Raw genomic sequence first — 60,948 nt, 5'->3', positions numbered from 1 at the left:
TTGCTAGGTCTCCATTTTTGCTACATTTCTCCTGTATTTGCAGAACATATATATACAGACATATATCTATATCTATGTATCTGTATCTATGTATCTATATCTATGTTTACATTTACATTTACACACATAAATACATATTTATATTCATACTTATTATGCATATATACTATACGTATTTTTCATTTTAAATATGTTTTCATAGAATGTGTTTTCCAAAGTGTATCTCAAAGAAGCATTTGCCAATGACCTACTTTCAAATGCCAACACTTCTGCACAGTAAGCAAGTAATACGCAGTGTGGGGAGGGAATGACTATACCGTAAGATGGTTTGCAAGCAAGTTAACTTCATTTGAGCAAATCTGGTGATCAAGGGGAGGTTTTGTTACTTCTGACTGCAGTAGCTCTCTCCTATTATTATTTCCTGGGCTGCATCAAAAGGAGCGTGACCAGCAGGTTGAAGGAGGTGATCCTGCCCCTTTACTCTGCTCTTGTGAGAACTCACCTGGAGTATTGTGTGCAGTTCTGGTGTCCTCAACATAAAAAGGACATGGAACTGCTGGAACAAGTCCAGAGGAGGCCACGAGGATGATCAGGGGACTGGAGCACCTCCTGTATGAAGACAGGCTGAGGAAGTTGGGGCTGTTCAGCCTGGAGAAGAGAAGGCTGCGTGGAGACCTCATAGGAGCCTTCCAGTATCTGAAGGGGGCCTATAGGGATGCTGGGGAGGGACTCTTCATCAGGGATTGTAGTGATAGGACAAGGGGTAATGGGTTTAAACTTAAAACAGGGGAAATTTAGATTGGATATAAGGAGGAAGTTCTTTCCTGTTAGGGTGGTGAGGCACTGGAATAGGTTGCCCACGGAGGTTGTGAATGCTCCATCCATGGAAGTGTTCAAGACCAGGCTGGACAGAGCCTTCGGTGATACGATTTAGTGTGAGGTGTCCCTGCCCATGGCAGAGGGGTTGGAACTGGATGATCTTAAGGTCCTTTCCAACCCTAACTATTCTATGATTCTATGATTCTATGATTCTGTTAGTGAAGTGAAAAGGCTCTGCTGAGACCTATGAACAGTGGTGTGACCAATTAAAAGGTTCAAGTGCTGACAGGGTAAGGGGAATGGCTTTCATCTGCCAGAGGGGAGACTGAGATGAGCTCTTAGGCAGAAGCTCTTCCCTGGGAGGGTGCTGAGGCGCTGGCACAGGGTGCCCAGAGAAGCTGTGGCTGCCCCATCCCTGGCAGTGTTCAAGGCCAGGTTGGACACAGGGGCTTGGAGCAAGCTGCTCTAGTGGAAGGTGTCCCTGCCCATGGCAGGGGTTGGAACTGGATGAGCTTTAAGGTCCCTTCCAACCCAAACCAGTCTGGGATTCTGTGAAGCCGGGAGCCCACAGACACTTGCTGGGGCAGATAATACCCATCAAGTAGGAACACACCCGCATTAACCGGGACCCTGATCACCGCGGGCCCCAGCCCCTGGGGCACCGCCATTCTTCAGGAGGACAAGGCCGCGTCCCGCTGACAGGCCTACGCGAGTGCTGCGGCCTGGCACAGCCCGCTTCGCTGCAGCGAGCGATCCCTCCGGTACGGGGCTGCCGGCAGCCCCTGCTCTCCGCTTCCCCGGGGCAGGGACCGCTCCCCAGGGACTCCCTGCCCCGCACCGCCCGCCACCGTCCCGCTCCAGGCCGCAGGCCCACCCGGGGGCGGTGGGTAACAGCGCTGCCACGGCAACGCCTGGCCCAATAGCGACTGGGGGGCGGGACGATGGGTCCGCGCCGCGCAGTCCCATTGGCGGGCTGAGCGGAAAGGCGGGCTCACACAGGGGACCAATCAACGCTAGCACAATTTCACATGACGCAACGGCTGGAGGAAGGAGGCTCGCGAGCCGCCGCCGCCGCCGCCATTTTGTGAGCGCTGAGACTGAGCCGGCGGCGGCCGACGGCAGCGGCAGCACACGCGGCATCGCCACAGCCCGCGGGAGCCGCAGCACGGAGGATGCGGTAGAGGAGCCCAGCGGCAGCGGCGGGGGGGGCGGCATCGCTCGGCGGCGGTCGGCGGCAAGGGGGGAAGCGCGGGGAGGGCGGCTTGTCGCTCGGTTGGGTATCGGGTCCTGGTGCGGGCCCCCGGTCGGAGTAAAGCAATGTCGGCCCCGGAGAGCAACGCTGGTAGCAGCGAGGCCCGGGAGGACGCGTGCCGCGATTACCAGTCGTCGCTGGAAGACCTGACGTTCAACAGCAAGCCGCACATCAACATGCTGACCATCCTGGCCGAGGAGAACGTGCCCTTCGCCAAGGACATCGTCTCCCTGATCGAGGCGCAAATCGCCAAGGTTTTTATATTCCACCGACTACTACTCCTACCTATACTGCTGGGGGGATCGGCCGGGGCAGCGGGCTAGGGCGGCCTCGGGGGCTAGGAGGAAAGGGTGTGTGGGGGAGATGAGAGTGAGGAGGGGTGCGGGAGGAGCCGGCAGCGGCGGGCGGATGGGAGAGGCAGGAGGAGAGAGGAGGGAACGGGGTGAGGCAGCGAGGCGAGAGGGCCTGAGGGGCGGGAAGCGGGGCGAGGCAGAGGGGAGGCCGAGGGCCGGATGGGGCGAGGAGGCCAGCGGCGGGGCGGGTATAGACGAGGAGAAGGCGAGGCAGGGGGACGTGAGGCAGTGGAGGGGGCGAGCAGAGAGGGCAGGGTTTGGGCTGAGGTGGAGGGATGGGGAGAGGAGCAAGAGGCCGGAGTGGCTGTGGGGAACCAGGCAGCGTGCCTCAGCTGGGGCCAGGGAGCACGGGGTGGACGGGGGGGGCTTCTCCTTTAATCGCTAAGTTTAAGGCTGCTGCTTCTTCTACCCTTCACCCCGTAGGGAGCAGGGAACTCGGGGGAGGGGACCAGCCCCACGCCACCCTGTTGGCAGTAGAAGGGAGGGTTTGGGACTCGCCCCACCGTCAACTGCAAGCTCGCGTTTGAAGCCCCGTGTAAATAGCAGGCACAACATGGCGGCCTGGCAGTGACTGGGCAGCGGCACCTCGCCCTTGGAGCTGGGTTTGCCCCCTACATGGAGCCAGCGTGCAGTTAGGCTGGTGTCTAAACCCTTGAATTTAGTGGTTTCGATACATCGCGATCGGTAGAGAGAGGCCGATGGGGACAGCTTGTGGAAGATCTTCTAATTTTTTACTTTTATTGGGGGGGGGGGTAGTTTAAAGAGGTTTAAGTTCATAGCACGCAAATTGTCCACTTCTAAAGGGCTAAATATAATGACTTATAAGTATCAGTTAAGGCGATTTTCCCAGTGAGATACTAATTTTGGTGGGGTGGGCACCCTCATAGAAAAGTTTGAAAGGTGATGATCCGCTCCGGATAGAGAAGTGTGTGGTGGTAAGGGCGGGGGGGGGGGGGGGGGGTTTTTTTGCTCTGCCTGATTATAGAGAAAATTCTGTGGGTTTGGGGGTAATCTGTTTGGATTTCAGGTGCTCTGTGCCCCGATTAACGGCAGTGTTTGTGTGCGTGTGTATCTTGGTTAGAGAAGTGTATCGGTTCAGGATGGGGAAGAAGAAATTCTCCCCGACAGTAGAAACTGCAGCAGCCTGTAGGATCCTAACATGGCGTCTGAAAGGCACATGATATAAAAAGAAGGGAAAGAGGAGGCTCCCTCTGCGCCCAACCCAGGCAGTTGCTGACATCAGTCAGCCACAGCACATGGAGGGGGGTTTACAGCACCTTTTTAACAGCAGCTTTTTGTAAGAAAAGGGTTCTTCTTTCAATTCCTCCTCCCCTACTCGTGCCAGTCACCCCTCCCCCGTGGTTTCCCTTGCACCCTCTGATCTCACGTGTTCAAAGGCTTTTTTCCCTTTGGCTTGAAATCGTGGTTTATAATGGTGAGAATTGTACTATCTAATGATGGGGAGGGAAGGATCTCTTTAAGAAGTTGCTCTTTTTATCAACGCAGGGTGGCTTTTTAGTGTTGCACAGACCTCTTCCAGTCTACTTTTAAATGCTGCCAGTGGCTGAGTTTTGCCATTCCTTGGGGAGGTGACCTAATAATCGAATAGATCTCACCATTATATCTCCTAAAGGGCAGTGGATGTGTATAAAATGATTTGTGATAAATAATCAATGCTGTCAATATTTTTTCCTTCTTCATTTCTGGGTGATTCAGAGCCTGCCCTGAAGTGTGATTTCTATTTTTTTCCTCTTTTTTTTTCCAAGATGTCTGAACTCCTGTATCAATGGTTAGTTTTGCCTAGTTACTGTTTGTGACTGTGGTTTTATCGAAGGCAAGTTTTTAGTTGTTTCTGGGAAAGTGATCTCCTTTGCTAAGCCACTTTTAAAAAGTGTTGCCTTGGAGACAGTTTGTTTAGTGTAAAACTCGAGTGGTCTGCTTTGCAATTGAATAAATGGTTCTGAAATGTGTGACTGGTATGATACTATTTGTAAATAAAAAGTGTGAAATATGTATTTGTCTTTTTATTTACCACTGTATAGTGCAGAATTTGTTTTCCAAGACCCATTTTGTATACATGGTTCTTTTTTAAAAACCAGTTTTTGCACAAGTTTGTGACTTGGGGTCCGATTTGGAGCTTGAAATCTTTTAGGAAACTAATAAAAAAGAGCCACACATTTCCAACAATAGCTTTCCGACATTATTTGAAGGAAGAGTGGGAATTCTGTAATGAAGTCTTTAAAGCAGATGAGCTCAGTTAGTGGTGTTCTGTGTTCTGGTGGTGGTGTGGCGCCTTTCGGTTAGCGGGCATCTTTCTTGCTAGGGGGTGTTGTATAGACCACTTGAAAACAAAATCCTTTCCAGTCTGGGGTTCCCTTGAGTGGTTACTGGAGTATGGGCTAGATACCTAATAAACATTTCCAGGAGGGAAGACTTAAATAGTCTGACCATATTTAAGTCGTGGTTCTTAAAATCTGACACCTGGATAGCTTATCTTTGAAGCAGGGTGCGCTGCTAAGATGCTAATCCGTGCCATAGTTTGAAGTAGGCTTCCTTACGAGGCGACAGTGCTTCCGTGTACGATTACTTCTAACAGTCCGATGCGTAACGAAAGTGACAGTTAAATGTTACATTGCTTTTGCTACTAAATGATTCCCCAGTGTCTCAAACCTTGGCTGTATATAGTGAGTTACTTCCATTCATTGGTGAGGTGGAATGAGTCTAACATACTGTGTTAGTAGCTCTTGGGCATAGGCACTTCTGGGACAGCTCTTTCTTTCTCTAACAGCTGACTTTAAAAGTCAGAAATAGTGCACTCTCATTTTTTTTCTAAAGGCAGACATTCAGAACTTAGTGTTTTTAATGTGTCACTGTGCAGACTGCTTGAAAGAAGAAACCCGTGTTCCACAAGCATTTTAATACTAAGTAGCTGTAGAGCCAGGGAGCTTTGATTTCTGGCACTAGAGAGATGCCTTTATTCTAACGCTTGCATATTAGCTTGTTTACAAATTGAATACATTGTAGTGTAAGATAGGCTTTTAGTGTGCTGCATTTAACTTAATTTGGTTAACTTTACTGCATTTTCCTGTCTTTTTATGGACAAAATACAGCACCTGCCTGTTTTTACTTTTTTCAGTGTGCTCAAAGGCACTCCCCTCCCTGTCCCCAACTAACAAGGAATTCTGCCCTCTTCAATGTTAAGTTTCAGGTCATGGTAAATAAATACACATTTAAGGGTGAGGAAACATTTGTGGTTTACCCATCTAAAAGTATTGTTGACCTGGTGCCCTTCTGTGAACCACCTAAAAGGGGAATTAAATCTAAAATTGTAAAGCAAGAACACTTCCACACACCTGTCTGGACAAGGGGCTGCGATGTACGGTGTCCTTAATGAACCCAGTAGCCTGTCCTGTTTAAAATGAGCAGTGAGTGGAGTTACTCTGTTTTTATCCTGATCTCACCGCGTGGTTAATGGGACTTAAAAGTATTGCAAGTGGATGCTCTTCTAAGGGGGTCAAGGTCAACACAGCTTGTGGTGGTGTCTTTCGTGTCCTTTTCCACAAGTCTGTGTATTTGCTGACGTGTTCTGGAACTTTGTTGTGCCTTCTGCTTTGTGAAAGCCAGTGGTGGGCATTAAAATCACCTCGATCGGGCTGGTAGTGCTTTGTGTACATTGGAAGTCGCTGTAGTGGTCCAGCATCACCACACCTTTGCACAAACTTATTACAAGTTTTGAAACTGGATATAAACCAGACAACCAAACCCAAATAACAAAACCCAAGCCTCCTGTTGTAGCAGCTGTGTCCTTGAAGACTCCCTTCTGTGCAACTCCCTGGTTGCGGTTCCTGAGCTTGTCTGTGCCTTTACCCGGTTGACCAGATACTTGAGTTCTCTCTGGATTTTGAACCTTGTGACTGTGCGTTTTTGCATGCAGTCTGGAAATTGAACTGTCGCTGCCTGCAAGTGCCTGCAGAGAATGGGACTCCCTCCATCTGTGTGGATTATGCTGAGATAACTGTGACCTGTTCTACGTGTGGTTTATTAAATGACTGATACTCAACAGCTACAGAAGTTCCCTGACTGGGGCTATTTGCCAGAAGTCTGATTTGAGTTCTATGAAACCCAGAAAAAACTGAGCATTCGGGAGGTTTGAATTAGAAACTTTTTTTAGACGTTCCTTGAAGTGCTACTGACTGACTCCTAACTTAAAAACCTGCTTTCTCAAGTGGCTTTTCAGAGGTTCCATCAGTACATAGCAGCAATACTGTCTTGTGGGCTTCTTTTTTTCTTCTTTTTTTTTTTTTTTTTTTCTTTTTGCCTTTTTCCAAGCTTTGGTACACAGAATAACCTGAGGTGTTCCTTTTTTTGTGTGATAGACCCACCGTGCTATACTTTGAACTGAGTTATCGATTTTCCAGATTAAGTTTTTGTATAAACAGAAAAATTCCCAAGGCAATTCCCTTGGTGTTTATAGTGGCAACCAAAAAGAGAGGTCTGTATTTCTGGGATTGGTAATCCCTCTATTTAAAAAGTGTAGCATATGTTTTTATTGTACTAAACTTCTCAGTTTCTTCTTATTACTCCAGGCTCCTGCATCAGAGAAGCTTCCTGTTATGTACCTTATGGATTCCATTGTCAAGAATGTCGGAAGAGAGTATCTTACTGCATTTACTAAAAACCTAGTTGCAACATTTATTTGTGTATTTGAAAAGGTATATACACTTTCAGAAAAGTTCTGTATTCTAAGAAAATACATGTTCCTGGTAAAATAAATACTTGCTTTCAGTTTTGGGTTTTCTTGGGTGCTGAACTATACAGATTGGTTGGTTTATGTCAATCTCAGTACTGTGTCTGTACTGCGAAATACCAAGCATGTGAGTTACATGTTAGCAGAGTCTTTCTTAATTTGGTTTATAACCATCTGTAATTTTCCTATATCCAGGCAAGATTTTACTAATAGGATTTTGTTTACCTGGATGGACTTTCTCTCATGTATAGACCAATTAATTGCGAATTGTTGGTTTAGTTTTAAGATCGTAAATAGTCTTTATGCAAAGAATAGACTGAGAATCAGTTTCTGGTGGATTTCCTCAGAGCCTCTCTCTGCTGTAGTTAGGTTTGTCTGATTTACTTGATTTGTGATACGCAGAATGAGTGCTTAAAGTGCAAAGAATGAATAGCACTGATACCCAGTTCTTTCCTGGTGGTCTGTGATTTGAAGGAAAAAAAAATGCTAGGGGAGAAGGATGTTAGAATGTATTGCTCTTTTACATGACAAATATGGTTTAATTTCATTTAACCTTGAGAGCTGTTGCCATATCTTTTATTTTTTGCTCTTGATCTTTAAACCCAGGAAGTAATTCTGCGTATTTCGCAGTAAGAAAGGCAAATCAAAGTCCAGTTTTTGGAAGGCTGGACTTGAATGTGTTTAAGTTGGATCAGAAATGAAGAGTTAGCTTCTATGGTTTCCTGTGATTTAAGAGAGTTGCATCTCGTATGAATGAGATGTTTGTGTATTTATCTGTCATTACATATCAGGATCTGAAATCCCGCTATGCTTTGTATATGGTTTTCAGATGTAATACACATAAAGAAATAAGGAATAGATGGTAATAATGATCATAGAACACTTAAGCTCTCATATGAAGATAGGTAGATACTCTGTTTTTTCAGTATTGTGAATGTATTTTTTTTACTGAGTTGCATTTAATGTTGCAGCTGAAGCTCTGGATAATAACTGATTTTCAGAGTTTTATAGGTTAACTGTTTGCTAAACTAACTAAAACTGTTTACTTTATGTGTATTAATGAATTGTGTAAAGTAATCACTTCTAATAGCTTAACTACTCGTGTTGAAAGATGCAAGTAGTATTCCAGCACTGACATTATTACAAGTTCTGTTTTGTCAGTCAGTGGACATTCGATGAAGGCAGAAACTTCTGCTCAGTCATTTTTTCACCTTCTGCAGTGAACTCCAAACCCTCTCATTGAAAATTTTACAGGGAACCCCCCCAGTAACTAAGTAGGAATTTCTTTTGTTGAAGTTCCTGCTCCTCCCTGAAAGAACCTCTGACCTTCCCAGACTGTTCTGTGTCTTGCTGTAACATATTAAAGACTAAACTGCAGCAAAACCCACCCACAGAGTCAGTACTTAACGGCTGAATTGGGACATTAACATTAGGACAGCTGCATATATTTGTTCTTAAATATTTTTCATTTATTGTTCATTGAACTTCTCAAGTTATGTGATGAATGGTATTTTGCTTTACTACAAATTTCCAACTTCTACCTGTCATGATGATCCAAACAAATTGTGAAGAGATAAAATGGACAGTGGTCCTACAGGTCCTCTTGATCTGTGGCTCACAGATGGGTCTAAGTTTGCAGCTGAACTGAAATACAGTTAACTTAAAATAGTCCTTTTGTGGCATTTGTTGGGAAAAAAAGTCCTTCAGTGGCTGAACAGCTGAGCAAAACACCTTTCCTGTGCACAGTTTGTGGTTTCCTGATCTGTTTGTCATTGTTGTACTCCAGTTAGCACAAACACTAGACCAATGTGTTGTCTCAGAGGCTGTTGCCTTTCAATATTTTTGTTACTGTATTTTTTCCACAGAAATTGGGCAAGTAAAATGAGAATTTTGGTAATGGAAAAGTTGAAAGAAAATGCTCAGAGAATGGTAATACACAATAAAACCTTCCAGTGGCCTTGAAACAACAATCCCACATTTTGAGCTGCTGTTACTGATTCTGTTGGTATAGATATATGATCTGCACTGCTTTAATTCTGTGTTTAAACCAGCAAACTGTTGCTAGTACTAGGAAATGAATGAACTAAGTTCTACAGAAAAGTTTAAGAAATTGTTTTATATTAACTTAACAAGCCATAGAATTGTTTTATTGTTTTAGGTGGATGAGAATACTAGGAAAAGTTTATTTAAGTTACGCTCCACATGGGATGATATTTTTCCCTTGAAGAAACTGTATGCACTTGATGTCAGAGTCAACTCATTAGATCCAGCCTGGCCAATTAAGCCTCTGCCCCCAAATGTGAATACTTCTAGCATCCATGTGAATCCTAAGTTTTTAAATAAATCGGTAAGTGTTTCTGCCTCCTCTATGAACAGATGGTAAAACGTGTCATTTTCGTTGTTTGTATGCTGCTTTTTGACAGTTGGTTGTGAATGAAGTAACCTTTGTTGCAAGGTAAGATGCATTTCTGAATTGAGAGTATTTGATGGGTTTGGTTTGTGTATTTCAAAACTATTCTTGATTTTGGAACATGGTGAATTTATAATGATAGGTTTGTCGCAGGAGGAAGTCACAGTGGAACAAAAAGTTTTATATAGTTCTAATTACATTTTGCATTAAAAATGCAATTTCTAACTGCTGTACAAACCTAAGTGCCAGTACTGGATCATGGTAGCACTTAAAGGAGATGGAGTTGTTTGATTCCACCAGGATTTTAAATGTAACTTTCATTTATTGTGTTTCTAGCCAGAGGAATCTGCTACGCCTACCTCTGCTATAACTTCTGGTGCCTCTACTCCTCCTGCTGTTCCCGAAATACAAAAGAATTTGACACAGGAGCAACTAATAAGGCAGCAATTGCTTGCAAAGCAAAAGCAGTTGTTAGAACTTCAACAAAAAAAATTAGAGCTGGAGCTGGAACAGACGAAAGCACAGTTGGTGAGTAGGAGAGTTGGTGAAACTTGTGTAGTTGGGTCTCACTTTATCCTGGACAGCGCTTAGGTGTGCCGGTAACTACAGTCTTGTTTTTTCCTTGGGTGAGTAGCTGTTTTAGGACTAGAGCAGTGCAAGTTGATCTGGGGTTCCTGAACAGTTACTTATTTCCTAAAATCCTTAAGAATTCCACTCAGAGGTTAAAAAAAGGTGAAGTTCTCGGTGTTTTGTGTTTTAACTTCTCTCCAAAATGATGCCTGCCTCTTCTTCCACCTCTTCTTGTGGCTCATATCAAGCAAGGCTTTTTCAAATATATTTGCTCTTGCAGAATGGGAAAGCCTGACTGTTGGAAACAAAGTCACCTTCCTCATTAGGTCAAGATGGTTTGATGCCACCATCTGAAGATGGTGGTTAAGCTCTATTGGTTTACATTCGTAACTAAAAGTCTTGCTGTGGTGGCAGTTGATGATAGCAAAATAAAGCATCTTTGAGGCACAGAAACCTGAACATTATTATATCAGCTGCTTGGCAGCTTAGTTGCCTTGAGTGTGTGGAATATATAGAAAGCTAACACTGTAATGAGAACATGTGCCTAAAGTACAGATTTTACAGTATTGACTTTGTAGTACTGGTTTATATTATATTTGAATTTCATCTTTTGTAATGGCACTGTGTTAGTTTAACACTTGCAATTAACAGTGGGTCATTTTCAGTTAAATGGGTGACTCATAACTTTCAAGACATTTCCATTTATAGTTTTGGTTTTGAGGTAAGAACATGAACATCTTGAGGTAGTTGTGTCATGCAGATTAATGCAGGATATTTTCCTGTTTCAGGCTGTATCTCTTAGTGTTCAGCAAGGATCATCATCTGTAGCTTCAGTTCCAGCACCTTCTAAGCAACACATGTCTTCCACACCTCCCATGACAGTTAAAGCACCTCATCAGACTGCTGTGCAATCTGAAAAAAGCAAGCCATCCCCAAGTCCTCCACTTCATGATGTCAAAATAGCAAACAGGGATCCTCGGCTTAATAGGATGAGTCAACATTCTTCTCATGGTAAAGACCAGTCTCATAGGAAAGAGTTTCCACCAAGCACAACCAATCAGTCTGATACCAAGACAAGTAAAACACAGTCTGAAAAACAGAGCTCAACAAAGCAGGAGAAATCGAAAACAAGTGAAAAAACACAGAAGAAGGAACTTGAGCAGTCAGAAGCAAAATCTAAATCACCATCCCCTTTGAAAAATAAGCAACCCAGTACTAAAGATACTAAAAGCCAGGAATGTGAAAGCACGAAAGTATCTGATATTAGTAAGCGGGATCCAAGACTGAAAAGACATCTTCAAGATAAAGATGGCAAAGAGGAGGAGGTGAAGGAAAAGAGGAGAAATACAGAGAAGAAAGAAAAAGAGGAACATAAGACAAGTGAACACAGAGCAGCAGGCAGCAGAAATAAAGTCATCAATGGTGCTGTTCAGAAACAAGACACAAGTACAGAGGAGACAGAGAAACAGGGTGGGAAACAAGGGCGATCGAGTAATAGGAAACGGTCACGATCACGCTCTCCTAAGGCACGCTCACCATCTACACATTCTCCAAAAAGACGGGAGAGGAGGTCACCAAAAAGAAGACTTAGGAGCTTGTCTCCTACTTCATCAACTCCAAAAATTGGAAAGATCCGTCAGATAGGTGTTAAGCAGTCTCATGTTGAAGAAAGCACACAAGCAGCAAGAGATGAAAGAAATTCGACTAAGAGGAATGCTAAACAAGAGGTGCGAGATCCGAGGAGAGTGAAAAAGGCCCAAGAAGACAGGCCCCAAGAAACAGCAGGCCAGCATTCTACTAAAGCTTCTCCTGATCCAAAGGAGAACGCAGAGAACTGGCAAGGGTCCAAATCAGGCAAGAGGTGGAAATCTGGTTGGGAAGAAAATAAAAAGTAAGTTACTATCTTTAAAACAACTTCTGCTGGAAGTCAGTGGAGATTCCACTGCTGACTTCAGTGTAGGCACCTTTAGGAGGCAATGTTCAGATGGTTAAAATTGATCATTGTAATGTATTTCTACTGGTGAAATATGGAAATGGTGTATACTTGGATTCTAAGGTGATAGTGTTGTTTTGCCATCATCAGTCGTAATAGGAATGTAACAGTCATGTCCTGAATAAAGAAGTAATCTATATTTTAAATCTATTCTTGCTTTCAGCACACAGCAGAATGAAGAGCACCAAGCACTTGGTAAATCTCCTCACCAAAGACACCGGGAAAATTGGCCTGCTGGCAAAGGAATTCTATCACCCCGAGCACCAAAGCAGCAGCACCGGTTAAGTGTGGATGCCAATTTACAGATTCCCAAGGAACTGACATCTGCAAGCAAGAGAGAATTACTTAAGAAGGTAATAACCATAAGTCTGTCTTCATAGAAGTGTCCTGGAGATATAGTTTGCTTTGCTTTTTGGAAGTCTAAACCTTTAACTTTATATTCTAGGCCAATGAACGGTTGACATCGGGTGAAATAACACAGGATGAGTTCCTCATGGTGGCTCATCAGATTCGACAGCTGTTCCAGTATCAGGAAGGAAAGCACAGATGTAATGTCTGGGATAGCCCTACAGAGGAAAAATGTGGTTTGAAAAAGAAACCTCTTCTGTCAGATGCAGAGTTAACGTACTATGAACATAAGGCTAAGCTAAAAAGAACTCAAGTTCAGCATTCCTTGTCAAGGCTTGATCTGTTGGATCCTGATGATATTCTGGATTATCATTTACCTGATGCATTGCTTTCTGGAATAGAGTGTGAGCAAGCAAAAGCCAAGCGTGGAGTACAGTTTGATAGGAAAGAGCCATTTGGGGAGAGAGCAAGGAGACACTCACCTGTAAGTGGCACTAACAGACCTTTTGCTGATAACCTCTCACCACTTGAGGGTCGACGAAGACTTGAGGAACAAAATGCTACTAAGGGAGCAAGAGGTTCTAAGAACTTTGATCCTTACGATAGTTGGGGAGAATCAGAGGAATTCAGAGATGCTCTGAGACAGCAGGGGAAAAGCACATCCACAGAGTTCCAGAAAATAGATGGTGATGCAGTCTGCAGATTCGATAATCGTGAGGAAAGACAACTTCTTGGGCAAGCTGGTGCGTGCTTTGCCTTTATTTTCCATCACTTAAATGCTCACATATTGCTGCTTACTTACCTGGTTTGCTCTGGGTTTTTTAGGTGTTCGAGAGGAGCCAAGATCACCATTCAGTGAACGTTTCAAAAGAGCTAGGTATGAAGATCCAGAGAAAGCACCATTTCCAGAAAGTCCAGGATCGAGATTTGGAGGCATTGAAGCAAAGCAGAGGATAAGCGCACTGATGGAAGAGAGACCTCTGTTTGATGGCTCACCTAGACAGGCTGCTGCAAGGGTTGGAGTAGATGGACAAGGAAGCCCTTTTGGTGATGCTCCTGCTGCTGGGGCAAGTTCCAGAATTGATGGGCCACCTGGACAGGCTGCTCTGAGATTTGAGGGGCCTTTGGTGGGAGCGGGTGCATCTCAGTTTGATGGACCGCTAGCAGGAGCAGGGGGAGCTGGAGCCCTAAGATTTGATGGGCCACCAGGGCAGCTGGCAGGGGCCCTGAGGTTTGAAGGACCTCCAGGACAGGGTGCTGGAGGAGGTCCATTGAGATTTGAGGGCCCTCTTGGGCAGATAGGTGGGCCGTTGCGTTTTGAGGGGCCTGCAGGTGGTCCTAGATTTGAAGGACCAGGAGTTGGCCTCAGGTTTGAGGGTCCCCGTGGTCAGCCTTCAGGTGGTCTCAGGTTTGAGGGACCTCATGGTCAACCTATGGGGCCTCGAGGTCAACCAGGGGGTGGTCTCAGGTTTGAGGGACCCCATGGTCAGCCCTTGGGGCCTCATGGTCAACCAGGGGGTGGCCTCAGGTTTGAGGGGCCACATTTACAGCCATTGGGGCCCCATGGTCAAGCTGGAGGTGGCCTCAGATTTGAGGGGCCCATGGGGCCCCATGGACCGTCAGGTGGTGGGCTCAGATTTGATGGGCCACATGGACCATCAGGTGGTGGGCTTAGATTGGAAGGACCAGGTGTAGGTCCTAGGTTGATTGATGGACCAATACACCAGGGAGCTGGACTTAGATTTGATGGTCCTTTGGGTCGGGCTGGCCCGAGGTTTGATGGTTGTCACGCAGCTGGATTTGATGGTCAGCCTGGACAGTTGTCCCTGTTACAAAGATTTGATGGAATCCATGGAACACCTGGTCCAAGATTTGAAAGGGCTCCTGGGCAACAGGCACAACCACGTTTTGATACAGCCATACCTCAAAGATTTGATGGACCTCACCAGCCAGCCTCTAGGTTTGATTTGCCACTTGGCCTTCAAGGTGCACGCTTCGAAAATGTAGCTAACCATCCTGCCTCAAGACTAGAACTGTCACCATATGGACAAGGTGGTCCATTTGTTGACCATCCTGGCCATGGCTACAATGGACCATCTCATGGGATGCAGTTCCAGAGACCTGATCTGTTTGATGGTTCACCTGGACCAAATTTTAATGGGCCAGCTGGGCCTGGAGCACAAAACTTCCCACTGCGAGCAGCTGGGCATTACTTCGAAGAAAAAGGGCTTCAAGGTCCTCAGTATGGAAACTTCAGTAACATGCCAATGGGAAGTAGTCAGGTAAGAGCTGATGGTTTGCGTGTGGACTATTCCTGTGTAGAGAATTAGCAGGTTTTTCTAAAAATTGGAAGGTTCTCCTGAAGACCTGGCAGAATGAGAGCTAGTTTAAAGCTAAAAGAGTCATCCTGCTTCAGTAGGTTCTAGATAATTTAAGGAGGACATACAGTGCTATTTTTGAATAATCTATTTTTAAGAATTAAAGCAAATACTAGATCTTTACAATCACTTCGTAGCTCAGAATATGACAGTGAAATTAGTATTTTTAAATGGAAAAACGTAATTAGAAGCCTGTGATATATTATTATACTTGCACAAAAGTGAATTCTGTATAAAGCATTAAAAAAATAACACTGGGATTATAGAATGGGTTGGGTTGGAAAGGACCTTAAATCTCATGCAGTTCCAAGCCCCTGCCACAGGCAGGGACACCTCCCACTAGAGCAGCTTGCACCAACCCCTGTACAACCTGGCCTTGAACACTGCCAGGGATGGGGCAGACACAGCTTCTCTGGGCACCCTGTGCCAGCACCTCAGCACCCTCACAGGGAAGAACTTCTGCCTAATGTCTTATTTCAGTCTCCCTTCTGTCAGTTTAAAGCCATTCTCCCTTATCCAGTCCCTGTCCAGCTTTCTTCTTCCAACACCCTTTAGGCATTGGAAGCTGTTATAATGTAAGTGAATATACACCATTTTCTAAGAGGTATAGGACTGGAATGCACAAAATTCTGTGGTCTCTTTGCAGTTGTTGGTACTGATGACAAGCAGGTTTAAAGAGATACCTATAACTGGGGTGAATTAAGAAAGAACAGACATTGTTCTGTTCAGCCTGGAGAAGAGAAGCTGCTTGGAGACCTCAGAGCAGCTTGCAGTATCTGAAGGGGGCCTACAAGGATGCTGGAGAGGGCCTGTTCATCAGGGACTGTAGACATAGGACAAGGGGTGATGGGTTTAAACCGAAACAGAAGTTCGGGTTATATATAAGGAAGAAGTTCTTTACTGTGAGGGTGCTGAGGCGCTGACACAGGGCCCCCAGAGAAGCTGTGGCTGCCCCATCCCTGGCAGTGTTCAAGGCCAGGTTGGACAGGGCTTGGATCAACCTGCTCTAGTGGAAGGTGTCCCTGCCTGTGGCAGGGGGTTGGAACTGGATGAGCTTTAAGGTCCTTTCCAACCCAGATAATTCTATGATCCTGTGATTGTTGAACTATAGTCTTCTAAAATTCACTTGGCACCAGCATGCTTTAAAAGCTCAATTGTCTTTGCTGAGGCCCCTGTTTGAAATGCTCTCTCCAAAAGGGGAAAATAACAAGTGAAAACAGTGTTGTTTCAGGAGAGGAGAGATTTTAAAGTATTTTTCTTTTGGGGATAATAATGGAACACGAAAAGTTAAGTTACTGTGTGAAAGTAGGTGACCTGTCCTGCTAACCTCTAATGCGACTAGATTTTAAAGAACTTGTAAATCCAGAAAGCACCCAGTTGAGGGGAAAACACCTCATTTTTATTACAAGCATGTTATAAAACCTGTTTTTCTATCTGATGCCCACTGTAGCTGGTTTGCTGAAAGAATCCTGCTTTTGTATGTGTGTCATGTAGTGGATGCTGTTTTGGTTCTTAGAACTGATCCTGGCATTTGTTAATAGATCCTTCCTGGTTTCTTTAATTTCTTTGTGATGAGTTCTCTTTTGGTGAACAGGAGCAATTTTAAAGGAAGAACTGTTTGGAAAATGGGATTGAAGGCTTATGGCTCTACAGGAAATGGTGTTTGGGGGATTTTGGTTTGGTTTGGGCTTTGTCTGGAGTTTCTTGTTTGGTTTGGGTGGGGTTTTCGGTTTGTTCTAATGTAAATGTTAGGCAAAGTGAGTAAGTGTTCCTGATACTTCTCTAGTGGGAAGTGAAAATGAGGCAAAGTTTATGTTGTTGTTTGTGGACCTTTTGATAGCAAACTGACTTCTGGGAGGAATTTAATGTGTATGAAAATACTGAGAAATATTGAGATGTTAATGATAAAACTGTAAAAAGGAAACTTAAATTTGTACACAAACTACTTCAATGTTGCCTTTCACAGGTTTCTCTCATGTCTGCTCAAGGAGGGCCTTATGGCCAAGGTCAACAGTATTTGCCAAATCCTGGAGGTTTTGTTCAGAACCCTGCAGGTGGGTAACAAAACCACTGATCGTCCTTTTCTTTCTCTTGGATTATTGTGTTGATGGCCACAAAAGTGACCCTTTGGTAATGTCCCACTGTACAAGGTCTGTGTGGATGGAGGGAAGCCTCCTCAGTGAGGTGTCTGTGGATGTGGGTTCTGTAGCACCTTCATCTTTTCAGGGGTTTCCCTCAAACAGCGAAGGCTTTCACTAGTTCTCATTCAGTGTGTGGGTTTGGTATGTAGCTGTGCTTAAAGAAAAAGAGAAAATGAATACATTTTAGTCTGCTTTTCTGGAAAGCCCCAGTCTTTATGGATGTATGAGTGGTTAGTAATGAAAAGCTTTTAAAAAGTCAGAAATAGTTCAAGTAGGGGATGAAGTAGATTGGTGTTGGTGAAATATTTAAGCATTAAATAAAGAAAATGCTGCATTTCGGTAACCACTGTCCAGTAGGAATCTGTGTATGGGCAGCCAGCTTAGGTAGCACTTCTGCTGTGGAGGAAGAAATTAGCCAAGTATTAGGCATAAAGCAAAGAGAGTTGATAAATAATTTGAAATTAAAAAGGAAGAAACAAGGGGCTGAAGGAAAAGTGTGTTTTGAAACATGCAGCCGAAAGTGAATTTCTGATGCAACTTCTTCTTGAACGTTGATGTTTTTCCCCAGGAGCTGTTCCACATTCATACCCTGATAACCACCTTGGGCAGGTTGATGTCAATGAGCTGTTTGCTAAACTGCTGAAAACAGGGATCCTCAAACTGTCAAAAACTGACTCTACTTCAGCACGTATGTAGATCCATTATGTTCTAACTAATCAGCTTATCCACAACTGAAGTGTAAAGTGAAATACTAGAGCTGTTGTGAGCTCCTGCATGTTTTTTTAAACTGAACTTTGGTTTTGGGAAGGAATTTGGAGTGTGTGATAAGTGTAAATTCTTAGTATCTATTTTTCTGAATTGAAATTCTGAGTAGCTTATAGTTTCTCGTATGCTTTATTTATGTTAATTATGTTAGAAGATGATTGACTTGGCTGTTGCACATGTGTATTTTAGCATAGTCACATTGTATTTTTTAATAGTTGAGTAAAAATAGCTGTCAGGAGCACGTCACTTCTTTCTGATGATGTACTGAAATTTTGGTAAACTGTCTTTATGCTTTCTAGAAGTGAATGAAGGATCATCCCAGCCTGCTGCTGAAGAGGAGGATGATGACCAGAATGAAGATCAAAATGTCCCAGACCTCACAAACTTCACTGTTGAAGAACTAAGACAGTGAGTATAGTAGAATTGACTTTACAGTGCAATAACAATGAATGACATAGGCGTATCTAAGATAGCTAATCCAAGACAGCTGGGAGCTTTTGAAAGATTCTGTGTCACTTTGTGACTGAGAGGACCTGCAGGTTTTAATGTTGGCCTGAGAGAATTTGAGAGAGGAAAAAGAGGGAGAATTTACCTACATGTATGCTTTGGCTGTGCAGTAGATTCATGTTTTTCCTCTTGTGGACATCTGAGCAACTTACTGAGCAACTTCTTACCTTCTTCTTTTCAAAGAAATGTTAAGAATTCTTTTCCACCTCTTTCTGTAGGCGCTACGATAGCGTTATAAATCGTCTGTACACTGGAATTCAGTGTTACTCGTGTGGAATGAGATTCACCACTTCACAGACAGATGTTTATGCGGATCATTTGGATTGGCATTATCGTCAGAACCGGACAGAAAAAGATGTTAGCAGAAAAATCACACACAGAAGATGGTACTACAGTTTAACAGTAAGTAGTGCAATGTGTGGCTTAATAAATTAGAAGCTGGATTCTGTGTTTTACTTATGTATGGGCTGTAGTATTGCAGTTGAAATCTGCATCATCACGCAAGTTGGCCTGTGGTAAACAACATCTCAGATATTTCAAGTAGTTCTCAAACGCCTGTTGAAATACAACAGGGAATTGTGTGATGAACAGTAACCAGTGTGAGACCAGTGGTGCTGTTTTCATTGCACTGAGAATGTAGCATTGAAGTGTTGAAGTGTGGCATTGTGAGAAAGCACCCACTGTGCTCGTGCTGCATGTGGGGAGCACTGCAGCTCTCATGAGAATTCATTGAATTATAGTACTTGGGGATGTCTTTTGGTTGTTGCTCTTTTTTTATTCCCTTATTGTTTAGCCATTTCTGGCTATTTGTCAGAGTCTGACTGCGAATGAAACCTTCTTCCTTAGGACTGGATTGAATTTGAGGAAATAGCTGACCTCGAGGAGCGTGCAAAGAGCCAGTTCTTTGAAAAAGCTCATGAAGAGGTTGTGCTGAAGACACAAGAAGCTGCGAAAGAGAAGGAATTTCAGAGTGTTCCTGCAGGACCTGCTGGAGCAGTTGAGGTAAGTTTCAGCTTGCATTTTATTAGCTCAGATAACAACATTCTTTCATACAGTGTATGTAGACTGAAGTCTTGTTCTTGGATCTCTGTGCAGCCACCCCACAGGTGGTGTATTTGTGTAATGGTTGTTTCCCAGGCGCAGATAGCAGTGTAAATCACCTGTAGTTCAATAAAATCTATGCCCCTCAGCATTCCATTTGAAATGGGCAGACTGTGTTAATTTGCTGAATGTTTCTGTAGGGAAACTAGAGCAAGTGAATTGGAAATGGTCCTCTGCCATTCAAATTGGGCTTACTGGGTTTTGATACTTTTACACAGAATTTCTGTTTTGGTGGAAAATAAGCATTAGGACAAAGAAACATCTCAACGTCACATGTAGAGCTGTATTTTGGTAGGTGAATTGGTGTAGTAATCAAGTACAAATGTTGATACAACTAGCTATCAGGCAATGAAGACCTTTGTTCTAATTTTAAAAAGCACCTTTTGTGCTTTGTTCTCCAGTTTGATTATTTTGCCCAGAAGTATGACAGATGTTAATACTTCATCTAAATAGTCTGCTTTTTTTTTAGCCTGAGGTTCCAGGTTAAGGAGAAGAGTGAAGATAATGCCATAAATAGTATTAAATCCTTGTGCTAGGTTGTCTTTATATGTCAGTAAACCAGCATTATATTGTTATGAAATGTTGTGCTTAGACTTGCTGGCTTCAAAGGGCAAAACTCCCCTTTCTCAAGTGAGATAGCAGTTGTCAGGTCCAGATGCTGATGTGCAAACTATACTCAAATAACTTCTAATTCATGTTTTCTAAAGTGTGGAAGACAGATCATGTTGTAGTCTGGATGTATTTAAAAGACCCTTATTTGCCTGTCACTAGGTTTCTGAAGTTCATGTGTTCAGTAAGGTGTTGGAATAATCTCATTTATTTCTGTTACTGTGTAATAACTTTTCAGAGCTGTGAAATTTGCCAAGAGCAGTTTGAACAGTACTGGGATGAGGAAGAGGAAGAGTGGCACCTGAAGAATGCTATTAGAGTAGATGAGAAGGTAATCTGATTGTACTTACATGTGATATTTATAGTAAAAACCCACAGAATTACAGCAAAGAAAGAGAAAGCCATGGGTTTTAGTACTTAATGTTCCATCCCTGTTAGTGTTCAAGGCCGGAGCCTTGGGTGACATGGTCTAGTGTGAGGCGTCCTTGCCCATGGCAAGGCCTTGGAACTAGATGATCTTAAGGTCCTTTCCAACCCAAACCATTCTCTGGTCTTGTGATTCTAAGGGCTGTGTTTCTCCTGGCAGTTCGCATGGTAGTTTTCCAGGCTTCCAAGTACATAAATATCTCAGCCCTTGGAAGTGCATGAAGTCCTGGTGGCATTAGTGTACCCTCATTGGCCTTCCCTTACACTGCTGTGCTGAAAGGGAAAATGAATGTCTTTCTATATAGGTGTTAGATAACTGGTTCATTTATTTCTGTATGCAGCTGTATAAGATAATTCCCAGCACTTAACCAGGCTCCTGTATTATAATTTGCCCTAAATAAATACAGAATCATTTCCCAGTCATATTTGATGCCATACTTTGTCTGCTCATACCGTTGTGTGATGATGTGTAACTGTCATTGTTCTGTGTGTAACCAACCATCCTGCTGTCATTTAATGTAATTAAATAGATAACCATTTTCTTTCAGATTTACCATCCATCTTGCTACGAAGATTACCAAAACGTAAGTGAACCCTTCTTCATGGTTTCTGGAGCATTTGGCTTTCACTGTGTTTGCTGGAGCTCTGCCTTTGCAGGGAGCAGATGCATTCAGAGCTACCCATTTCTCTTGTCCAAGGCTCACACGGCAAGTTTGTAATACGGAATTAGCCAGGATGCATTTCGTGTTGCAGTGTGCCATGACAGCTTGTGTTGTACACAACTGAAGTGAAACGATGGTTTGAAACCACATCCTGGATTTGTTGAGTAACACACGTAGTCTGAGGAATTTGCAAAAATGGAATAGATGGGTGTTATGGTGTGTTGTGTTTTGGGAGGTAGAGGTCCCTTGGGGAGGCAAGTAGTTTGTGGTAGTGTGTTAAGCATTTCATCACTGCTTGGATGACACTGTTTCAAAGGAATTGTGAAAAGTAATGCCATTCAAAAGGTAAATTTGTTTTCTTAGGATCTTGATGAAATAGAAGTTTGTGTTTTGAGTGCCTGACCATCAACATGTTTGCGTTTTGAAAGAGTGAAAGGGATAAGGAGCTAAAAATTCTTCCTGTAATGTGTGTTAATGCTGCTTTGACTTTGGCTTTGCAGACATCATCCTTTGATTGCACACCATCTCCCAGCAAGACTCCTGTAGAAAACCCATTAAATATAATGTTGGACATTGTTAAGCAAGAAACAGAAGAGTCCTGTGAGTCACCTAAAGTGAAAGAAGAACCTGATGACACCCCTCCTGCCTGTGCAGAAGAGAGCAGCACACCTGCATCTACAGACATAAAGACAGAACCTGAGGAGTCTGTTTAAACTAACTTGAGTTATGAACATTCTTTTTTTTTACAGAAGAGCTGCTGTGTTCTCTCTGGAAGGCAAATACTTTTTATATGAAATAAAAATGTTCAGCTGAGGCAGGGCCTCAAACTACTGCTTGGTAATAAATACATTTTTGTATTTGAATTTAACTTGCCTGCACAGTTTCAGGTGTCATTGTGTGAAAGTTCTATAGATGCGTGAAAAATTAAATGGAATGAAATGGTCTATGTAAAAAATGTACAATTTTCACTTGTGGAAATGTAAATTATAAATAAAAGCTATTTTTGCTATATATGGGAGTGTAACGTTTATGCACACCATCAAACGGAGACAGTGTTTCTGTACTTTTTTCAGTTGAACTTACACAAGAACTTTTGGCTCAGTAAGATTCAGAAAGCAAATCATCTTCCTTCAGTTATGCCACAGGCGATAGGAATTTCTCACAGAGGTGGGGACACAGTGCAGGAACGTCTCACAGGCAACCCGAGGTTTCTTTTCTTTCTAAACTTATTTGAACAAACTTACATATTCAGATAGAAATTAAAAAAAAAAATTAAAAAAAACCTAAAAAAAATAACCAAAAACACAGTTTTGGGTAGAAGGGGAGAATATAACAAAGCAACCAGAGTGCTTGATCGTGAACACAAGTGCCAACAACCACTTAAACCAGGATGCCTGGTAATAAAGACACTTTTAATGATTCTTTTTTCTTCCATTAGTCAACCACCTAAGAATTTAATACTGCTGAACACTTTTCTTTACGTTACGGGGTGGGGGGTGGGGGGGGAATGAATGTAAGAATGCTCATTTGAAACATGGTTAACACTTTTCTTTTTGTTGCTTATGACTGGACTTAGATGGTAAACCAGATATCCTGAGATGTTAATATTTCTTAAATGTAATAAATATAATTAAGCATATATTTGAGTGTAAGTCTCTTCCTTTCAAAACTGGGTTTGTGTGGGAGTGGAAATAATCATACAGCTGTGTGCATTTAGTGTTGTATTCCCTCTACCACGGGTGTATTTGTGGAGTGCTGGGAGCAAGACACACAAGTAGTAAGTCACAGCAGTACCACAGTTTGAGGGTATTACTCTTGCAAGCGAGGGTGGTTGGGAGATCAGAACTCACTCGTGGTTCTTGGCTGCGAAGGAGGTTTTGCTGTTGGCTGCGACTTCTTCCCATCTTCACAACTTCTTCCCATCTTCGAGCACTTTAAGATGTGAGTAATTCCTTGACTCATATTAAGGCTGTAGCTATATTTGTGAGTGCCCTGTTAGATGCCAACCTTAAAAATAGCTTTGGAGAAAAGCTAGAGGAGCAAGAATACTTCCATGAGATGGATCAGGTAAGTCAGTCCTGGTGGGCTGTGGGCTGTGCTATGGTGAGTTACTCCTCTTGTTACTTGCTCCAACACTTCATGTCCTGGAAGACTGAACTTGTAAGTCCCCCAGACTCAGAAGAGACTGAGCAGAGATGTGATGTCTTCCAATGTTTGAAGGCTGTTAGAAAAAGGGAACAAATTACTCAGTCTGCTAGGGATAGAAGAGGGACATCTAAGTTGGAGCAAGAGGATTTATGGCAACTTCACAATAAGGGTAATTAAGCTCTAAATGGATTTTACTTGGTCCATGTAATTAACAACATGTACTGTAAATCCAATTGGGAAGGGTTCATCCTGCCTGGAAGCAGGCCTCTGGAAACACAGGGAAAAAAACCACCCCCTTGTACCCTGTTAATGTGTCAGTGCAGAGAGAGAAGGTTAAACACGTACAGGTCGTGACAGAGCATGATTATCCTGCATGGAGAGGTTAAATACCTCTCGGTGGTTCGGAGGTAAGAACAGATCCGTACCTTGCACTTCTCCCTGGGGAGTGTCATGACAACACTGGGGCTGCCAAAAAGATGTCGGCACCACCCGGCAGTGCAAGTCCTTCCCCTCATGCGCTGCCGCCGCCCGCAGTCACCCCCATGGCCGCTCACGCAGACGGACCCCCGCTGCCTCCCTCCCTCCCTGAATGCGAGCGGGCTCTCGTCTCCCCTCAGGCACCATGGCCGCGCCGCCCGCCATTTTCCTCCCGCGGGGAGCGCCCCCTGTGCCCATAGCCGTGCCCATAGCCGTGCCCATAGCCATGCCCATAGCCGTGCCCATAGCAACCCCTCAGCGGCGCCGGGAGCTGCGAGGAGGAGGGTACGGAGCGTGCGGCCGCTTCTGCTGTGAGGGGCCGCCATGTCCCGCGCCCGGTGAGACTCTTCCCCGCTCCCCTTCCATGAGGGCTGCGGGCAGCCATGAGGGGACCGCCCCACGGGGCGCTGCCCTGCGCTCCCTCGGCCGAAACCCACCCCATTGACCCGGGGCTCCGCCGGGACCCCCCCCCCCCCGAACACCGGCATTGCTCCATATTCGCCGGGCAGGCGAGGAAGGGCAGTGTAACGGTGGTGTGGCGGCAGCGTGGCAGCGGTCTTTGCCTGCAGCCAGCCCGCCCTGTCCCCTGGGGCTGCACAGGGTGGGTTTGTGTGCTCAGAAACACTGGAAAACATGAAGTTGCCTCCTTCCCCTGTTCTGCGCCATATTCTCCTTCACTTAATTTCTTTCGTTGAGTTTTGGGTAGCTGGGCATCTCAGAATGCTTCCTTAATTCTACAGTTTTCTCTTTTGAGTATCTGGTAACAGTTTTGACGGGAAGTTGCACTAAAATTACGGAACCGGTAATTTCGCTTTCAAAATGACCATGTTTCTCACAGAATTAATGTTAGCAGCTGTTTGCTGAACCTCAGTCCCAGGGGAGCTCCCCTTGGGCTGTGCCAAGAGCCACGCAGAAGCGCTTGGCATCCATCTCCACACGCTGTAGGTCTCCAGAGGGAGAAGGGAGACAAGCTTCACTCTGCTGGCAGGGCTCCTCCTTGGCTTTTGTTGTGGGTTTGGAAACACAGAGGATAACCTTGAACTTGTGCTGGAACACTGTGTTAAACATCAGGACTTTGGCAAGCGGTGGAACTGGCCATATCCTCCCCTGATGTGAGTCTGTGTCTGCACTGAAGCCTGTAGCCCTCCCTTGACATGAAGAGAAATTGCTCCCTTGTGGGGAACCTATGGTGGCGTTGTCTCTTTTAAAAACAACTCAAACTACAAAATATACTTTCATGTTATTCATAAACGTGAACTAGGTGACCTCCCGAGGTCGCTTCCAACCTGAATTATCCGGTGTTTCTATGCTGGTGCTGTTTGTCCAGACAGTGTTTTGCAGGATGGAGTCCTGGCTCCTAACGGAAGCAGAGCCTGCCGAGCAGGCGGAGGTGGAAGTGCCCCGATACCCAGCCACCAGGTCGAGCAATGTGTTACTGTCAGCCTGGGGTGATGAAACAGCTTCAGCCGCCGCTTCCTCTCTGTGGCAACCCCAAATCTGCCTGAGCACTGCTGTCACTGAGCACTGCTGTCACTGAGCACTGCTGTCACACTACTGATTAAATGAAAATAGGCACTGGTAAATGGCAAATGCTGGGTTTAATTGTATTAAAATTCTATTCTGTTCTACATATATCACGAACAGGCCAGGTTGGATGTGGCTTGGAGCAGCCTGCTCTAGTGGAAGGTGTCCCTGCCGGTGGCAGGGGACTGGAACTGGATGAGCTTTAAGGTCTTTTCCAACCCACACCATTCTATGACTCCATGTCCATGCAGTATCTCATTTATATTCTTTAATATTTTTATGTCAAATTGCATAAAAATTTTTACTGCCACCACTTCTTCTCCACAGGCAGAGAAACTGAAGCACAGATACTTCTTAAGACATACATTTTCATGCTTGCTTGAGAACAGCAGCCCACCTCTTCAAGACTTCTTCTAACAGCGAGAAATCCAATCAGTGCATTTTCATCCTGTAATGATGGCTACTGTAGAAGGTGAACACTAACTTTTAGGTTCTTCTCTCTCATGCTTGGCTATCTGAAGTTAGCCTCCTCAGCCGTCAGATCTACTTACATCCCATATTCCTCTTTACAAGTTTTGGCAAGATATCAAGTTATTGCAAGGGGTCTTGGATATGTAACTCCCATTGTTTCCAGTCACATAGTTAATTAGTGGAAAAGCCTGAAGGAGAGCACAGGTTGTTTAATCTCATGGCTTGGTGATGGATTGTTTGAAGTTCCTTTGACCCTGTTGCTTCTACATTTAGAATTTGAATCTGTGCCACTGAGGTCAGTGAAAATGTTACTGACTTTGGTAGGAGCTGCTGACAAGCAGTGACAGAGCTGTGCTGTAGTTTAGCAAGGGAGCAGCACAGGGTGACTAACACATTGTATAAAAGAGCTGCTTTTATACAGCAGCTTCAGTTTTGACCTCAGATTGTCCTGAACCTGACCCATGTAGCATTTATGTGGTCTGAAGCCTCCCTTGTGGCATTCCATGCTGTGCCAAGTCCTTAGGCAGGCAGCAGCAGGAACATGGCCATGCGGAACACATGGGAAATGAAAGCTGAAAGCTTATTTGCCCAAGTGAGAAGCCTGCCTGGTGTTGTACTTGAAAATGTGATTAATGGCAGAGTCTGTGATGCCCGCAGTTTGGGAAGAGAGCAAGTGTTGGGGTGGACCTGCTCCAGCGTTTGTGTCCATAGATGGAGTAGCTCCGCTTCCTGCTCTTGCTGTGCTTCTTGTCATGTTTTCTCTGGTTCTTACTCTTTTGGGCCCTTTTTGGGGCTGAAGGAGGCATGTCTGTCTCAGGGGTTTGAACATTGCTCTGTTTCTGACAAAAAGGAATGACTTTGTATTCCTGCTGACATGAATCTCAATCTCATGTTACTCTGAACACTGAAGCTGACACCCTGATGTTTCTTTGAGTCATCACTTATTTGCTACCTCTTAAATGTTGCTGAACTGACAAATGCCCTTTTATTATTCCTCAGTAGATGCCAAGAAGACAAACTACAGTAGTGTGCATGAGGCAGTGAAAGCTGGGGATGTGGAACAGCTTGCGTCAATGATAAGAAGTGGAGCTGGTATTAATGAGGTGGATTTAGTCCACGAATTCACACCGCTGCACTGTGCTGCGCACTCTGGAAGCCTGGAGGTAAAACATGACCTTAGTGTCCAGACACTGGAAGTTACTGTTTTCCTTCTTTGGGGGAGGCTGGACACAGAGCTGCTAGCTTTGATCAAGCTGAATCAATAACCTCTGCCTGTTTTTCTCATGAAAGAAGAGAAATACAACATTTTAGGTTTTCATTTACCCTTTCTGAAGCCCCAGGCAGTTTATGTAGTCAGCATTGCCAGATTTTACAAAGTCAGTGATTTTCTTACTGTGAGCAAAATGTGCCTAATGGCCTCAGTTCCGGGCTCATGACCTTCTTCTGCCCCTGTTGTGTTTTCCCCTTCTCTTGGGACACTGAGGACGTCTTGTAGTGTGTGTAAAATGTTCGGAAGGTGATTGAAACAGCTGAGAACTGACATGAAAACATGTTCATTCTGTCTACCAACGTGCCTCATTCTCTATAGAAATACTCTTTAATACATTTTACTTTCATAAATGGAATGTTTGAATATTGATGGGGAAATCAGCAGGTGCTTGAATGAGTGATTTGAACATTCAGAAGGACTGAACTGCTATATTGAGCAGAACATTCACCCTCTTGTTGCAGCCTCCTTGTATATTCTTTATAGGAATCTAACCTTGATGCAACAGGAAGAACCATATAAACATTCATGTCCCAGAGTAATGAATGTAAAGTTCTTGCTAAACTCAAGGAATAAGTGCAGGGCTGTTTCTGGAATTTACAGAAACTGACAAGAAAATGCTGATCATCATGTTGTCATCCCCCAAAATATATTGCTTACCCACCCTTTTCTGCCTCTGTAAACTGTCATTTTTCATCTGATTCTCCTACTTTGCAGTCGGTGTATTAGATTTTATTGAATTATCTGTCACCTATTTGTTGCTAAGCTCCTTGGTGGAAACAGTGGAGGAATCAGCTGTAGGCTGACTTCAAAGAAGATAATAAATCATCATAATATGTAATAAAAAGCTTATTGGTCCTCTAGCTGGTTTTGGATAGTCCATTTGGATAGCTTTCAGTTGCAAACAATAGTGTCTGCTGGAAAAAAGTGAACAAAACAAAACTAGGCTGTGGAAGGGTGAGAAGAGAGTGGGATTATGTACACAGAATGAGCCTAATAAATTAAGTGAGGCTTTAAATTTGGCTCATGGTGTTTTTCTTGCCAGTAATTTTAGCTGGAATGCATGTGAGCATTGTTTATTTCCCAACACTTTTACCATGGGAATACTCTCACAGATTATATTTTAAATCTGGAAGAATAAAATTAAGAAGTAAAATTGATGCTAGGGTCTCAACTAGTAGATTGTTTGCACATTTTGTGCTCTTGGGTGAAAGCCAAGTGTAACTTGCCTCTAACTTCCTAATGCACAAGTATCTGGCTAAAGCATACTCTGGGGTGTTATGTTTCTATAATTAAGTAGTGTGATACTGTTTTGAAATGTAACATCAACTGATAATTATAGTTGAAATGTGTTTCAGATGCATGATAAGAATAGTTAAGTAGAAACTTTTGGTTTGAATTGAGCAGTGCCTTCAGTGGTTGCTCTGGCATGGAGCTGATACAACACGTGTGACTGTGGGAGGCTGGACAGCAGCTCACCTTGCGGCTATCCGGGGTCAGGATGCTTGCATGCAGGTATGTGCAAATATTCACTCTCAAGTAAGTAGGGCAGAGCTGCCACTTGGACAAATTTATTATGAAGATCAACTGAGAGAGCTCTAATAGAGCCATAAGTATCCTGGGCTGCATCAAAAGGAGCATGACCAGCAGGCTGAGAGAGGTGATCCTGCCCCTCTACTCTGCTCACATGAGATCCCACTTGAAGCACTGTGTGCAGTTCTGGTGTCCTCAACATAATAAGGACATGGAGCTGTTGGAGCAAGTCCAGAGGAAGCCATAAGGATGATCAGGGGCTGGAGCACCTCCTGTATGAAGACAGGTTGAGAAAGTTGGGGCTGTTCAGCCTGGAGAAGAGAAGCTGCGTGGAGACCTCAGAGCACCTTCCAGTATCTGAGTGGGGCTACAGGGATGCTGGAGAGGGAGTCTTCATCAGGAACTGTAGCAATAGGACAAGGAATAACAGGTTCAAACTGAAATGGGAAGTTCAGGTGGGATATAAGGAGGAAGTTCTTTACTGTAAGGGTGGTGAGGCACTGGAATGGGTTGCCCAAGGAAATTGTGAACGCTCCATCCCTGGTGGTGTTCAAGGCCAGGTTGGACAAAGCCTTGGGTGACATGGTCTAGTGTGAGGTGTCCCTGCCCACGGCAGGGTTTTGGAACTTGATGATCTTAAGGTCCTTTCCAACCTAAACAATTCTGTGATTCTATGATCTTTCTGTCTTTACACCTGGAATCAACTCACCCTTGTTAAAACCAGTGCACTCATTTGTGCTGCCATTGCAAACAGATTTATTCTGTGCAGTGCTGGGGCCTTGAGGTCAGTCCAGAGTTATCCTGCTGATCATCTCAAGTCATCCTGCAAGGCAGTGTTTGCTTTGGGACCTGAACTTCTGCTCTGCATTTCTTTCAGGCTTTGTTAGTGAATGGAACAAATGCAGAAGCTCAGGATGACCGTGGGTGCACACCCTCACACTTGGCTGCAGCCCATGGGCACTCATACACCTTGCAGACCTTACTGCGACATGGAGTGGTGAGAGATCTTTACCTGCAGTTCCCTACCACACAGCCAAAGTTTGGTATCTCCTTCCAAACAAAACTCTCCCTAGCTTAAACTGAGATTTAGGACTGTAGATTATTTATTGTCTGTAAATTTATTTTTATGGTAAATTGCCACTTTTATTGCAAGGCACATTAGGGGAATTATCATAGAATCATAGAGTGGTTTGGGTTGGAAGGGACCTTAAAGCTCATCCAGTTCCAACCCCCTGCCACAAACAGGGACACGTTCCATTAGAGCAGGTTGCTCGAAGCCCCTGTGTCCAACCTGGCCTTGAACACTGCCAGGGATGCGGCAGCCACAGTTTTTCTGGGCAGCCTGTGCCAGCGCCTCAGCACCCTCACAGGGAAGAACTTCCTCCATCTAATCTAAATCTCCTCTCTGTCAGTTTAAAGCTGTTCCCCCTTGTCCTATCCCTCCATATCTGAAAATCTAGCAAGAGTCAATAATGTGATTAAACTACATTTCACTGAGAATGTCATTAAATGAAGATCAGTGCTGTGGTGGTTGTGTTATTTTGCAGTTATACAGATCTATAGTAAAGGAGACATCGAGATCCATATTTAAGGAATAAGGACCAATGCATTGATAGAAGCATGTCTAAAAATGCACCTTTTATATGTGTCTTATTTAAATAAACCCAAGAACCTGTGAAAAGTGCTTCTCTTGGAATGGGAACTGCATTCATGGCCTTTAACTTTGCAAAACACTATGTGATTGGCTTTACATAATTTAACACAATGAACAGCTCATTCCTATTTATAGAATGTGTCTTGTGACTAAGATTCATAAATTAACAAATGAACCTGTTGCTGTTTTCGTTTTAGAATGTGAATGTTTCAGACAGGAAGGACTGGAAGCCTGTTCATTATGCTGCCTTCCATGGCCGCTTGGGCTGTTTGCAGCTTCTCCTTAGATGGGGAGCATGTATCGATGATGTGGATAACAATGGAAACCTTCCAGGTATAGCAGGAGAATTCATATGGGGTCTAACCTTTGGTTGACAGTTGTGTTATGTGATAATTATGGCAAATCTTATGCACTGCACACCAGCAGCATTTGCTATTTGATTCCATGCCATTACTCAATTTTTGTAAGAATGGAGGGATTCATAAGATCCCAAGTATTTATCTGTCGATGACTATCCTATTCACCTCCTGCTGTGGCTGGCGAGGATCAGAGCTCCTGGTGCTGTAACTGGGAGGAGGCTGTGTGGTGGGCAGATTCCTGCACCTGTGATGGAACACGTGTGCCGGTGGAGGTCACAGGAGGAGAAGGGTAGGTGGAGCAGGAGGCAGTTTCAGCTGCTATATGCTCCTTCTTGAATACATGCTAGGCTTTAATGGCTGTGCAGAGTGATCACGTGCTGGTATGTTCATACGTAGGTTTTTGTTTCCCACTCTTTCTTAACTGATTTGGTAAAACCCTTGTTCTCATTTACCTGTGTTTCATCTTGATTTCTGGAATTGCTGTAATCTCTAGCCTTTTCATACTCATGAGTGTAGTTGCTTTAGCACAAGAAATGGGCACTGTTTATTCCTTGCTCTTCAGAGTTTCTTCAGTGTTCCTCTGCCTGCCATGTCATTGCCTCATTATCCTCTGTAAGTTGAATGCTATTCTTCATATCCTGGGTTCTCATTCCATCCTTTCCCTTTTAGCATTTTCCTTCTTATGGTTTATCCCATTATTTGTTCCAAATAGCATATTTTGTTTTCTCTGCAACTTGTATAGATTTATCATTTTAAATCCCTTCTTAAAAGCTTTTCTCCTCTCTTAAGCACCACGTACCTGGTAAACCTCTATGTTCTGTTTGGCAAACCTGGGGCTTGTTAAAGAATGTGAGGCTCTTGCATCCCAGTGGGACATCTGGTGTATGAGCTATGAGGGGTCATGATGTCAGGCACCCTGGTGGCAGCATGGAAGGCAGCTTTGTTTGCATTTGGGAACACTTCCCTGATAACAGACTTTCATGGAGAGACAGCAAATGCCAGCACAGTTCTACTTCAATGCTCTCTATATACCAGTTAGTAGAAAATTGGGTTTGTTGTTATTTGGACACCTATAGAGTCTTGATCCTCCAGCCTTTGTTCAGTTTCATTTGATCCTGTTACAGAATTATAGAATCGTTAGGGTTGGAAAGGACCTTAAGATCATCAAGTTCCAACCCCCCTGCCGTGGGCAGGGACACCTTACGCTAAATCATATCACTCAAGGCCTCGTCCAGCCTGGTCTTGAACACTGCCAGGGATGGAGCATTCACAACCTCCCTGGGCAACCTATTCCAGTGCCTCACCTTATCATCCAGAGGAAAGAAGATGCTTTGGAACATTGCTACTAAAAGATCAGTTGGAGTGGTGTGCTGTATAGACCAGCTTTCCCTCAGCTTGTGAAACAGCAAAGTGGATTTAAATCATCTTTACATACCTCAGCTTCAACTAGACAGTGCTATCATCTTTCCTAAGAGAATACTAAAAGAAATGTACTGAGTTTGCAATGCCATATTCCTAAAACTTAAAAACTGCCTGTACTTTCTGCACGTCTGTGTTATAGCTGAGCATTTAGTTACCTAAGCATGCTGATTTTTGGGAAGAGCGTGGCTCATTCAGCTACAGAATTAATTCAACATTTTGGTTTCCCTCTGTATTTGGTTTGGGTCACATCCATGCTGCTTTTCCTGCTCACTAGTTAAACCAGTTCTAAATACAATATTAATTTAATCATAGCACAACATCTGAGTTTTTCACAGATGCTGTTTTTCACTCATGACTTTGAGAAGAACCAATAGCGTTAGTCTGATTGCATAAAAGGTGAGATAGAACACAGAGAAGGTGAGATCACAACACCCAAGTACCCACTGCCTATTCATGATACATGGGACAAGGTTTTTGAAAGCTCTCAGCGCTAGGATGCATATTTTGTGCTAACATCACAGTACCCTTTGGCTTTAGTCTTGACTGCAAGTGCTCAGCATGCCTGAGGGATGGTATGGCACAGTTCTGTTGGGCACATGTCTGGGGTGGAAGGGACCTTAAAACTCATCCAGTTTCAACCCCTTGCCATGGGCAGGGACACCTTCCACTAGAGCAGGTTGCTCCAAGCCCTGTCCAACGTGGCCTTGAGCACTGCCAGGGATGGGGCAGCCACAGCTTCCCTGAGCACCCTGTGCCAGTCCCTCAGCACCCTCACAGGGAAGAATTTCTTCCTAATGTTTAATCCAAATCTCCTCTCTGTCAGGTGAAAGCCATTCCCCCTTGTCCTATCACTACAGGCCCTTGTCAGACCATTTTTTGATGGACAGTGTTCTTTTGTTAAAAGAAAATCTAGTAATATTAAATACTGAACCCCAGCATAGCCTAAAGTGCAGGGGAAGAAACGCTTAGCCCCACCCTGGGAAGCAGTGGTGAAGTGAAGCAGTTTCTGCAATGCAGCAGCAGTTGAAGGAAACAAACGTGCAAAAGAAGTGCTGTGAATAAGAGCCTCTGTCATGGGATGTACCTTCAAATATCCAGTGACGTGTATGTTGCAGTCCTCACTATAACGGTGGGGTAACTGAAGGGGTGATGCAGCTTGTTTGAGGTGGCACAGTAGAGGTGGGACTAAAATGGCCTTAACTCCTCATAAAGGACACCTCTTGCTGGTCCTCTGTAAGGAGCATCCCTACACAGTCAAGGCAGAGAGCTGCTGGAGAGTGGGGTGGGAAGGTGAGACCCCAGCAGTGCTCTCCTAAGTGCTCAGTGGTCTCTTGGCAGTGTTGTGCTCTCCCCTGGATCAGCTCTGCCATGAATTTTCTTTGCAGATCCTATCCTTGACAACTTTCTTTTACCTCCTTTGCATTGGGCTGAACTCTGTCCTGGATAGGAGCTGAACACCCCCTGTTAACTGAGGCTGCTCCTACTTGTGTGGTGTTGGATGGCTCAAATGCTGGCAGATGAGCTGGATCTAACCAAGAGCTCTGCTTTCTTGCTGGTCAGCAGTGCTTTGCGCTAGCATATTTCATTTCACCTTGTTCTACAGCTCATCTAGCAGCAGTGGAAGGGCACTTGCATTGCTTCAAGTTCTTGGTCAGTAAAATGGCCACTGTGATGCACACACTAAAAGCCAGGAATGACCAAGGAGAGACTCCAAGGGACTTGGCTGAACGGTTCTATAAAGATAATATCCTGCAGTATATTGATGGTGTGGAAAAAGAGAGGCAGCATCCAGAGACACAGGCAGGTGAGTATGGATCAAGGTACTGTTAAAACAGGCATTGAAATTGTTAATCATTGTTCTTTTCAATGCTTCCTACACTTCCTGATGGCTAAAGACTGGAATATTCAGTGGGATTTTATAAATCCCTTAGGTTTACCGACGATCAGAATGAAACTTGTCACACTGTGTGGCACTATGAATACCGAGTTAGCCACGTTCTTCTTAAACTCCAGGAGAGATTTGTAAAAAATAAGTAGAAAAATAAAATTGTCTATAAATTTCAATAGTTTCTAAGCAAGGAGAAGGAAAAATGTTGATATATTTGGTTAGGGTATGGAATTCAAAATGGGCAGGTTACTTACCCAGGTCACCACCAGTAATACAACATCAACTCTAAACCAAAGGTGTACTTGTTTTTTTCAGGTTTATCGTATGAATCTCTTAACTGTGTAAGATGCCTGTAGCCATAACCAAGACGTGTTTAGTCAGGTCTCTGATGAACAGTGCTAGTTATGCAGCTGCATTTTAAGTGCTTAAGGGTGCATTAGCCTTTCTAACTCCAGCTATGAAGTGCCCATGCATATGATATGAGAGAGACAAAGCCTGAGAGACAAATAGGAACATGTTTAGTGGGATTACTGGCATCTGTTTGGAAACATGTGCATTTCATTTTCAGTTTTAGCTTTCCCAGCTCATGGTGCTGCTTCCAAAGGGGACTTGTTAACACTTAGAGGATTAGTGGGAAGTGGAGTGATCAATATTAATGAGCGGGATGATGAGGGATCCACTCTCATGCACAAAGGTCAGTAACTATGATTTGTGTTTCAGCTTGTTACTGTTTGTTGTTGCACACGGGGAAGGTTTTCAAGCAGCTCCTCCTCAGATAAATTCCATGAAAATAGCATCTCATTTCCTGAGGGCTTGAAAGGGCAACCCCCAAAACAGATTTTGTGATGCATGTGTGTGTAGGTGTCACTTTAAAAACAACATGCCCAAGCTGAAGTCAAGAGAGAAGAGTTCATGTTAAAGAGAAAACAACATCTAAGATGAAAACGAAATAGTTTCTTTTTAATCAGGAGAGATGAGACTTCTAGAAACATTGGCCAGCTGGGTATGAGAATGGTCTGTGGTGTGGCCTGGGCCTTTATTTACTGAACATATCAGTACTGTGGAAACCACAGTAAAGTCATTTGGTAGGAGCTGGGAAGGAAGGTGAACTTCTGGTATCTCCCACCTTGATAGGTAGTGGAGTGCTAGCATTGCAGAAGGATGGTCCTCTTGTGTCTGGGGGATTCATGATAATGTCTGAAAGAAGACATAGAATCATAGAATGGTTTGGTTTGGAAAGGACCTAAAGATCATCCAGTTCCAGCCCCTGCCATGGGCAGGGACACCTCACACTAAACTATGTCTCCCAAGGCTCTGTCCAACCTTCCCTTGAACACTGACGGGGATAGAGCATTTACCACTTCCTTGGGCAACCCATTCCAGTGCCTCACCATATCTATTCCTTATATCTAACCTGAACTTCCCCATTTTCAGTTTAAACCCATCACTCCTTGTCCTATCACTACAGTCCCTGATGGAAGAGTCCCTCTCCAGCATCCCTGTAGGCCACCTTTAGATACTGGAAACTGCTCTGAGGTCTCCATGCAGCTTCTTTTCTCCAGGGAGAATAGGAGAAATAGAAGAGGAAACAAAGAGGGAGGTATTTCTGTAACATGCTTTTAACACTATTTCTTTTGTCTAGGTCTAAATGGTAGAATTTTGGAAAACAGAATTGAAGTTCTCATTAAAATAAATGGATATGTAGTGATTTAAAAAATGTTTTCTATCTTTTTTCCCATCCTCTTTTCTTGGAGGAATGCTAACCCACTGTTTCATCCCCAGTCTTTACATACAGTGTTGGTGTTATGGGGAAGTACTGTGGTTGATACTGTAATTTCATTTCCTCTCTCAGGAAGTAAACAAACATAGCAAGGGGCTGTTATGAAGAAATGGATTTATTCTTCCTTGAAAAGAATAAGCTTGAGAAAGCAGCTTCTAGGTTCGAGCTAGACATGCCAAATGCTTTCTTCTGCATGTGAGGCACCATTCCTGGCACCATGCTGTGTGAGCAGCGGTCATACCAGGTCATATGAACAGGCCAAGCTGTTGTGTTACGCTGAAGCTGAGAAGTTTTGCCTTCAGTGTCTGGCCCAAGAAATGATGTCCCTATAGCTGCAGCACAAAGCCTTGGCCCCTCTCCTCCTAAGACAGCATCACACACTGGGGTAACCAGTCTGTCCATCCCAGATAGATGGGAGCCCAAAGCTGGAGAGAGGTGACAGTGCTTTGCTGCAGATTCATGACACAGACCGGCCTTACTGCAAGAGAGTGTGAGGCAGCAGTTACTTCTGTGTCTCATTCTCAGGGCATGAGATTGGGCAAGTTTAATTTAACTTGCGTCCAGGAAGAGCTGCCAGTAAATATCTAGAACTAGAAAGAGTCACAGAACCACATTGCATGGACTTCCCCAATGGTTCTGTATGACTTGAGCATCTTAACATAGAGGCTTCTCTTGCAATAGTATCTCCACTGTGGTGGTCTAGTGATCCCAGCCTCTGGCATGTCAGATAATGACAAGAGGAGAACATTTTAGATTTGAAATGCTTCAGTTGAATATACCTGACTTGTGTGCACCTTCCTTCCCTTAGCTGCTGGACAGGGGCAGATCCAGTGCCTACAGTGGTTGATTGAAATGGGAGCTGACTGTGACATTACAAATGATGCTGGAGAGACTCCAAAGGATGTAGCCAAGAGGTAGCAGTCCATATCCTGTAGCTCTGCCATTTATTTCCTTATTATTTATATATCAATATCATGTCAGCTTTCTTGGGATTAATCCTGATTTTCAGTGATGGAGCAAGAATAGATCAGTCCCATGTATTCCAGTTCTGAGTGATAAGCAAAGCTGTACTGTGGCTATAAAAGGATTTAATTTTCACTTTAGTTACATATTTTAGCAAGGTCAGACATGAAAGATGGAAACTAGCTGACCTGCAAAAGGTTGTGAGCCAGTATGCTCACAGTTTGCTCTACAAAGTAAATGAGAAGCAGCTCAGGCCACCTAAGTTTTGCATGAATAAAAAGAATGCATTTTCTGATGGGATTCAATTACAAAACCCTGCAAACAAAAAGATACCTCTGATGTTGGAGTTATTGTCATAAGATTCCATGGAGGCAGAGCTCATGCCATCAGAATACTATAAAAGCAGATGAGCTGCTCATAGCTTGTGCTTCCTTTAATCCTGACCCCCTCTCTGATAAATGGGAACATGAGGAGTTTCAGAGAGTTTCTCTCGCATGCATTTTGCAGTCAGTGGGGATATTTCAGTGCAGGTTTGCTGTTCTCCCTGCAGATTTGCCCAACTGGCAGCTGTGGAACTTCTGATACAGAGAACTGGAGACAGTAACTCAAGTGATGAAGAACTAGATGCAAACAACATAAAGTTCTTTGAAAGCCATGGTATGGAAGGGAGCACAGATAGCAAAGCAGATGTAACACCGGGTAAAGCAGAGAAGAGGGATGCGCGCAGTAAGTACTTTTTCCATCACTCCTTGCTTGAAACAGTTGGTCTTGAGACATTATAGCCCTAGTTGCACAGTTTCTGTCAACTGCTGTGTCTTTTCTCTTCTAAGGAGAGACAGTTGACAGGATATCTGTACCACAACAAACTGGAAGATCAGAAAGCACAGCAGAAGCAATCAGAACACAATTTTCACTCTGTTTCAATCCATATTGGTGGAACCATGTTGGATTCTGCTTGGTTTTGAGACCTGTTTGCTGTGTGAGTGTCAGGTGTAGCTCAGTGTTTGCTGAGCACTGTGATTATGAGACTGTTTTCCAGAGGATAGGATTCCAGCATGACTTTTCTCCATGTATTTTACCTACCTGGAGAACTCTGTCTTACAGTGAGAGCCTATCACAAGATTCAAGAACTTCAGCAACTGCTAGAAATTGCCTACAGCAACTACAGGCAGCTGGGAGGAATAACTGAAGAGGAAAAGAAGACAAAGAAAGAAGAAAGGGAAGCTGAGAAGTAAGGCTAATCTGCCCTGCTAAGGTTTAACTCTGTGAGGTCCATTTTAAAGCTTTCTTTAAAGCTAACTTACACTCAGATTACTTTGCCCACTCTGCCTTTTCCACTTCCAAAAGGCCAAAAAGAAATGCACTTCAGCAGTTTGACCATTTCTAAGCTACTGCCACCAGGATCAGTCCCACAGCACAACAGAAGTGTTTGATGGGCCCACACCTTTAGTGCAAAACCATCTGTTCTGCCTTCAGGCTCTCCTGCAGCATATGTGCAGTAGGTCTGGTAAGTCCTGGCTGTTTTGTTTGCATTGAGGATGCCAAATACATGGATGTACTTTAACACAAGGCATTAGTCATAGCATGGCTTGGATGGAAGTGCATACCCAGCAGAAATTATTCAATGACCTGCTACATTTTCGTGTCAGGGGCAGTATATTTCTGCACTCAAGAAAGCATTAGCTCATATCCAGAACACAGAAAACAGAAATCTCAGCAAACCTGCTCTTGCACATGAAGCACTTTTCATAATGTCTAATTCTCAGGGTCTCCCATTAAATGAAAGCATCCTGTCAGACTGGTGATTTGATGAGCAGACTAAGTTTCAAAGAAAAGCCCTTCTGTCTAGCAAAGATTTAGTGCTTGAACAATGACACAGCATCCAAAAGACAGCCCTGTGTCCACCTCTGCCTGTCAAAAATGACTTGATGTGTCTGCAATGTAGATAGCTGCATCTGAGTTAGTTACCTTGAGCTCCTCTTTAGACTTCTTGGAGAGATGTAGGCACTTCCAGGCATAATTTGACATGTACTTCAGGATGAGATCTTTCATCTTCCTTGAGGCTTGTCTCTCCTGGCTTTAAGGAGGTTGATGTTGATGCTGCATTGGAAGGTCAGAACAATCTGTCTGCAGTGACGGAAAAGGTCACTGTTGACTAATGGCAGTAGTTAGAGTTCATTTTGGAAAGAGCAGCTACTCAGAAGCTGTCAGTGCCTGTTAGAGGGCTCTGATAAGGCTCTTTAAGGGATTTTGCTTTCTGTGGCATGTGTGGCTAAACTAGGAAAATTGTGGGGCTCTCTGAAGGGTCTCTGACCTGTGGAGGCTAAAAACATCCCTAGCTCCACACTGGCCTTTTGAAATGGGAATAGCACCTCTCAGTGTACCCACCTCCCCTTCTCAGGGCACCCACGTGTGGATAAATCCCAAGAGACATGTGTCATGTGGCAGAAAACCTCATTACTTCAAAATAACTAGTGACAACACCATTTTTCTGGATGAAAAGCAGGAGTTGCCACTTGGGAAGGCCACTGTAGTATATTTAAATGCTCCATCCCTGGCAGTGGTCAAGGCCAGGTTGGACAGAGCCTTGGGCAAAATGTGAGGTGTCCCTGCCCATAGCAGGGGGTTGGAACTGCATAATCTTAAGGTCCTTTCCAACCCAAACCAGTCTGTGTTTCTATGAATGCACAGGGCAGACGTCTCCCTTTCCTTTTACCAAGCTCCTATGGTCGTAGCTGTGCTAGTTCATCCCAATACAGAGGAGAGCAGCTCAACTCCAGATGACTCAGTTGCTGAGGTCAGTATCTTATGTAGTAAAAATATGCATGAATTATGTCTCAGCAAACCAGTTCCAGGAATCACAGTTAATTTAGGAGCTGTGGTGGGTGTGACTGATGAGATCTTGTGCAACTGTTTAGCAGCCAGTGCTTTAGTTTCCCTTTAGTCAGTGTCACAGAATCACAGATTGGTTGAGTTGGAAGAGAACTCTCATCCAGTTCCAACCTCCTGCCATGGGCAGGGACAGGTTGCTCCAAGCCCTGTCCAACCTGGCCTTGAACACTGCCAGGGATGGGGCAGCCGCAGCTTCTCTGGGCACCCTGTGCCAGTGTCTCAGCACCCTCACAGGGAAGAATTTATTCTCAATACCTAATCTCAATCTCCCGTCTGTCAGGTTAAAGCCATTTCCCTTGTCCTGTCCCTACAGGCCCTTGTCCAAAGCCCCTCTCCAGTTTTCTTGTAGCCCTTTTAGGCATGGGAACTGCTCTAAGGTCTCCCTGGAGCCTTCTCTTCTCCAGGCTGAACCAGCCCAGCTCTCCTAGACTGTCCAGAGCAGAGCTGCTCCAGCCCTCGCAGCATCTTCATGGCCACTTCTGGACTCACTCCAGCAGCTCCACGTCCCTCTTGTGATGTTGCCCCAGAGCAGAACACAGGGCTCCGTGCGGGCTGTCATTTGAGTATTCCTCATCTGTGGCTAAGCCAACCACTAGGAAGGCTGTAGAGGCACCAGGACAAAAAAGCTGCCCCTGCCCCTTCCAGAATCCCAGTTCAGTTCCTTTTTGCTGTTTCACACTAATCTTTGTGCTCCTTGTGCACTTCTCCGTCGCCCACAGCTGGAGAGGGAGCAGGGTTATAGCCTGCCCAAGGTCCTGCTGACAGGCTCGGTTTGCGGGAAGACATCTCCATCTCGTGGTCACACTGCGCTGAGCACGGCTGACAGCGAGGGAGGAACCAGCTCTTCAGAGCTGTTACTAAGGGTTTGAGCCAGGAGCGTACCCCAGCACAGCTGCTGTGAGGAGTTCTGCTCTCTGCTGTGACTAACCTCTTCCTCAGCAAAGGCACAGGACCCTATGGAGTGGCCAGGGCAGGTCGGGATGCGCTTCGCACCCTACTCCTTGCGTTTGCTTTCTGCAGGGCTCTGAGGGAGCTGGAGGCTCAGCTGGAATATGAGCGAGTGAGGCGGGAGAAGCTGGAGAGTCAGCTGGATGAGTGCCGTGCTAAGATAAACCAACTGAGAGCGAGCCTGGAGAAACAGGAGAAACAATACAGCTCTCCTGCTCCCCCCATGGTGAGTGTGACACGAACACCCCCAGTGTGTGGGACAGAGGCTACTGCTGCTCGTTGCTAGGCACTGTGATGGGAAATCACGGAATGGTTTGTGTTGGAAGTGACCTTGAAGCTCATCCAGTTTCAACCCCTGCCATGGGCAGGGACAGCTGCCACTAGAGCAGGTTGCTCCAAGCCCCATCCAGCCTGGCCTTGAACACTGCCAGGGATGGGGCAGCCACAGCTTCTCTGGGCACCCTGTGCCAGCATCTCAGCACCCTCACAGGGAAGAGCTTCTGCCTAAGAGCTCAGCTCAGTCTCCCCTCTGGCAGGTTAAAGCCATTCCCCCTTGTCCTGTCCCTACAGGTCCTTGTCCAAAGCCGCTCTCCAGGTTTCCTGTAGCCCCTTTAGGCACTGGAGCTGCTCTCAGGTCTCCCCTTAAGGAGCCTTCTCTTCTCCAGGCTGAACCAGCCCAGCTCTCCTAGACTGTCCAGAGCTGAGCTCCTTCAGCCCTCACAGCATCTTCGCAGCCTCCTTTGGACTTGCTCCAGAGTGAGTATTCCAAATACTGGAATAAATGTGCCAGCAGTTCTTAGACTGGGGGACAGGAGTGGACAGTATCCTTTTTCGTGTCCTGACAGTGCTATTAAGGGTACCAGTTTCTTTTTGTACCCTGGCAAAGAAACAACAATATTCTTTATCATCTTCCTGTTAAGTAGAGGAGGTGGACTGATCCCCGAGTACTTCCACGATGCGTATGCAGTGACTGATAGTCCATCCTGGCTGGTATCTGAGGCTGGATCATGCTTCAGGAGGGGGGTGTCACCATCTAAAGGGTTACTCAGGTACTTCCAACCCAAACCATTTTATGACTCTATGATTGCTGTTTAATGGCTGCAATGATGGCCTTTGTTTTAGGAACCTGAGACCACCTCCAAGCCTTGCAAAGAAAAAACGAAAGTAAAGAAGAAACCAGCCTGCAGCCCTGGGAGAGTGTTTGTGAGACTACGCTGAGGGGTGAAGCTCCAAGGAGGGGCAGCCTGAGGAGGGAGAATGGCAATGTTCCAGACAACACAAAGTGTTTGCATAGCCCAGCTCCACAGAGGTGTCGTGGTTCTCTGCATTTAATCATGGAATCACAGAATGGTTCGGGTTGGAAGGGACCTTGAAGCTCATCCAGTTCCTACCGCTGCCACTAGAGCAGGTTGCTCCAAGCCCCTGTGTCCAGCCTGGCCTTGAACACTGCCAGAGATGGGGCAGCCACAGCTTCTCTGGGCACCCTGTGCCAGCGCCTCAGCACCCTCATTAGTAAAGAATTTCATCCTATAGCTCAATCTCCCCTCTGTCAGTTTAAAGCAACGCTTTGTCCTGTCCCTACAGGCCCTTGTAAAAAGTCCCTCTCCAGATTTCTGCTCTAAGATCTCCCTGGAGCCTTCTCTGAACTGCTTTTTAGTTCTCTGGGATAGAAAATATTCTTTAATCACAGCAGCATCATTTTTTTTATTAAAGGAAGCATCAAGACTCCTCTTCCTGCCCAGGTAACAGTTCAGGAACAACACTGCAAAGTGTGAGGGGACATTTCAAGAGTTACCTGCAGCAATGTCACAGCCCTCCCAGGTCTGAGATGGGTATCCCTATTGCCTCCTCTATCCTGTACTGCTGCATTGGGAGCGGAATAACCCAGCACCTTAACTCCTGAAATAATCAGAGAGGACCTTCAGTGTGGAACCACAATAGTCTCTGTGAGAAGTACTTGGCTGCAGACACAGACCAGGCCCCTTGGTTTCCATCTTCAAGTCATTCCTAAATAAGCCAGGCAGTGGCCCCTTTGTGAGGTGCCAGCTGAGCTGCAGCAGTGACTCGAGTCTAGCTCAGGGTTGAAGAGTTCACATCATAGTAGCAGCAATCCTGACCTCTTCTCCACGCCTAAAACCAGCTCATGACTTCACGTACAAAGATTTTCCTCTGTGCTATTGTGAAATTCTTGTCCCTTTGGAACCTTGCATATTTTGAGGGTTTTGATTTCCGTAAGAAATCCACACGCTTGAAAATTGTTCTAGTGCTTGAATCCTGCGCTGTTCCCTCCTCAGTTACCAAAGGAAGCTTAATCTCTGAGAATTTCAAAGGTGCTGAAAAGAAATCAGTGCTTTTGTGCACACAGGCTGAGGGACAGGTACACTGACAGCACGGGCCTTGCTTCTGAGCTAGGGGAGAAACGCTCTAGAGCCCACTTCAGTGTAGTGATGAGGGCGGTGAGAAGCTGCAGTACATGAGCCATTTCCTATGTGTCGGCTGGGGCTAAACTCTCTTGTAGGAACAGTGCAACAGATCAACCCGAGTCATTGTGCGTCCAAAGGGAAACAGAGCTGGTGCACGGCCTGGAGCAAAGCGTGATGAGGAACAGCTGAGGGAGGTTTAGTCTGGAGAAGGCTCGGGGAGGGGACAGGACAGACACCTTATCACTCTCTACAATTGCCTGACAGGAGGATGGAGCCAGGAGTGGGCTGGGCTCTTCTCTCGAGTAACAAGTAACAGGACAAGAGGAAACGGCCTCAAGCTGCACCAGGGGAGGTTTAGACTGGAGATTAGGAGCAACTTCTTCCCAGAAGGGGTTGTCAGGCATTGGAACAGGCTGCCCAGGGCAGTGCTGGAGTCACCATCTCTTGAGGTATTTCAGAGACATGTAGATGTGGTGCTTGGGGACGTAATTTAGTGCTGGACTTATGATCTTAAAGCCCTTTTCCAACCTAAACAATTCTGTGATCCAGAGAACCTCAGAAATGGTCATAGCTTATGAGAAGATGGATTTGTACATTTGCCTACTTGTCAAACACAAAACAACAAAAGCAGCTTCAACTCCCACTGTATGAGCACTGTGCCTGTTGTAAAAGCCCCATTTTCACAGCCTGCTTACCTGTATTCAGGTGTCTCAGCCAGCAAATATAAGAAACTGATTTTATTTTCTTAACTGAAGATGATAAATAATTTAATGCACAGCAGAGAATCCTTGGTAGGGTACCAGTGAGTTAAACTGCAGACCAATACTGCAATAAAAATGAATTGCCACTAATCACTACACACTGAGTAACCCATAAAGGACCTACTCTTAAAAATGCAATCCAGGAATGCTGGTTTTTAAATCCTATTTTATTAGCAGACCCAAACCAAGTCCATGCATTTGCACTCCAGATGCAAAATCTCTGGGATTTCTATCCCATAGAATTCCTTTCCAACCCAACTTGCACGCTTCAGTTTTGGAAGGCAGCCACCAGCTATGCCCCAGCTCTGCAGTGAGAGGTGTGAAGTCCTTGTAGGAGGCAGAGGAATCATCACCAGGAGGCAGGAGAGGCAGTACATCCCACGGGATCACAGGACAGTCCAGGGGAGATGGGAGGAGGAGGACACCACTGGGATGCTGAGTATTTCTGTGTTACAAGCCAGATCCTATGCCCAGAACATACACCAGGGTTTATTGGAAATACTCTGTACTACCTGAAGGGAGGAGTTAAGAGCACTTAATCTGCCCCAGGGCTGCTGTGAGCAGAGGGGTTTCCCCCTGGAAAGACACAGAGAAGTTCTCCCATTCTGTTGACCTCTGGGGCTACGGAAATTGCAAGAGATGCTAAAGAAACCCCGAATCTAAGAAGGCATTTTAGTTCTACATGAGATTTGAAATATATGTAAACCAGCTCTCAAGAAAAAAACAGGGATTCTCTAGTAAAGGCCGCTGCAGTGTGGGTTTGTATATACATATATATACATATATTAAAAACCCCAAAAGGCCAGGCTCCAATCTGTCAGAAGAGAGGAACAGATTGAAGGCAAAAATCCAATTTATATTTGGATCAGAGAAGATCTGTGGAATCTGGCATTAGTGTTCCCACATTGGGAATACTAACACGGGAAAGGTATTCTCAGTTCAAGGGCAGATCAAATGTTTAATATTTCCATTCCAAAAGGAGGTGAGAGTGAGAATGTTCCACTGAGAATGTTCCAAAAAGAAAACAAAATTAATCCTAAAACACATCAGGAAACACTTTCTGCTTTAGCATAAATCATCCTTGGAAATAAATACAGTATTCCATGAAGGACAATGTAGTATTCCTGTTTGGCTACTTCCCTCCCAATTACTTTGATCTTTAGCATTACATATTCAGCAAATAGTGCACAGTAAGGGTATCAAAACAAAAAGGTACCAAGGTTATCTACAGTGCAAACACCACTGTCCAACTGATGCTGCCTGTGTAGCCTTTTCTCCATCTCTGTGATGCAGTCATTCCACGTGGATCTATTTCCAGAACCTGTAAAATCCCAGTGCTATCGCTAAGCAAGTGAACACTGAAGCTGTTAAAAAAATAGAGGAAGAAAATAATTAACTGGATGCTTGATTCAGTCACTCGGTTTAAACTTAAACAGGGGAAGTTCAGGTTAGATGTAAGGAAGAAGCTCTTTCCTGTGAGGGTGCTGAGGCACTGGCACAGGGTGCCTAGGGAAGCTGTGGCTGCCCTATTCCCGGCACTCTTCAAGACCAGGCTGTATAGGGCTTGAAGGAACCTGCTCTAGTGGAAGCTGTCCCTGCCTGTGGCAGGGGTCTGTAATCAAATGAGCTTAAGATCGTTTCCAACCCAAACCATTCTATGATACCCAGGCTGCATGTCTGAAGCCTGAGGAGTTGTGTTTCACACTGGTTAAGCTGCTGTTTCAGTTAGCATTAGAAGAAAGCTAATTATGTTTCCATTTGAACTTGTTCTCACTTCTAAATATAAAGCCTTATCCCCTTTTAATCCAGCTCCAACACAATACAAATGTCACTGGTTATGTGTATGTTGACAGAAGTTTGTTCTGCTGGCAGGGGAAAGCACTCTGGGTCTGGAGGCAGAGCTGTCACTCCCAGTTCAGCCCTGAATGACAGCTCACTTCCAGCATAACTTGCATCACCTCAGGAGAAGTTTTGTAGCCTTGCAGCAAGCTGAGGTACTGTCAGACTACCAAGGTATTCAGGCTGTTATTTGTTAATCATGTTCATATTCCTCCTAATCCCAGTTCTGGGCACAATCCCAGTCCAAAGCAGCAGCAGTCTGCATGCCCCCACCCCTTCTGTGCTCTGTGTCCCATCTCTTCCAGTTGGAAGGATCTCCCCAGCTCAATCCCAGCTGTCTACTGCTATACAACTGACTCCTTCAGTTCAAGCAAATACTCTTGAGCAAGATTTTATACATCCAAACTACTGGTACCCCCACCACCCATCACATACCTGCCAAATAACGTATTGTGTCAAGTTTATTCGACTCCATGAGTGTTTTTAAGGAAGCTATTTCAGTGTCAATCTTATTACTGATTTCTGAGATAACACTGTTGGTACTGGCATCCTGAAACACGAAAAGAGAGCATGTGTTTAACAACAATCTCTAGCCCATTCAGCTTCGTAAAGCCAAACAAGAGCACCATGCTACAGGCAACAAGACAGACATAAACTTCCAGCCTATAACTGGAATAAAATATGTAACTGATAAGAGACCTTAGAAAACACAGAACAATGTTTAGTACAATCCAGGAAGAATATTGAAGGGAGAGAGAGCAAAAACACCCCAACGTGGGTCGTACACTTTTATCTCTGCTATGCCAGTGCCTCCTGAAGGAGGCATTCCACAGCACATACAGAACATTCTTGCACAAAAAGGTTTAAGCATTCACAAGCCATATCCAGAAATTAAAGCAGATGCTGAAGAAGGGACATGTCCACCCTCAGGCTCTCAGACTTCAGCCTGAGAGGCCTGGAAGTGTTCAAGGGCAGGATGGATGGGTCTTGGAGCAACCTGCTCTAGTGGAAGGTGTTCCTGCCCATGGCAGGGGGCTGGAGTTGGATGAGCTTTAAGGTCCCTTTCAACAAAAACCAGTCTGGGATTCTGTGATGAAAGAAACCTAGCTCAACACTTACTTTTTTGTGAAACTCTGTGGTCACTTCCATCAGCTTCCTTTCCTGATCTGTGAACTGTGGGATAACAGAGAAATTACAATTGTACCAACAGAAAACAGGACACAGCAGTGGTCAGGGTATGCTCACAGACCAGCTTACCATATCTGTCACTCTGCTCCTCTCCAGGTTGATGTCCAGCTTGCTGTCAGTTCGGATCTTGCCCGTTTCATTCTGGAAAGAAAATAAAGATTATGAAGCTCCCTATTTATTCTCCCTAAAAGGAGTGTGGAGGTACTTGCAGTTCACTTACCAACAGCTGCTGTTTGACTTGGTCTAATTCAATTTTCATTTTCTAAGTGCAGAGGAGAAAAAAAGAACACAAATGATTTGACAGGCCCAGAACCCTGCTGACCAAGCCCATCACTCGTGGGAGCGCTGCCACCACGTGCATGCTTTTACTCTGCCACGATTTGTCTCCCAATGGGACAATTTGTTCTTGACTAAACATCCTAACTGCTGTATTCAGTTCCTACAGCCATATATAATTTGCTGGGAATTGTGATCAAAATAAAGGGATTCTTTTGTAATGATGACGATCTTGTTATTCTGTGATTAAAGATGGCAGGAAAATACCAAAATGCCATCAAGCAGAATCAAAATATATTTCAATCACCAGTTTAATTAAACCCTGCAGAGAAATGACCAACTGCTCGCCTTGCATTGTGTGGTTACTGGGGACAAGACTGTATCAGAACCACTCTGAAATAAAATTACAGGAGATGACTCTAAGAAAACTGAGCAAGTCTGATCACATGAAATATGTTTTATGTGATCACAGAAGCTGTAATCTACAACAGTTCAACACAGAGGTGCTGCATCAGCTCTGCTCTGGAGCCAGGCTGAGAGAGCTGGGCTGGGTCAGCCTGGAGAAGAGAAGGCTCCTTAAGGGGAGACCTTAGAGCAGCTCCAGTGCCTAAAGGGGCTCCAGGAAACCTGGAGAGGGGCTTTGGACAAGGGCCTGCAGGGACAGGACAAGGGGAATGGCTTTAACCTGACAGAGGGGAGACTGAGATGAGCTCTTAGGCAGAAGCTCTTCCCTGTGAGGGTGCTGAGGCGCTGGCACAGGGTGCCCAGAGAAGCTGTGGCTGCCCCATCCCTGGCAGTGTTCAAGGCCAGGTTGGACACAGGGGCTTGGAGCAACCTGCTCTAGTGGAAGGCGTCCCTGCCCGTGGCAGGGGGTTGGAACTGCCTGAGCTTTAAGGTCCTTTCCAACCCAAACCATTCTGTGATTCTATGACAGAAGTATCCAAAATTACTTTTACATTCATATTTTTTTTCCACAAACATGTTCAACAGGTACAACCCAACATCACAATTTAACTGCTAAAAGTATTCTTTAGTACCTCATTCTCAGCTCTCAAGTTTGCAAATTCACTTTTCTCCAGGATTACCATGTCTTTTCGAATGGAGTCCAGATGTGCCATTATCTGCTTCAAAGTTATTTCCTTAGAAACAATAAAACATGTCATTAAGTTCCACACTTTCTACCAAGTAAAGACTTTGAGGTTTGAAATGATGAAACTAGCTGCTCTAAAGCACAAAACTGGGGAGACCACCAAGAAAGTGACAGAAACACAGAACTTCATTGTTGCAATTTGTTAAAAAGACCTTAGAGGATTTGTGCTTTTTTCTGTTGCTTTATTACACTGACTCTGAACTTAAGCAAAAACATCAGAGGGGGTAATGGGTTCAAACTTAAACAGGGGAAGTTTAGACTGGATATAAGGAAGAAGTTCTTTACTGTTAGGGTGCTGAGGCACTGGAAGGGGTGGCCCAGGGAAGCTGTGAATGCTCCATCCTGGTGGTGTTCAAGGCCACGTTGGACAGGGCTTGGAGCAACCTGCTCTAGTGGAAGGTGTCCCTGCCCATGGCAGGAGATTGGAGCTGGATGATCTTAAGGTCCTTTCCAATCCAAACCAGTCTGTGATCCTATGATTAGTCCAAGTACCATGCTGTCCACCCAGCCTTAAAGCCTGACAGCCAACAGTTAAACATTGCTGAAAGGCACTGAAAAAACTCTTACTAATGTTTGGACCAACAAGTTCAGACTCAACTGCTCTTTATCAACTACAGTAAAAACCCCATGAAAATAAAGAAACTTTGTAATTGAGACTCCTGAAAGCAACATTCCTTTAGCTACTGTAAGGAAGTTACCTGCTATTTAGCATGGAAAATAACACATTACTGTGGGACTCTGCTGTTAAAGCTGAGCACCAGAATAATGAACAGTTCTCACTCAGACCTGAAGCAAACAGCATTTCTCAGATCCTACACTTAACTAAATTCATTATTATGTTTTTGCCCAGAGAATCTGTGGCTCCCCATCCCTGACATCCCTGTTTAAGGCCAGGTTGGACGGGGCTTGGAGTAGCCTGGTCTAGTGGAAGATGTCCCTGCATGTGGCAGGGGTTGGAACTGATGAGCTTTAAAGCCCCTTCCAACCCAAACCATTCTGTGGATTGTATGAAAGTATGCCCTGATCCAGCTTCCACTGATGTCTGACTTGAACACAAGGAAGTTTTTACATTTCCTGGGAAATCTTCAGCTGCGTGTACACAGAGGAGCTCATTTGCTTCATCCCATCTTAAGACATTCAGTCTCAACACTGACTGCACTACAAAAATCAAGTGTTTCTGCGTAACACAATTCCATGCAAGTTATATTGAGGATCCTGACTTCCTCTACACATAACAGGGTGTCCTAAAAGTTTCCATTTTGATGAGGAAAACCAAAAAAGACACACAAGTTCTTGTTGTCTTCTCAGGCTTACAGAAAAATGAGGACAGATAACTTGTATTAAAAATGAATTATCAAGATAAAACTCTTGGATGTATGGCTCAGCAGTTTAAATGAAACAGCAATGCTTAACTGCATTAAGCCCCCGAAGAAGAACGGCACAGCCTTCCTCAGTCATTATTAAAACCATCACCATGCATCAGAGCTTGACTCAGATGTGCAGCCCTCAAGAAAAACTGAAGTTCATTTCATTTTGGCAATTTGTTCAACTGAAACTTGTCACCACCTCTGTTATCAGCAGAAAAAACAGCTGTGCTACAGAACTGACTCACTGCCTCCAGGTATGTCCACGAACCCCAGTATCTAAGGGAAGGAGACACTTCAATTCCATGCCGTTCAGTAAAGCCACTGCCAATTTTCTGCTATTTTAGGTAATCCTGTTCTCTCTCCTGTTCTCTTCGGGAACCCCTTCTTGAGCCTTTCTTCTGCCCTAACCCGTTGGAAAGCCTAATGAAGAGTCTGGCTTCACCTCTGAGCTTTGCAGCAGCAAAAGAAGCAAACTCTGCATTACACTGCTGATTCGTGGCTGCATTTGGAAAACACTCCTGTGAGATGAAAGGGTTTAAAGACTTTTGGACCAGATGATCCTTGTGGTCCCTTCCAACCTGGTATTCTATGAGGTATTACTATTCTTACCACCACCCTGAAACTTGGGAAAACCTACCTCAGTGAAGTCTTTATAGTACTACAGAGATGCTCACTTGCCTTTCAAATATCCACCCATGAGACCTTACACAACACTGTGCCTGTATAATGGTGCATGTACACCATCGAGTATCTTTTACCTGCTGAGTCTGGGTAACCATATCCTTATAGACTGTGTCCAAGCTGACATTCGACAGGTTTACTAACGCCCTCAAGATGGTCTCTGCTTGTTCCTTCCCAAAGCCTGGAAGACAGTTGGAAGGCGGCAAGTTAAGGTAGTATTAGAAAGCTGGATGGAAACAAGAGCAAGCCATACATAATGAACGGGGACACTCAAGTGCTATACCCAACTGCAGTGGTAAATGAGAAGTCACACAATCACTGAGAAATGACAGTGAGGAGCCAGTCACTGTGACTTTTAACTACAAAAACCACAGACTTAATGCTGCCAACATCTAAAAGCACGTTAACATTTTACATACTGAAGTTCCCTCTGCATGCAGCTGTATAATGCTGAACTGTTCATGTACTATAAAAGTAATTCAGCGAAAATTAACTTTATAATGAACTTCCATTGTCTTCCTACAGGAGCTGCTCCCACCCCGATCATCCTCATGGCCTCCTCTGGACTTATTCCAACAGTTCCATGTCCTTCTTATGCTGAGGACACCAGAACTGCACACAGTGCTCCAAGTGGGGTCTCACGAGAGCAGAGTAAAGGGGCAGGCTAACCTCTTTCCGCCTGCAAAAAAAGCTTCATTTTTGCTAGAAAACAGTTAAGTGTTATTGTTACTTTACATTTGATAAGGGTATCATGTTCCAGCTGGAAAACACTATCTAAACTTGCCTATAGATACAGATAAGGTAAATCTAATGTAATAGTTATTTGTACGGTTACAGAAGCATCAGGGTCAGGTGGCTCCTTCACCATCCTCCTCAATGGGCTGCCAAATCACCTTGTAACAGCAAGTTTGGTACTTTGGGAAAACACAGAGCACTCAAAAGTTACAGTATTGAACCTAAAAGTCTTCCTTTTAATGATCTGTCTAGTAACACTTACCATGGGCTTCCAGATCCTGCACTAAAGCGTGAGTATCAAAAGTCACCTTCCTCTGCTCCGGGGGAGTGATTTCAACATTTCTGACATCGTATGAGTTCCTAACCAGCGTGGCAGCAAAACCTGGGAGAGACAACATGTACTTTAAACTTAGCCAGATTGTGTTATCATGCCGTATCTCATTTTAATGCCGTGCATCATGGCAAAGATGCACAGATGTTGCAATAAAAAGCTGGGTTCTTTTGATTGCTGGGTTATGTAAAAAACCACCAATCCCTTTTTCCATAGGATATCTACACCAGCTAGGACTCATGTATCTATCTTCACAGAATCACAGACTGGTCTGGGTTAGAAAGGACCTTAAAGCTCATCCGGTCCCAACCCCCTGCCATGGGCAGGGACACCTTCCACTAGAGCAGGTTGCTCCAAGTCCCTGTGTCCAACCTGGCCTTGAACACTGCCAGGGATGGGGCAGCCACAGCTTCTCTGGGCACCCTGTGCCAGCGCCTCAGCACCCTCACAGGGAAGATCCTCTTCTTAATCTCTCATCTAAATCTACTCTCTGCCAGTTTAAATAGTACAAAGTAGCTCAGTCCCCATGAGCTACTCAACCCGCTGCTCTTGCCCATGCAACTCACCCCTGCCTGGGCCTTACTACAGTGCCCTTCCTCACACATCACCTCAGGGACCGGCCCCAAGATCACTCTCCCGCAGCGAGCACAGCCCGACACCCACCTTGCGCGGCCTCCACTACAACCCCCCACTACAACCTGCCCGCTCCTGCCGCTCTCACTCCGTGCCCCGGGGCTGGCTCTCACCTCTGCGCGCACCCGGAGGCCGCAGGGCCCGGCCGAGGAGCGCGGCCCCAGACCAAGCTCCCCTCATGGCGGCGCCAACACCCACCGTCCTTCACCGCGCAAGCGCCGTGGAGATCCCTTTCGGTCAGGCCTCCCGCGGGGCATGATGGGTACTGTAGTCCTTCAGCCGCAAGGGGAAGGCGCCGCGCCGCCATGCGGAGCGGAGGAGCTGCAGGCCATGGTGGAGGAGCGAGGTGTTGCTCTCAGGGAGGGGTTTATGAGGCCCTGTTGCGGGTGTCCGCGAGCCCCGGGACATAAGCTCTTAAACCAGAATGGCGGGTTAAAGAAAGAACGGGGGGTTAAAGCCGGCATGGCTTTGTTGCAGTTTTGGGTGCATGGGGGATCGCTCCGCCTGTCATGGACCCCGAGAAAGGACAGCACCTCCATTGGTAATATATATATATATATATATATATACACACCACGTGTGTATTATAGCTCACATACCTCTGTTATATACATATGCATTGTAAGTCTGCAAAAGTTCTTGTTACTCGTTGCATGTGGTAGTTTGGGCAGATAAAGCTATGGTGCAGGTGCTGTGAATTCTGGTCTTGGGGGGGGGGGGGGGGGGATGTGGGGTGTGTGGTGCTTGTTTGGGGAGAAATACCCCCCCTCATTTTATCCTTCCATGGAAATCTGTTGGTTAAAGACATTGCAATGTGTGTTTAGTCTTTCCCATTAACTACCTGTTCTTGTTTGGTCTGATTCACCACTGGAGAGGTTCATCCAGCTGTTTTCTTTCAAAGGCATTTACCTCTTTCTCTGACCGCAGTAGCAGCAGGAAGACCCCCGTTGACTTAATCATAGAATCAACTTGGTTGACAAAGACCTTTAAACTCATCCAGTCCAACCGTTCCCCGGCACTGCCAAGGCCACCACTAACCCACAGCACAGTGTGTGAACACTTGCAGGGACAGTGACTCCAGCCCTGCCCTGGGCAGCCTGTTCCAATGCCTGAGCACCCTCTGGGGCAGGAACTGTTTCTCAGCTCCATCTAAACCTGCCCTGGTGCAGCTTGAGGCCATTTCCTCTTGTCCATCTCCTGAAAGATCAAACCATTACTCTGGACTCTCGTGCTCTTGAATTCTGAAGCTTTCAAATTGCAACCTGTTCATAGTTTGCTCCTTATCAGATCAACACGCAGATTTCACAGCCAAGGAGTACTTCTGCAAAATTGAATTCTTACTTTTCTGCTCCTACAACTTACAACTGAGACAAGGAGGCAGGAAAGCACAAAATATAATCAGTTCTAAGTAATGTTAAATTTGATGGCTTTGTAATGGAAAATAACTGTGGTGCTTGAAGGTAGTTGACATAGTTTTAGGTCCTTAGGACCTTAGTACAGAAAGTGTAAGAAAAGTAGAATAGAAAAACAGGACCTGGGGATGGGGAGTCTCTGGGACTAGCAGATGTCCAGGGTGGGAGCAGTTTAACTCACTGATAAATAGAAGGCCAGGATGGTTGCTATGTCTGTAATGTTATTTAAGCTGGTTCTTCAAAGACTGCCAGAAGTGATGAAAATTGTTGGGAGAAGTAAACGACCCTCAGAGACCACCACCACATTTGTGTATGCATGTGGGGAACTTTCTGGAAAATTATGTCATTCATGTGTAGCCTCATGAATATGTATGTATGCCCAGTGACCATATAGGGATGGCCTGTGTAGCAATATGGGGATACACCTTAGGAGGAGCTATCCCTGGTGTCTCCTGCCCTGCAATGAAGAATACCTGCTTGTCAGCTTGAAACTCTTGCTGGTGAGTTACTGGAGTTTTCTGCGAATCACAGTAAAACACTTCAGTCTCTCTCAGGCACTGTACAAGCCCAGGGACGCTGGAGTTGCATCTCAGAGTGCGGCCCAGAAGAAGGATTGCTGGTGGTACTCTTTGTGAAACGTATTAACTGAAACAGTAAACTCTGAGAGCCGTGATGCAGGTTATCTGTGAGTAAGTAAGGTGCATGTTTCAGCAGTTGCCAGCAGCTGTGGGTTGTCTGAACTCAACCCTCCGTGTTCTTCCCAGAGGTCTGGGTTTCTCACAGCTGGTGTGAGGGAGTGTTTAAGCTGAGCACATAAAAATTCAGGCTTTCAGAGCAGAAAAATCTCCTTGGTAATAAAAACCGTTTGATTTTCAGTTACTTGGTCAGCTTCAGCCATCACTGAGCCACTCTGCTCCAAGCCCCTGTGTCCAACCTGACCTTGAACACTGCCAGGGATGGGGCAGCCACAGCTTCTCTGGGCACCCTGTGCCAGTGCCTCAGCACCCTCACAGGGAAGAGCTTCTGCCTAAGAGCTCATCTCAGTTTCCCCTCTGTCAGGTTAAAGCCATTCCCCTTGTCCTGTCCCTTCAGGCCCTTGTCCAAAGCCCCTCTCCAGGTTTCCTGTAGCCCCTTTAGGCACTGGAGCTGTTCTGAGGTCTCCCCTTAAGGAGCCTTCTCTTGTCCAGGCTGAACCAGCCCAGCTCTTTCAGCCTGGCTCCAGAGCAGAGCTGCTCCAGCCCTTGCAGCGTCTCCATGGCCTCCTCTGGACTCTCTCTAACAGCTCCATGTCCCTCTTGTGCTGTTGCCCCAGAGCTGGATCAGGACTGCAGGGGGCAATCTCAACAGGGCAGGGTGGAGGGGGAGAATCCCCTCCCTTGACCTGCTGCTCGCACTCCTTTTGATGCAGCCCAGATACAGTTTGGTTTCTGTATGTTCACATACACTTACGTATGGTGTGCTCAGGCACATACTGTTGAGCTTCTTGTCAACCAATACCGCCAAGTCCATCTCCTCAGGGCTGCTCTCCATCCAGTCTTTGCCAGCTGTAGTTGCACTGGAATTGCCCTGATCCAGGTACAGGCCCTTGCACTTGTCCTTGTTGAACTTCCTGGGTTTTCACTGGCCCACCTATCATTTCCTCTGTCAGGACATGACTTATTCAGAGGACTTTCTAGGATGAGAAGGAAGATGTGTACGGAATATGTGGGGAAGAAGCAGTGCTACCAGTGGCAGCTGTGTGACCCAGGGTAATAAGGAAGGCAAGCAGCTGAGGAGCTCCCTGAAAGGATGCTCACAGGGGAACATGCCCCTGGTACCTGTGCTGAGGGTTAACTTCACATGGTAACAGATGCAGGATTCAGCAGAAACACTCAAACTTATTTCAAACACTGAGTTTCCAAGTCAACAACTGCGTTGCCAAGAGAAAGACATGAGGAAAAAAACACAATGGCAACAAACCCCTGTCACTAAGGGGAAGACCCCTGGATCTGCCCCCTCTCACAGGACATTAACTGTTCAGCACGAGCAGTGTCACACGCAGGCTCAGGATGGAATTTGCTCCTTGAGGGCCACAAAGTCTTTTCCAACCAAGGCTTCCCTCACAAGACTGAAGGGTTGAGTGCCCCAGGGTGCTGATTTTCCGCTTCAGACAGACACTGGGCTGCCAAACCGGGTGTCTGGTACCAGCAACTGAACGTGGCTCATCTCTAATACAGAAAGCAGCTCTGGAGGTGCTGCCGCTGTCCCATTTTGCCGTAGGAGGGCAGCAGCCTACAGCCAGACAGGCACCGTCGATGGGGCTGTGTGTTCTGATCGACTCAGCCTTCTGCTGTTGTATTTATTGTCATTAATACAAGTATGGTATAGAGATGGCAGCAGTTCCTGTGCTCTCAGACAGCCATCCTGCAGCTTCTGCATGCGCACAAACAGCACATAGAATCATAGAATAGTTAGGGTTGGAAAGGACCTTAAGATCATCCAGTTCCAATCCCCTGCCATGGGCAGGGACACCTCACACTTAAACCATGCCACCTAAGGCTCTGTCCAACCTCACCTTGAACATTGCCAGGGATGGAGCATTCACAACTTCCCTGGGCAACCCATTACCTGGGCATCCCATCTCACTTTTCAGTTCGTGAGGGTCTGCGGCAGGGCTGCCCTGCTGCCATGCTCTGCAACGATGCTGCTGGGTAGAAGCACCCCTCTCAAACAGATGCAACCTGAACACGGGAGGTTCAGGTTAGATATAATGAGGAAGTTCTTTACTATAAGGGTGGTGAGGCACTGGAATGGGCTGCCCAGGGAGGTTGTGAATGCTCCATCCCTGGCAGTGTTCAAGGCCAGGTTGGAGAGAGCCTTGGGTGAGATGGTTTAGTGTGAGGTGTCCCTGCCCATGGCAGGGGGTTGGAACTGGACGATCTTAAGGTCATTTCTAACCCAGACCATTCTGTGATCCTGTGGAAATAAGGAGGGTGAGCAGATGGGGACCCCCAGCAGAAAAATGTTTAAACCAATGATGTGGTTGGAAAGAGGGAAATGAATGAGGCTGGATAACTCATTTTTTAACCTTCCCCCTGTTTTCCACATGTTATGTATTTTTCACTATCTGGCATCCTTCATGGGGGCTCTCTGTTGTCTCCCTTTGAGGGACATGGATCAACTTCAGGATACAGACCAAAGTTTTGGTATTGTCTAAGGCGGTGCTATGTACTCATTGGCATGTGGGGCTGAAAAGGACCACGTGTCTCAGGTCCATTCTTTCTGCAGACAATGAGCACACAGACCTCCTTTCCATACCCCCAGTTTTCTCTGAGATCTTTGAGCCTAAGGTTGTCTTTCCCACTGAGTCACTGGCAAGTTCCTTTCTGAAATCTGGGTGAATCAAAGACTTCCAAAGCTTGCTATCCCTGCACTGCATTTAGAAACCTGAACTGCTGCAGGATGTTCAAGGATGTTGAGTACTGAATGCCCTTTCTCTCTGCTCTCTCATTTCTCAGTCTCTCACCCTTAGAAGAGGCCTGGGTTTGGCAGCCTTTATACTGGTTGTGTTAGAGGGCACAGGTCCTTGAACCATGGTACATGATTCCCCTGCAGACCTCTTCTGGGGTCTGTGACCAGTGTCAAACAGAGTGCAAACAGCTTCAGCGAAGCAAAGTACTATTTAATCTCAACAAACGGAACAGAGTGTAAGAGAATGAGGAGTTTAAAATGATAAAACCAGTCAGGTGTTCATGTGATGTAAGTTGTGCCTCCCTGTCAAAGCCAGGGCGGATGGGCAGGGGCCTCATGTAGACTTTGTTTCTATGGGTCCTCAAGCAGAATCCATCCCTTGTGAGTCCCTTCTCTGCTGTGAACCTCTTGTCAAGTCTCTGGTGGTCAGACACTGGTCACACAGCGTTTGCTGGAGTCTGGAAATATCCATTTCTCTCCTAAAAGATAGTTCCAGTACCTTTTCATGGTGCCCACTCTGCTTCTTTTTGGTCATTTAGGTAGTTTTGTAGCAGTGCTAAAGTGAAGCAGCATGGAAAGGGATAGTCAGGGTGCCAGGGAACTTTGGTAGCAGTGGCAGGTGATGCCTGTATCCTTGAGTCCTTCAGGAACTCCTCAGTCCTGAAACTGGGAGGAGGGAGCATCATGCCACCACTACGTGTTGCAGCACAGCTGAGCCTTGGAGGAAAGAGGCCAGATGGGGACCTCTGGAGAAGGTTTTTTTATACATGCTAAAATCTCTGCTGGGACTTAACCTGTGAAACTTGCCATGCCTCAAAGAGGCCAGATATCTTCAGTGCAGCACAAATCATCTTCTCCCCGCTCATCTTCTCCCTGGTGTTGGGACCATCCATCGTCCCTGCCACAGTGTACACCTCCATACCCCCTCCCAGCCCTGTTTTCCTACACCTCATGGAGTAAGAGGGGAGTATTGCTGCGCATTGTGCCATGGGAAGCAGGGCTGGCTCTGAACGCCTCCTTCACCATGCTACTGAGACAAAGCCCAAGTGCAAGATAGAGCTTGGGAAGCAAAGGTGAGTGAGTTCCAACAGCCTGGAGTGGGACAGAATACGCTAGTGTGTGGTAAACACTTGCTATTTACCATAGTATTGTCCCCTAATCATTTCAGTGCTGGTTAGGATTGTGTGTATGTAGGAACATGAGACCTGGGTCTCTCTTCCCATCACTACTCAGCTCAAAGTGTCGTGCTCTGGCTCTCTTGTGTTTCAGAGGCTGCACCACTCAATAGCCTGTTGTGCATCAGCATTTTCCTAGCAAACATCTGTCAGAACTGCACCCTCATTTGCTAAATGTACCTTGCAGGCAGTGTGGTGTCCTGCAGCTCTCCAGGGTTGCTTAAGCTCTTTATGGGAAACCCACAGGAAAGGGCTGGTGCATTCCACTCCATTTTGAACTGATTGGAGCTTAGGAGCTTAACTGTGCTTCAGAAATGTATTGAGGCAAAGGGCAGGGAGCGAGTGAATAATTCCAGTGCAGATCATCAACAACAGCAAAATAGATTCTGTATTCTGCATTGAAAGGAGTTCACTGAGCCGTGCTTTCTGGAAAGCTGTATTCCTTGTGGAGCACCTCTCACAGGCTGCTTCCCAGCTAGATAAGCACATTTACAGCAAATTATATTACTTTGAAATAAACATGCAGGGTGCAGGCACAGGAGCCTGTGGTAGGACAGGTTGGTGCTCTGCATGATTCATTTAGCTACATCAGGCTCAGATAAATCTTACTAAATCTAATTGAGATGGAGCATGGGCAGTGGGCAGGCAGACTTTGGAGCTGTGGTTGGTATTAATGATGCTCTGTTGACTTTTGCCCTTGTCAGGGGCTCAGATAACATTGAGACCCCAGTGGGGAGGGAAGAAATAGGATAGTGGAATAAAATGTGTGATCACAGATGTGTTCGATTAAGTCTCACCTAAGTCAGCGAGGTTGCTGTTGTCAATGGAGCCATGCTGGCTTGTAGCAGCAGACACTATTGCTTGCTCTTTGTAATCCTGTAGGACTGAGAAGCCCAAATCCTGTGTCAGCATCTTCGCATTGGGAAATCTCAATATATAGATTCTGCTTGTGGCTGAAGGCAATAAAATCCTGGTATTGACATTAGTTAGGGAAAGAAGACTTCAGTGAGGGGTTGTCTGATGCTTCTCTTGTCTATCTTTCTGAGTTATCTCCTCTCTGCCTTTCATAGTGCTGCTGTCTACCACCTCTGCAGTTGGGTCCACCCCTCAGTCATGAGCCCATCTGTATGTTCCATCTCTTCCTAGATGTCCTGATGTTTCTTGGGCTCACCAAGCTACAGATAACTCATTAGTCTAGATCACGTCAGAAATCCAGATGGGTTCTGCTCTTTTGTACTCCGATGGTATCAGGGCACAATGTACACCAATGCTCACAAAAGCCTTCTATTCCTGTGGATCCCATATGCCAGGCCATTGAATCCACACTGTCCAGTAAATCTGGTTATCCCTTTCCTCTGCCTGGCCAGAGGCAGGGACCATCTGCTCTTGGTTGGAGAATTCACAGAGCCCTGTGGTCTCAGACCATTGCCATGGTGGGGGAAGGAGGGGAGGATCTCTTTGAACCTCTGGAGCCATTGGAACAGTCACTCCACAGTTAGTGGCCCAGAGTCCAGACAATGCATCAGCACCAGAGTGTTGGCATAAAACACTGGTGATTACATCCCACCTTCTGCCACAGGGACTGGGTGGATTCCCACCATCTTTAGCTCTTTCAGATATTGGATGCTTTCCTCAGTGGTGGTTCACTTGTCCAGGCAACATTCCAGATCATCCTGAGGGAGTAACTGGCTTTCATAGTCAACAGGAACCATTTCTGAAGGCTGTGGGTTCCAGTTCCCTTTCCAATCTCTTTGTCAATCCCAGTGCCCTACTCAGGGATCCCAGCTGCCTGGCTTGCCTGCACAAGTTACTCCTGTGGAGGTTCCAGCTGGACACAAGAGGAGAATTTCTCCCAGTGAGAACAACCAGCCATTGGAATAATCTCCCCAGCAAAGTGGTGGATTCCCCAATGCTGGATGCTTTTAAGTTTCAGCTGGACAGGGTGCTGGCACATTTAGTCTGCATCATGCTTTGCTTAGAAAGGTTAGAGCAGATGATCCTTGAGGTCCCTTCCAGGCTGGGATTCTGCCATTTCTCCTCTTTTCCCTGAGCTTTTGTCGCTGAACAGATGTCATATTGTCTGGAATATCCCTTTGGTCAGCTGGCATCAGCTGTCCCGGCTGTGTGCCTTCCCGTGCTCTTGCCCACCTCAAGTCTACTTGCTGGTGGGGTGGGCCGAGTAGGAAAGACAGAACACCTTGATGTTGTACAGGGTCTGTTCAGCAATAGCCAAGACACTGGTGCGTTATCTGCACTGTTTCAGCCACAACTCCAAAGCATAGCTCCATCCAGGCTGTGAGAAAGAAAGCTCACTCCATCTCAGCCAGACACAATATACCTGTCTAGCAAAGATCCTGAAGGACCCAGATGTACTGGAGAAGCCAGCACAAACTCATTGTCCTGGGTTCAGCAGTAGCAGTCATTTTTTCCCCTTCTTGGTAGCTGGTGCAGTGCAGTGTTTTGACTTTCAGCTCAGGAACAGAGCTGATAACAAGGATGTTTTGGTTTGGCCAAGGACTTTGTGAGCCTCATGCTCTGCCAGGGAGGAGGGGGAGCCAGGGGGGGCAGAGACAGGACACCTGACCCAAAACTGACCAAAGAGGTATTCCATACCACAGCACGTCATGCCCAGGATGTAACTGGGAGTTAGCCGGAAGGGCTGGGAGACTGCAGGGTTGGAGGAGGTATCGGTCAGTGCTTGGTCGGGCTGAGGGGGGCAAGTTATCGGTCGGCTGGTGCTGAGGTGTTGTATTCTCTTCCCTTATTTCCTTTATCATTATTATCATTGGTGGTAGCAGTAGTGATTTGTGTTATACCTTAGTTACTAAACTGTTCTTATCTCAACCCGTGGGAGTTGCATTCTTTTCGATTCTCCTCTCCGTCCCTCCGAGAGCAGGGGGAGGGCAAGAAAGGGGGGGAAGTGAGCGAACGAATTACCTGACTGGGTTTAAACCACGACACTCATAAACAGGTTCATAAAAGTCACTAAGATCTGATTTATGAGTTATTATGGAACTGCCCTACAGCTCCCAAGGAGACAGTTTTTCATGGCTGCTGAAGTGGCTCTGGAATTCTGATGGAGGCCAAAATACTTTGCCTGGTTTACACAGTGCACTTTCA

At 45.4% G+C, this 60,948-nt stretch overlaps 3 protein-coding genes and 1 long non-coding RNA gene across 23 annotated transcripts; 2 read left to right on the top strand and 2 right to left on the bottom strand.

The window, feature by feature from the left end:
• Positions 1-2,056: 2,056 nt before the first annotated feature.
• On the top strand, positions 2,057-22,092 carry PCF11 (PCF11 cleavage and polyadenylation factor subunit). 8 transcript variants are annotated; one of them, XM_062639059.1, is made up of 17 exons: positions 2,066-2,325; positions 7,011-7,136; positions 9,330-9,518; positions 9,918-10,109; positions 10,940-12,042; positions 12,308-12,497; positions 12,590-13,235; positions 13,318-13,923; positions 14,005-14,774; positions 16,837-16,924; positions 17,580-17,699; positions 18,076-18,184; positions 18,502-18,685; positions 19,130-19,285; positions 20,232-20,324; positions 20,968-21,003; positions 21,582-22,092. In XM_062639059.1, the coding sequence occupies exons 1-17, from the start codon at positions 2,137-2,139 to the stop codon at positions 21,792-21,794; spliced, it is 5,010 nt and encodes a 1,669-aa protein (XP_062495043.1). In that variant the 5' UTR covers positions 2,066-2,136; the 3' UTR covers positions 21,795-22,092. The 8 variants fall into 8 exon arrangements, with proteins under 8 accessions (XP_062495048.1, XP_062495047.1, XP_062495042.1 ...); XM_062639062.1 differs by adding an exon at positions 6,223-6,571 and having other exon boundaries at positions 2,206-2,325; positions 13,318-14,774; XM_062639061.1 differs by adding an exon at positions 6,223-6,695 and having other exon boundaries at positions 2,206-2,325; positions 13,318-14,774.
• LOC134174330 (uncharacterized) lies at positions 21,920-23,781 on the bottom strand. The gene is made up of 2 exons (XR_009968604.1): positions 23,655-23,781; positions 21,920-23,302 (listed from the first exon to the last, which is right to left on the bottom strand). It is a non-coding gene; the product is annotated as an uncharacterized LOC134174330 (long non-coding RNA).
• A 2,158-nt stretch (positions 23,782-25,939) lies between these two features.
• Positions 25,940-41,671, top strand: ANKRD42 (ankyrin repeat domain 42). 8 transcript variants are annotated; one of them, XM_062639181.1, is made up of 11 exons: positions 25,951-26,864; positions 28,376-28,483; positions 29,379-29,498; positions 30,353-30,488; positions 33,540-33,740; positions 34,393-34,518; positions 36,413-36,518; positions 37,118-37,293; positions 37,672-37,798; positions 40,480-40,633; positions 41,530-41,671. In XM_062639181.1, the coding sequence occupies exons 1-11, from the start codon at positions 26,679-26,681 to the stop codon at positions 41,623-41,625; spliced, it is 1,536 nt and encodes a 511-aa protein (XP_062495165.1). In that variant the 5' UTR covers positions 25,951-26,678; the 3' UTR covers positions 41,626-41,671. The 8 variants fall into 8 exon arrangements, 5 of the variants coding, with proteins under 5 accessions (XP_062495170.1, XP_062495169.1, XP_062495167.1 ...); XM_062639184.1 differs by having other exon boundaries at positions 26,737-26,864; positions 28,327-28,483; XM_062639183.1 differs by lacking the exon at positions 34,393-34,518 and having other exon boundaries at positions 25,950-26,864.
• Positions 37,819-52,009, bottom strand: CCDC90B (coiled-coil domain containing 90B). 6 transcript variants are annotated; one of them, XR_009968594.1, is made up of 10 exons: positions 51,905-52,009; positions 51,090-51,209; positions 50,170-50,273; positions 47,932-48,033; positions 46,839-46,880; positions 46,688-46,759; positions 46,550-46,603; positions 45,866-45,980; positions 44,808-44,955; positions 43,553-44,055 (listed from the first exon to the last, which is right to left on the bottom strand). XR_009968594.1 is itself a non-coding variant. In XM_062639207.1 (10 exons), the coding sequence occupies exons 1-10, from the start codon at positions 51,969-51,971 to the stop codon at positions 44,042-44,044; spliced, it is 795 nt and encodes a 264-aa protein (XP_062495191.1). In that variant the 5' UTR covers positions 51,972-52,009; the 3' UTR covers positions 43,553-44,041. The 6 variants fall into 6 exon arrangements, 5 of the variants coding, with proteins under 5 accessions (XP_062495194.1, XP_062495192.1, XP_062495191.1 ...); XM_062639207.1 differs by having other exon boundaries at positions 44,808-44,912; XM_062639210.1 differs by lacking the exons at positions 43,553-44,055; positions 44,808-44,955 and adding an exon at positions 37,819-38,690.
• Between the last annotated feature and the right edge of the window lie 8,939 nt (positions 52,010-60,948).

This window comes from Pezoporus occidentalis, unplaced genomic scaffold (assembly GCF_034315485.1).
Source record: "Pezoporus occidentalis ecotype Australia unplaced genomic scaffold, CSIRO_AGI_Poc_V1 ctg6, whole genome shotgun sequence".
Lineage (NCBI taxonomy): Eukaryota > Metazoa > Chordata > Aves > Psittaciformes > Psittacidae > Pezoporus > Pezoporus occidentalis.
This window is presented reverse-complemented; position numbering and strand designations above follow the sequence as displayed.

Coding starts and splice junctions, on each gene's coding strand:
- CCDC90B (XM_062639206.1), bottom strand. CDS start 51,971: ATGAGGGGAGCTTGGTCTGGGGCCGCGCTCCTCGGCCGGGCCCTGCGG. Junction 46,604..46,687: donor GGAGCAGAGTGACAGATATG/GTAAGCTGGTCT, acceptor GTTATCCCACAG/TTCACAGATCAGGAAAGGAA. Junction 45,981..46,549: donor CCACAGAGTTTCACAAAAAA/GTAAGTGTTGAG, acceptor TTCGTGTTTCAG/GATGCCAGTACCAACAGTGT.
- ANKRD42 (XM_062639181.1), top strand. CDS start 26,679: ATGCCCTTTTATTATTCCTCAGTAGATGCCAAGAAGACAAACTACAGT. Junction 29,499..30,352: donor CCTTACTGCGACATGGAGTG/GTGAGAGATCTT, acceptor TTTTCGTTTTAG/AATGTGAATGTTTCAGACAG. Junction 30,489..33,539: donor TAACAATGGAAACCTTCCAG/GTATAGCAGGAG, acceptor CTTGTTCTACAG/CTCATCTAGCAGCAGTGGAA.
- PCF11 (XM_062639057.1), top strand. CDS start 2,137: ATGTCGGCCCCGGAGAGCAACGCTGGTAGCAGCGAGGCCCGGGAGGAC. Junction 12,498..12,589: donor AGAGAGAATTACTTAAGAAG/GTAATAACCATA, acceptor TTTATATTCTAG/GCCAATGAACGGTTGACATC. Junction 19,286..20,231: donor GACCTGCTGGAGCAGTTGAG/GTAAGTTTCAGC, acceptor ATAACTTTTCAG/AGCTGTGAAATTTGCCAAGA.